Raw genomic sequence first — 72,089 nt, forward strand, 5'->3', positions numbered from 1 at the left:
TTTAATATCTTTTCATTGTCAACCCAATGTATGAATGGATCTTGATTCATATTTAGGGATTGAATGACCATAAGTATTTTGATGGATATGATTGTCCAATATCATTTGGATATTGGTGGACTGATGGGTAAATATTTCTGAAGGAATATGCTCAAGCTGTAGACTTAAGCGAAATTTGGTTTTTAACCAAAATTGTTCATCTCAAATTCCGTCATAAAATGATTACATACTTTGTCGTGTGTGATTTGGAGATGATACAAAATCCAATTGAGACTATATTATAAACATACATATGTAATCATTGTGGTTGGAGTAACCTTTCTGTGGAAGAAACTCATTTAGTAAGTTGTACCACAATCAACTTAACTGCTTGAAGTCATGAAGTGACTTTAAGCTGTACACAATATATTACGATTTGTATTTAGATTCAGAATGCGAAGTCCATTAGGGACTTATATGTCCGAATCTATCTAATTTATTTGATCTGCCAATGATATTGAATATGAGAATATAATTTTCACACATACCATGAGGTATGTAGCATCATAATTGATGATGGGCCTTTGCGTAAACATATATGCTGCAAGCCTCGCTATTTCACCACCTTATGGATTAAAAATTCATTTTGCTTCCGTAGGGAAGACATTAGATGTGTAGGTATTACTTTTGTGAATACCTCTCTTTTATGAGCGAGTGCAATTCTACCTTAATTGCTTCCTTCTATTTGGTCTAGTCCGAGTGCTTGAGGCACCCTGCCATGGCCACGGAATTTGGCTTGGATCCAATTGAAGATCTTTTGCAATTTTCAAGGAGAAATATTTGTCGACAATTTTTAGTTTTTGGTATTGATTGGTTCTATGGAATCAATATAGTTTGTGGAAAAATTATCCCATTTAACTCCTTGTATTTCCCAAAACAATGGAGTTAGGTGTTCCCATGATCCAACACCTGAAATTTGTGTACACATTTGTGCTGAGCATTTTGGATGCTAAACAACCATAAGCATTTGGATAGTGAATATCCATAAGGTGTCTATCAACTTAATGTTGATTTGCATTTACTGTCTTGGAGGAGGGATTCCTCTTTTAAAGTGGTAGCTTGCAAGAAGCTTTATCCTTTGTGACCGTACTTCTCCCCCTCTTATTTTGATTTGGAGTTGAGTGGTTTTGTTTGGTAACTCCACTCTTTTCGATACATTCCTAGTAGGAATATAGGATTTGGTGACACCTTTATTGGTAGTAAATACATTTGGCAGGTCAAATACAAGATGTTCTGAATAATGATTCAGATCTCAGGTACGTGGATATGAGGAATGAATGTGAACATATGTGACATTCTCTTATGGTTCCTGGTATTTTTTGTGGTATTAATCTCTCCCTAATGCCTGAAATTGTCCTCAAAATGTTGTGAGCATATGGGCAATGAATATGTCCCATGTGAGGGACTCGAGATATTATATGATTGATAGATAATTATACCTCATAAAGATCTCTAATGCCCATTGATGTATGTCATATGGTGGTGATATCGGTACGTGCAGAACGTAACTGATTCGCAGATGGGAAATACTTGGCTGAGGCCAAATTTTCACGTACTAACTGCAACGGAGGAAGCCGTATGATTGCAGTTAAATGAATTTGGTTTAATAATGCGGTGTGTAAAGCCGCATGTTACCAACAAGATATTGGTAAATTGCAATTCTATGGTTGGTCATGCAAATGAATTGATTCTCTTGAAGCTAGACCATTGCGGATGTGTACATATGATACTTTATCCAGTAGCGCCCAAAATCAAACAATAATTGAATACATGTTAAAGAATGACATTATCCATGTGAATAGATTTGATCCTGCGTCTAGGATAATTTGCTCTAATTTTGAATACCTGAGCAATGAGTTTGGCATAAGTGTGGTGTCTTATGTATAAGGGACACATATGTGACTATTTTGTAGATGCATCAATCAGCATTGTAGAGTACCTAGATGGTCCATAATATTGCTGAATAGAGCCACATGTACATTCTTGAAGGTGTTTAAGAAATCGAGTGGCACATTTTGAATTTTAAGGTAAGAGGACCTTAAAATTAATATTCCCCGTGACACATGTGGTGTACACTAATCTGAAGATTTTGGGAATATTATGATCAATAGAATTGTTAATAATTTTTCTCATCATCTCTAAGGTAGAGTGACCAAGGCAATCATACCAAGTCTTGATGTAATCAAGATAGAAAAAATATTTGTACATAATATGTGGTACGGGATTTTATGTATGTATAGTATAATTCAGATGATATATAGGGAAGCTTGCCATATCCGTTAATTAAGAGAAAAAATTCCTCATAGGTTCGATATGAAAACCATTCTGACGGATATCTCTATAACTTATAAGGTATTGGTTGAATCGAGATACTATAGTGCATCAACGATTATGACTTGTGTACCCATAGTGTCGGTGACATGGGAACTAGGGGTCCCTGAGTCCCGAGGCCAGGATAGCAGAATGCCACGTGGTGCCTTCCCTCGGGGACCATCTCCTCGAGGCCCGAGAAGACCCAGTTTTGGGAGGGGTGCTCGGGGCTATAAACAGTAGTCTCCGAGTACCTGTAGTTCCCCGAGGACCCGAGAAGACACAGTTCTGGGAGGGGTGCTCGGGGTCATAAATAGTGGTCCCCGAGTACCCGTAGTTTCCCGAGGACCCGAGAAGAGCCAGTTCCGGGAGGGGTGCTCGAGGCCATGAACAGTGGTTCCCGAGTACCCGGAGTTCCCCGAGGATCGAGAAGAGACATATCTAGGAGAGGGCGCTTGGGGCTATGAACAGTAGTCCCCGAGGACCTAAGAAGCCCCTTGCCGGTGGATCCCACAAGGGCTCAGCGGTGAGGTGTCAATTGGTGAGAGACCCGATGCTGCATTTAAGAGGGAGCGTGGTTTGTCACTTCCAACCACCCCCACGCCTGTCGTACTGAGTATGTCAGTCCCTGCCACCGCCTGGCAGGAAGGCGTGGGGATATTTAATGCGACGGGTCCCATCGCACGTCACCCTACGGGGCCCATAAGGGAAACGACTTGGAGATATCATCGCTGGGCTCGAGGCATATCGCCTGCCACCCTGCTGTGTCAGACCTGCTCTGACCGGGCGAGCATGCGGGGTTGTTCTGCGGCTGCCCGGTGGGCCCCCCTGCACCTGCTAAAGTTGGCGTAATGAGCGACAGGATCGGTCGAAGGCGCATTTTCAACCTCCTGTAACATCAAACTGCAGCCCCATGATGGTTGCTTTCCATTTATGGCTCATGGGAACTCGTACCCTCCTTTCTGGGCACGCCAAGTCCCCCCAACAGGATAAAAGGGGGGGTGCACTTCGAAGAAGAACAAGCTCGAACATACAGCAAGAAGCCTAAAGCCTGACGAACAAGTCTCAGAAGTTCTAGCTCACGGCTGAAGGTCAGAGAGATTGGCACTTGAAGACCGAAGCTCTAGACTTAGACAAAAAACCTTGTAACACAAGAGATCCAGAGAGAGGCATTCCAAGAGCATTAATAGCATACACACAGGAGAAGGGTATTACGCTCCGTGCGGCCTGAACCTGTCTAAAATCCCTTGAACATTTACTCCCACTAGCAGACAATCATCTGTCCCGCCTATATCTCACATATTCGCATTAAATCCACGTACGAGGTAGATCTAGAATCAGTCCCCCAGCCGAATCTCAAAGGGGGTCCCTCAGCATCCCCGCTTGCGGTGTTCACCCATCGACACATAGGGAGAGTCATTATGGCACGATCAGAGCCAATAATCACTACATCGCATCCAGTGATTGTCAAAATATTTCATTGTCTCTAAGTAAGACTTTGGAAATATTTTGGTTTCCCTAAGTATAGAATTTGTGGTGTAACTATCCATAAGGCACATTTTCTCTATCAGATTGACTCTCGTAGAATTCTATATATAGGATTGAAGAATTTAATATAAAATTCTTTTCAGATATATAGAATACATACATACTTTTTTAGTATCATAGTGCTGATACAATATTGTATTACAATATTTATTGGGACGTAGATAACATGGTATCTAAGGAAGTGGGAGATTTGATAAGGTCTCCAAACATGTTATGCGAAGCAAATTTGACAAACATGTTTTCCTTGCTCATAGGATCTTCTGGTTGCAGAAGAGTCTGGTTGTTACTTAGTTCTTGAAGAACTTGTTGTGAATAACCAGCCTCCTTGGTGGAGTTAGTTTGAAGATTAAAGTGTGCTTCAAATATTTTTCCTTGAGCAGGTCAGTTATGTTTCAGATTATAAATACAGATCAACTAAATGTCTTGAGGTGTGGTATTTCTTAGTGGAGTGCTTGTCGCATCCATACCTACGATAAATTTTAGATTTGTCAAGTTTGGAAATGCCTTGACCCTGATCCGGTGCACATGGCTTCTGCTTCTCGTTGTGTTTGCGTTTACCATTGAAGTTCTTTGGATGGCGTCTAAAAGTGCCATCGAACTTGTTGTTATTCTGGGCTTTAGTATGTACTTTAGGTAAAGGAGCAGCGCCGATAGGACGATGATGATGATTCCTTATAAGGAGTTCATCATGCTATTCGACCTGAAGTAATACATGTATTAAGTCAGAATAAATATGGTATTCTCTTGCACAAGATTGTTGCCGTAAGATCCTATCAGCAGGAAGCATAATAGCTTTATCTTTTCCGCATATGTAGGTTCTTGTTCGCAGAAACACAATTTTGAGCAGATTTTATGAACAGTATGATTGTAATCTCCGACGGACATAAAGTCTTGAAGTCGGAGATGTGTCTATTTATGACTTGCATTGGGCAGAATAACTGCCTTCTGCTGTTCATATCTTGTTTTAAGATCTAACCATAGAGTGCTCGGATTCTCTTCCATCAGATACTCAGATTTGAGATCCGGATAGATATGGTGCTTTATTATGTATAAAGCTTCATATTTAACTTAATATGGTAGCGGTGGTTCTCCCTCTTGGGGAGGTGGTAGTACCGCTACTTTCCCGCAGGACACAAAACTGACCTTGATGTCCATTGCCCATGTTAGATAATTGTGACCGTCAAACGTGAGTTTATCGAACTATTTGCCGGTCATTATATCATACATGGATTTTGAACCATAGATTTGATTAATTTATAGTAGGTAAATTAAAAATCATCATGGTAATGTTGTAATAATAATGCAAAATTTATAAAGTCAAGTTAAGACTTGAATTACATAGTGTAGATCTCAAATTATATAGCTAACACATTGAAGATAATCACCAAAATGTGGTGTAGATCTCGCAGTAGTATGAAGCATAATCTGATATTTGTCAGTAGATGCCTATGATTCTATTACTTTGTGTTAAACTAAGTATAATATTTGAAAGAACACATTAAAGGTAATCATTAAGTCAAGATGATAAAATGTAGACCTCACAGTAATGGTGAGTAATCTGCAAATATGCAGTGGATACCATTGTTCTGTTACCTTGTGTTTCGTAAATATTAAATGAAGCTAATCACATAGAAGGTAATCACCAAAATGGTATAGACCTCAAATATAGTGATTTAACCCTTTGACGGTAGTCACCAAAATGGTGTAAACCGTATAGCAATGGTTTAACATTTTGACGGTACTCACTAAAAAATGGTGTAGACCGTACAGTAGTGGCGCGAGTAATTTGCTGTTATGAGCATAATCTGCAAATATTGCAGTAGATTTCATAACACCCATGACCTTGTGTTATACCGATATTAGTTGAGGTAGTCACTCAAAATTTTGCATATTAATTTTGCTTGAATTAAGCACTTCTGGGCATAAAATCTCTTTAGGCTTAATTAAGATGAATTAATATGTAATTTTGCAAGAAAATTCTTAGTTGCAAAATTAACATGGTCGTTAATTCAACTGCATGTTATAGGGAATACTTAATAGCAAACACATTGAACATTACAGATTTTCCAGAAAAATATGGTCTGGAATGCATATTTGCATGATGTAAATATAATACATAATACGATGTTATTCTCAAAGACCTGAGGGCCTAGAGCAAATTTTACAGAAAGTAAATTAAGGACATCGTAGTTTGTACATAGCCTGAGGGCTTAGATGCAAATAGCATGTAATACATACAATTGTATATGTCACCTATGCAATTCCTGAAGACCTGAGGGTCTGGAATATATATTTACATGAGGTAAATTGAGCATAGTGAAATATTTGCATAGTTAGAGGACTACATTGTAAATGACAGAATATGTGTCACTTTCTTTAGCTGGTTATGTATTTTCTAAGAAATACAGGGGCTAAAACATAAATAATAGTGAACTGTTATTCTTGTTTATTCACCGGCTTCACAATTAACAGAAAATCGGAGGGCTTTTATGTAAAATTGCCATGAGCCTTATGACCAATTGAAGAGATGGAGGACGCGACCGGCGGTTGCTTGTTGCGGGATTTCTGCCGCCGCAGCCGAATGGCTGGCGTGAGCCTGGCCCGCCATGGATCGCCGCTCGTGAGGCGTGTCCGACGTGCGCTGCCGCCGTGTGGTGTGAGCCTCCGTTGGATCCGCCGATGGTTCTTGTAGGTGGGGTTGTCGGCTTTCAGATCGGCCAACCAGCGCGCTCGGCAGACCGTTGGACGCCGTGCCGCTGCCTGGAGGCCACCGCGTTGTCATCGCTCGGGTAGGCTGGGCCGCCGTTGGGCAGGCCGTTGCCGTATCACCGCGTGTCGCCTTGGAGAACCGACGCCGACTGCTTGTGCCACCATTCGGGTGGTTGTCAAGGGAGGGCATCGCCGGCTGAGTGCTGCCGCTGTCGGATAGGGCACCACCACCACCATCATGGAGGAGGCCGCCGGATTGGGGCGGTGCGGGCAGGAAGGATGAGGCGCCACTGGCCACTCAAAGAGCTCCCAGATCTTCATCACCCAGCGCAATCGGCCGGGAACAAGGAAGTGGAAAATGTAACGTCCCATCGGATTAGTCGTTTAGCCGAAGCCGTCGACGTGTGGACAGTAGAAGAGGTCGCCATCGCTGTTGGATCTTGTGCGCTCTCTGGGAAGACTGACAAAAATACGCACGGAGGCGCGTGAGGATTGGCCGCTGCAGGAGGCGATGGAGTTCATGAGGAGAGTGGAACCGTAATCCATCTCGTCTTCCATCTCCGGTAGATCGCTCTTGCTTCTGTTCGAGTCCTGATGCCTTGAGTCCAACCGATTAGCGGTGTTGTCCTTACTGTTCTTGTAGCCCTGGATGATCGAGGCCTTCATGCCTCTATTGGTTGGATGCTAAGGCTGATGGGCCTCTGCTGCTGCTGTCTTTTGCCGATCAGTAGTAGAAACTAGCGTGTCTGATAACGTATTATAAAGTAGAATGTTAGATAGACAATAGAGTAGCAAACGAACTCTTGTATTTATTGATCATGATGTCTACATGTTTATACATATGAAAAGACATGATAAGAGGACATACCTATTGAAAAGACATCTCTTCTCAATAAACACAATTCTTGATAATAGATCATATGATTATATCTAAAAGTGTCTATTTATAACAGTAGCGACTGTTGTAACACCCGGTCTGCAACGCATGACCATACGCGCATTGAGAATCTGCACGTGGAGAACAGATGGTGACAATTGGACGGCCAACCAGACAAAGAATATACAATTCGGCAGCCACGTAAATACAAGCCAAATTCCGCATAGTCCTCTGCTGTAGCAGTCGGCCACTACAAGCCATGCATTGGTGCATACGACTACGAGACGGGACAGTTCCACAGCATCGCGACACGAGAACGAACCACATGAAAGACAGGAGAGATCGCCGGGAAGGCTGGAACGTACAAATTCTGTTCCAACGAATGCCTGCATGAAATGAAACTATAGTAGGGGCATCACTTGGCACCAGAAAGAGGGGCATCACATGCCGAGCAGATACTACCATGCAAGCTGTCTGAGGCCACATAAAAAGCGTGCCCAGGATTACACCCAGCTGGAAGGAACATGGTAGATGGGACTGGGGATCCCCATTCCAGCTCCAGCCTGCATGAATCTACCACCTGCAAGGCAGATGAATCTCACTTGGACAGGATGGCTGGCTGCTTGGCTCCACCACCGCACCATGAACTCCAGGTCCATCAAGTGGAGGATATGCAAGGATCATCATCACTGGACCGACGTTTCAGCGCCCGGTCTGGCTGTTGGCAGACCGTGTCAGCCATGCAAATTAAAGGCTGCTGATACACATGAAATGTTTGACAAGTTGACATTGACAAAGAGTCTAGCATGTTTAAGGCAACGGTGGGGGCAGGGTAAGCCACTGAGTTCTGAAATGGTGTTGCATTTGCAAGGGGAAATACTAAAGCTGGTATTGTTGTTGCTGTGCCTTGGGTTCACATGGCTCCAGTAACATAAGTTGATAGTACAGCTACTGAGACAGCTGCGTTTAACTGAACAACAGTAAACATGTAGATCAGCAGCGACGCTGGACTGGAACAGCTCCGAGTAACATCAAGCTGGGGCCATCTGCAAATGAACATGAAGGCGTCAGAATTTGATGGAGCAACCAATCGAATTGGCTATTTTCTTTCTTATTTGTTAGATCAACGCATCTGTCACAGCAGAAGGCATGCACTTGGACTCTGATTTCAATGTAATAGCTTTTCCAATAAGTAAAAGTAAATAAATACAGCTGTTCCATTCTATCTGTAGAGGAGCTCACATAAGAAAAGATGTTCCACAAATAAGACCAAGGTCAGAACCTAGGAGCACAAGTGAGATTTAACTTGATGTTTTTCTTTTTCTTTTTTCTTTTCTTTGTGATGTTATCTTGGTGTTGAGGTAGTGCATATTTGGGTCAGATCTTATTTTTTTGTTTGTGACAGTACAGCTGTCCAATATGGATCAGCCGCTCAAATTTTGTAGGGACTTCGAATCGAGAGGTTCACAAAGATCGAAGCAAAAGACTCTGTAAAGGGGATTGCTTTCTCTGAAGAGTCTGTTCAGTGGATACTTATATCCTTAAAATCTAGGCATGGTGAAATAAAACTGCAAGCAAGAATTATGTGTGTATATTGAGGATATAAGCAAAAAATTACAACGATAGCAATAAATTCTGAATAAAAAACTGTCCAATACTAGGTTTGTATTACAGTTAGTTTGCAGTATCAGAATATGGAGAACATTGTGCACGAGAATAGTTATCATTCAAAATAGTTTGACATAAAAAACAAACATTAAGATCAAAGCAAAAGTTCCTTTGACAAATGCCAGAAATTGTTCTTTTGTCCTTATGTACAAAGCAAAAATGTGGGGGCTAAAACAACAAAACAATTTCTGAAAGAATCTGCAGTACAACAGATCTTTCAAACTAAGATACCCAATTACAATGTGCTGGTTGATCATATTTTCCTCAAAAAGGGTTTCAAAATGGGGTAACATCTTAACTCCAAAGAGAATGGAAAGCAAATAGGGATGCAATGGTAGTAACCATGATTTCTATACGTGAGGAATGGAAAATGAATAATATATACAAAGGACAATAAGATTTTTTTCCTTTGTTTTCCAAACTATTATTCTTAAAAAACATGCATGATGTAGTGCAAGGACAATAAAAAAAATAAGTTAAACTGAATGTTTTTTCCATACCATGTCATAAGTACCTTTGGAAATCATACTCTTCATTGAACAAGCCAATGGATTTATGAAAACTGGCTCATTTTGGTATTTTTTTTAGTAACCGAACAGTTGCAGAAGGGATTATGAAACCTGGTTCTACATGTCAAAGGACAATAGGACATATAACTAAAGGATCCACGGACTAGAGCTATTACCAATTTGCAGCTGTTTCAGCAAAGGCTTGTGCAGCTTGGGCATCTGCTTCTGCAGCCTCTGCTTCTCTCGCTGCTGCTTCAGCTTCTGCCATGATAGCCTCTGCCTCTGCAACTGCACGAGCAGCAGCCGCTGCAGCTTCCTCAGCAGTCATGGTTGCCATACGTGCCAATTCAGCATCAACTTGAGATCTCGTAAGAGTTTTACCATCATCACTCCCTACTTTGAAGGGCTCTCTCTGCACGTCTTCCAACAAAAACATTTTGGGGCTTCGGCCCTCTGAGTACGGTGAACTAGGTGCTATCCTGTACTTCCGATTCACCTGCAACCTTCCATAGGGTCACATGCTGATATGCTCTAGATTCGTCGCATGGGTAACTTTTGTCTAGTGCCAAGATAACAAATAGCCCATTTTCATGGTTTAAAACGCTTTGCTTGCCCACAAAATTTGCAGAACTATGCACCTTCGATTAGCTCGAATTAAGAACATTAAGAATTCAACAAGAAAGCATGAACACCAAAGAGCCTAAAAAATCAAATAACGCAGAGAAATGGCATTTTGCTAAGTACAACCATTCAACCAAAATTGTGAACCTGCAGTTTGATGAGGATTACATGAAACTGAACAACAAACTAGTATGCAAAAGTGATTGCTGATACTGACAAACATGTGTATGCACAGAATTATAGTAATGGACTAAGAGTATAGTATGGCACATGCCTGAACAAGTGTATGCACTTTTTAGCACACATGCATATGCCCTATCATACATATCTTGGGAAACCTTCATATATTCTGTTTTCCCAAACATGTCATGTCAACTGTTCCACTTGAATGAAAACTAGGCTTCTGAATGTTTCAAGAAAAGGTTATAATTATCTACTTCAGTACTTCATGTAATTAATTGAATGTACATACTTGGTATCGCCTAGTAGTTTTTCCTTTGAATTAGTTTTATCTCTCATGAATTATACCTTTATCAATTTCCCACTGGTAGCCAAGTCCTTCAGTTTTGCAGACAATAAGTGATCAAAATCACTAGGCGGCCAATATTGCTCCTACATAAAACCAGGGTAAGAAACTGACTGTACATGTAGCAAATAAGACAAGCATGACATATTTCAACACGAAATTGCAAATAAGCAAGTGTAAACATGATAATTTCAAAAATGACACCACAACTCTGCAAGAAGACACAATGCAACAGCTTGCCTTTCACAAAGCTGGAAGAGGGTGAACACAAAGTAGATTGCAATTCTTGCACAAAAAGACATAGGAAATCTTACATAATCAGATAGGTCTAATTATGGGGTTCTACTAGTTGATGTCTGTAATAGCTCATTTGGTACAATAAAATCAGGTTAGGTTAGGTTAGGTGTAGTTTGTTTCTGGTATGAAACTGTGTTTGCTATTTTGCTTTCCTGTCCAGGCATAATAAGCCTTCAAACAGATATGGGTGGCGCCATCCATCACTGCCTAGGCCGGCAGCCTGCCAATTTGGGAAAAGTCGCGGCTGCTGGGTGCTGCTGCCTAATATGATTTCTGATACAGTACAATATGACAAGCTGTCTGCTATGTAAAATCTTTGGCTGACCAAACACAAACATATGCAGAAAGAGCAAAAATGAACATTAACAATAAAAGTAGATAAACAAGGAGACAATAGTTCTTGACATTATCCTTAAAAAAGACAGTGATAGGAATGTTCATTTGTAGCCATACCATAAAATATATAGCTCTAGTACTTGAAAGGAACAAAAACAAAAACAAAAACAAAAGAAGGATGTATACCTCTATGTAACTACAAATAGTAGTTCTGTGTGATCCCGTAGGCTCATTCAAGGTCTTTATAGCCTCCATTATAATATTGTCTAGCCTGCTGGAAAGCCATTAAACTAAAGTGGAGCATCCAAAATATCTAGTTTTCTATTGATAACACAAAGAGATAAATGCCAGATTTGTGCATATATAATTACCTTGAGTGAGATTTCTTCAGATTTGTAGTATTCCATGCTTCACTAAACACTGATGCTATAGACTTTTCATCAACAATCTCATCATCGATATCAGAAGTAACTGTGCTGGCTGCCATGATGTGATAACTATTTTTAGGAGTACCTCGGAACTTCTTCATAGAAGTTTTTCCCTTATCACGAGAACCCGATGCACTTACAATTACATTCATGTTGCGCCACTTGTCCTAAGTAGTAATTAGTAGAAGAGATGCACATTAAGACTGAAGATGACATCTGGAAATTTAACACCAAATGACACATAATTTCGAGGAATAGAAAACTTATAACGTCCTTCACTAAAGAAAGTTAGGTAAGTGGAATAAAGTGAACAATTCTCACCTTTAGGTCAACATTTGAGCGGTAGCGCAAGGTGGAACTAAATTCAGGATCTTTCAATATTGTGCGCCATTTTCCAACTCCATGCTTTGCTATTCCAGCTCTAAGAGCAGCTTCTTCCTCAGAAGTCCACCTTTGTTTTGGCGCCCCCATGGTTAGGCCTGATCTCCTTGGTCAAATACAATACGAAAACAAATCTGCACCTTCCAACCTGAATTCAATCCATTAGAACATTGTAGATGCTTGCGGAACAAACAACTACAAGTCTACAAGGCATGTGAGCAGTGCTGGACTACATTAGGTCACTAGCCACTGCAAGCACTGAATATTCTCAAATCTCCAATATAAGGATATTTGAGCAAAAAAATCCAACGTGTACAGAAAACAGTTAACAGAAATGAATGATTCTTTTCATATGTACAGCATCATGCCGTTCTTGCCTAAAGCAGCAAACCAGGTTTATACTACAACTTGAATATACCAAATAATTATAATAGGAGGGAAAGTACGGGGTAATATCATGTAAATCTGTACAAACCTAGAATTTTTTTAGGAAAACATTTACCATATCGTATCACAGAGGGCCCTTTATCATTCATGTCAAATACAGCCTAGCATATCCATCACAGTATGCATAACGAGTCAACATGGTAGTATGGTACTAGGCTCAACAATGTCCTCTGTAGTGTGACCAAACAAAGCTGCAAATTAGAGCTTGCAAGCTAAGCTCAGAACTACTTGTTTCTCAGATACGATTTGAGTTAAAACATGAAAAAGGGGAAACTGGCAAGTCCCCATCTCCCAATAATCTTGTACATTTCTAGTTGATACATGAGAAATTCTGTTTCTATCTCAACACCATCATGTCCCCTAAGCAGATACTAAAACAAACCAAGAGTAATACAAGTGCAAAGTGCAAACCATAAGACGTTCACATGTTGGTGCTGATAAGAGTGCTGAGTGAACAGGAATATGAAGTATAGCATAAGTAATAAAAAAAGACAACATGGGAGAATTTCATGAGGCGGGAGACCGCTTCACTATGCCTATTTTTACCCGAAACAATCTATGACGCCATTCTCAAGCAAATCCTAATACTTTTGAAATACACATGAAAATATATTGCTTCCTAGTAGCTCAAACATCTGTTAGGTGGTTTTTTTAAGTAAAGAGGTAGAGGACTCTCTACCTTATACATTCATTAAATAGTTAAAAAGCACAGAGTTACAAACTTGAACGAAAACAAAAGCATAAAAAAAGAAGGAAAAAAAAAACCTCCAAACAAGAAAAAAAATGAACAATGAAATGGCTGCCTTTTATGATATATATATATATATATATATAAACGAAAATCCTTCAGTTGCGAGCTTCCCAAAGTTCATAAGCAACTTCTGTTAGGTGGCTGGTGTAACAAACTCCATAAATTATCAAAGCAGATGATCAGTTTCAAATCTATTTGGCTCATTCATCGTCAAAAATGAAAATGCGATTCTGGCATCTAAATGACTAGTCTGAGTACGACCACAGACTAGGGTCACAACTCACATGAGTACTAACATGACTGGTCGTACCAAGCACACCAGCATCACCAAACCATGATTTCTCCGAGTTCTAAATTCTGCCCTAGATCAGAGTAAAGAACTTAACAGACTACAGAGTAAGCATGGCACAGACCAAGGTTAATATCTGTCTACCAGATCCAGGGAGGGACATAGCGTGGCGCAAGGGATTCGATTGAGCTCCAATTAGGGCTCCTTACCAGCAGAAGCGATCAACCAAGAGTCCGGATAGATCTCCGCTCCACGGCGTCCACACCAACCCGATGCCAACGGAGTGGGGAGGAGGAGGACGATGACGACGACGTGGGCGAGGGCACGGGCACCGGCCAAGAAGAGGACAAGGGTTTTTTGGCCTGAGCTCGGCTCTAGCCCGGAATGGTCAAGGAAAAAAAATCCATATTGTACCATTTCAGGTTTTTGGCAATTATAGAAATTTGGCATGCATGAGTTGCCACTTGTAACCTTAAAATAGGTTGAGTAAATTTTATAAAACTATAACTATTTATAACATTATAATATAAAATTAGTAATTTTTTAAGTTTATTTCATAAACTATAACTATTTCGACCATTGGAAACCAGAAACTATAACTTTTTAGCTGACGGGTGAGATCAGACTAAAAAATTGTAGTTTCTTGTTACTTAGGATCGAAATAGTTATAGTTTTGTGAAATATACTTTAAAAGTTGCAGTTATGTATTATAATGTGCAAATAGTTATAGTTTTGTGAAATTTATTCAAACAATTATGTTTACCACACCTATGTGTCTTGTGTTTTACATGTTTTTTTTAATTATTTTAGGTGTTTTTTTTAGAATTATATCAGGTGTTTTTTATAATTATTTTGGGTGTTTGTTTACATGTGTGAGGGCATAGCACAGGAGGGAGATCACCCTAGTTGTTGGTCGAGCAAGTTAGACGCCCTTATCCTAATGCTATCCCTGAAATTTGTTTCCTTCCATTTTGTTAATCCCATATTTTCCTCTTTTTTTCAAGTGTAAATCTAGTGTTTGTTTTGCAAGCGTGGATTGGAGAGGTTAGGAGTAGGTCAATTGGGAATTGGTCCGATTGCGCCACACAATCAAAGATGGTTCCGTTGAGTTAAGATACATGGACATAGGGGCACAAATGTTATTCCACTTCAGAATTTTATTGAAAATATAAGATTTTGTGGAATATAGTATTTAGTCATGGATTTAAAACTTAAAAAATAGTGAGACACAATGTGGCAGACTTATGAATGGCTAAGCCAAAATTTACCAATAATAAATATTTCAATTTGTGCAAAATAAGTGTTAATTTCATTATTTGTCTAATGCAATCTATACATGGCATGTTCCAAAACACCTATACTTGAGACAAAACGGAAACTAGGAGTTAAGGGATGTGTTGACCAGGCTAAGCTATGTCACTCGCTCTAATCGCTATTTGTGAGCTAACTTGGACTCCATATAGAGTTTCTCTCATCTGCCGCCAACTCTCCCCGCAACCATCTCCCATTGCTCCCTTCCCTTCCATGGCATCAACAACCTCCATTGTTTTAGATCTAGTAGTATTAGCTTGTTTTTTTAGTTCCTTGGATGATATTAGTGCCTAGTCATTGTATGCGTTCTCCAAGTCATCCTCACTGCTCTAGACACCATTGTAATAGCGGTCGCCACCAGCGGATCTGATGTTATCATTGTTGATTGCGACGATCTTGTCGTCGAAATGAAAGAGGAGGGCCTCGGTGAAAGAAAATAAAAATACCCCTTTTTGCATATTGCTTTGCCACCTTCAATCATGCTCGGTTCGCCTCCAAATCAATCCTATATTCCATGCTCCCCGTCCACCAAATCGCCCCAATCACCCCCACTAGGTGTTGCATGAACTATCACCTCGTTCCCTGTCGACGCCCACCTCCTATAGACATTCGCTCACTATCTGCCTCAAGCCATCTGTTCCAACCATGTGCGCAGTGTTGATCAACAGGAGTGTCCAGTTCGAATGTGATGATGAGCATGAGGGCGTCTCCGGTGCATTGGCCGATCTTTTCTCCTTCATGGATAACATTGGTTTCAATATTTAATTCTCCGATGATGTTGCGCAAATTTGGGAAACTCACTTGAAAGACTTGCATTTGTAATACCATATAGTTTAGCAACCTATTTAAACGTTGAGCATGCAACGATGCTGACTATAACCTATATATCAAGTGTATTTGGTTTTTTGCGCTATTGGTAGTTGTGAGCTCGTTGTAGCTCTCTAAAGTGGAAATCAAATAGTTATGACTCTTATCTCAATTTCTCATACATTGCATTCATATTGAAATAGTACATCAATTGCATCAGGGTATATATCCTTGTCCAGTTACATATATACACATCCTTGCATTTTACATCCACAATGGAGGAGCCTTGTACTGTTTTGATAAAAAGGAATGTCTGCTTTCCCAATAAGAAGCATTTTATCGTTACAGGCTAAACCTACAAAACCCAAAAAAAACCAACTAAAGCTAGAAATTCTTCTGAATTCCCTATGACTGTTAGTCTGCGTATATTGAGCAGGGCGCAACTGATGGTCATGGCATTTCAAGAGAATTTACAAAAAGATCCAAACCTTTTCTAAAAATTCCAAACAAATCCTTTGACTTTTCTATTCCAATGGCTATTTGCATAAAAGCCCCTTGATTTTTGGAAAATCACAAATTGACATAGCCAAAACACAAACCAACCCAAACTGATCTAGCCCAAGGACTCATAGGCAAGCCCATATCATTGCCAAGGGCTCAAATACAAGGATGTCAAATTTTCAATAGCAAAAAAAATTATTTCCAATAATTTTTTCTACAAGTTTAGCCTCAAAAAGCCATAAATTACCAACATTGTCACATAGCTGAATTACCAACATACCTTTTCCTTGAAAGCCAAGTTTACTATGACACACCATGAGCCAAATGTCCATTTACCATGCCTCCAAACCATGCAAATGGTGAGGTGTCATTCCATAATATTACTGACGATGGGTAGTATAAAACTACAGTATTTGGATATCCTAGGGTTTCCTATATTCTTGGTGTATATCTCTATCCTTGGGAAGAGAATCCCTAGACGTATGGAAATTGTCCGCATATGCCTAGGATATCTTATAAACAGTAAAGTTTATCTCCAAGAATGATAAGGAAGGACTCCTGAAGCCATACGATGACCCACCTATATATACGGAGTCACAGGATCTTGCGGAGGAACAAGCACATTAAAGTCAATCGAAGCCATTCAAGCCTACAAGAGCTCTGAACTCTCGAACCTTATGTGTTTTAGATATGTATTAGCAATTCACCCAGATTACGCACAAGGGAGCTGTAAGACCCCATTCCCGGAATCTCCTGTGCCTCCAGTATCGGTCCCTGGATTAAGTAGCTGATACGCATAGTATAACAGTTGTAGTATCACAGTCAAACTTCAAACATAATTATTAAAGTTACAAAGTATAAAGGTTAACAAACCATACCGAATATTACAAACCTGGCCGAGAGGCCAACATAACATAGTGGAAAGCAAAAGCCCAAGCCACAAGCAGCTTAGGGTGCGGGCGTGACTTCTAAGACTATTCTTCATCCTTGTCTTCACCTCCGGTGAAGTCAGCATCAACTTTCTCATCTGAATGACAGCAAGAATGAGTACGAAAGGTACTCAACAAGCATTATACTACTTCAAGGTGTTTGATAGATGCATAAAGGGGTGATTTAAGGATAAGGCTTTATGGTTTAGTTTTAAGTGTAAAATAGTTTATGTAGGTATCCAATTGTATCATCTATGATTGACTTTAAAACAGTTTAAATAGTTTAAAACTAAGTAACAAGCTATATCTGGGGTTTTCTCAGTCCTGGGAGGGGCTATACCTCACTCCGTAGTACCTTTCATCATATATGGTGTACCTCTAGTACCACACAGATCCTGCCGGATTCAGCCAGCAACCTCATCACACGGACATCTAGCTCATACACTCACTCATCAAGACACACGCACAAAAGTCTAGTAAAAAAAGTTCTGCCTTTGCATGTCCATGACTATTCGAATAGATTTACATTCTATAGATGTTGTGTAACTTTACCCACACAACATGCTCAGCCTCCAACTGTTGCAAGCAGAGGGGCGAATCATGCCGAGACACTCCAATCACTTTTCATGCCGAGATTTTCGACGAGATTTACACCAAAGTGCCAGAGTCCATGTACTGAAGGCCAGTCCCCTTTTTAAGCCTAGGTCGGTACTAGTAATATCCAAACAGAGGGAGAAATGGCCACTTGACTGCTCGTTGTTCTCAGCCTCTTAGTGTGATGCCCAACTCAGTCCGGTGAAGGAAAAGTCAAGTCCTACCCATTCAGGATGGTCAGGATAGGTATCTTCCAGCAATGAATACCACAAAGGTGACTCAAGCTCCCAAGAGCATCCTCGTCCAAAGTACTACTTTACTTGCCTTTGCCAAAGTAGTTTTCACCCATCTTTACACATCTCACACCATATCCCACACGACATGAAGGATTTCACAACCATCACGGAATTCACAACCATCAATGATTCATGGTATATGAGTGTTATCATTGATAACAATAAGTCTTATCTCTGAGGAAAATTGTTTTAAAAGCGACGTCTCCGAGGAGACGTATTCAATCCTAAGCATGCCAGGTATCAAGATATCATCTGTCATTAATATAGATAACAACAGGTAATCCTAGGATAATATGTGTTTTGGATGATGACATTATTTAAGGCATGGCAAGTGTTGATAGGATTTAACTATTACAAGTAGTTTACAAATAGCACAATAAATAGCATATGCGATAATAAGTTCAGTTTTAAGTTGATCATGTAGATTATTTGAAAACATAGGTTCAATATGATCAAAGAGATAGGACTTACCTTCTCTGAAGTTCTCTTAGAGTTCTTGGTTGTAGTCGGGATCCTCCTTCCTCCTGACACTTCCCGCACAACACTCGCAAAACTCTGGTTGCTGTGCAATTGCAACTACGATCAATAATAGCTATACTAGAGAAGAATCAAATAACATCAAATGGAAAGCCAAATGAGCTCTAATAGATATCACAATGTGACAGATGAGTAGATCTTGATTTTAGATGAATTTCAGTGAAAGAATCGCCGAAATTGAAGCCAGAATGGAGAAGTTATTGTTCCCGGAATATCTAATCAAGAAATTATGAAATGGTATTGTTCATAGGTGGGACCCACAGGTGAGGCCAACTGAACAGTAATCTGAGCCCACATGAACAGTGACTCGATGGGACCCACATGAACACTAACTGGTTGGGCCAAAATAGGCTTGGATTGGGCTGGGTTCGAGCCTAGATGGGCTGGGCTGGGCTTGGGATGCACAGTACTAGGCTACACAGTACTGGCCCACTTGGGTTGGGCTGGCTAGCTTTATGGGCTGAGAAGCTGGGCCGACCAGCGAGGCGCGGCCACTGGGCGACTGAGCCGACCTGATAGGCCGACCACTACTGGGCCGAGCTAGCCTACTTCGATCAGGCCGAGGAGCGCGTTGACGGCGGCACGGCCATGTGCGCAGGCGTGCGACGCAGCTGAGCGGTGAAGGGGAGGGGAAGACAGACAGCTGTGAGGAATCCATGGTGGCGCGCATGGGGAAACTCGCCGAAGATGCGCCCCCGCTGGAATTCTTTGACGGGAAGTCTATGCCAGTGACATAGGCACTATGGGGAACACGTCTAGGGGCTCATCGACGGTCGGTGGTGGCTGGAGCAGTGTCAGACGGTGGTCGAAGAGGGTGGCAGCAGCAGAGAAAGCTCGAGCAGCACCTCCCCACTACAATGAGCTTTCTCCCTGCAAAGAAAAGGGGCCAAGGGCACCCTGGACATCACAGCACGAAGGCCAGACTGCAAGCAGAGGCACAAGCACACTGACCGCGAGCTAAAACACGGCGGGGGAGCAAAAACTCGGTAGTGTGCAGCTACACGTGAGAAGGAAGCACAGGGGCGATGACATGCTAGCTAGGGGGTTGCGCGAGGGGGCGGGAAGCTCACTGAGCTCGAAAATGGTGAGAAGTGGACGGCGACCGCTGATGCGACGGAGTGGTGGTGAAGGAGGCGGCTCAGTTACCAGCACGGGCGGGTTTCCATCGGGTTTCTGGTGAACAGACGACATCACAGGGATGACGACATCCTCCTTGAGCTCTTGGGCAGCACGTGGCTGGCTGATCAATGACAGCGAGCTGTGGGGGGTGTGTAATGGTAGTGGCGGAGGTGAATGGGAAAAAGGGGAAGGAGAGGGGGCCGAGCATGCTATTTATAGACAAAAGAGGGAGCTAGAGAGAGACGGTGCGTTCGTGGGCGTTATGAGGTCATCGGCGACAAGGTGGCAGGATAAGCTCACTGCGTTCCTGAGGCATGGGTGACTGCGCCAGGCACGCCCGTGTGCGGGCGTGGAAGTCGCACACGTGGCAGGATATGGGCACGCAAGCATGGGCGGAGAGAGAGAGAGAGAGAGAGAGAGAGAGAGAGAGGAAGGAGAGAGCGGGAGAAGTGGAGATCGGTTGGGCGCGCGGGATATTTCCTGAAGAGGGGAAATCGGCCGCTGGCGATGGGCGCGTCGCGCTGGAGGGAGGAGAAAGGGCCGAGCGGCGCGATCGGGAGCGTGCGGGCAAACGAGCGGAGCTGGGCCGAGCGGAAGTGAGAGATGAGAGGTTGGGCTGGTGTTTGGGCCAAAACAGAGAGGAGAGGGAAATCAGCCCGAGGAAGAAAGAAAAAGAAAAAGAAATTGGTTTTTTAATTAAATTCAAATGAGAGGTTTGAATTTGAATTTGACTTTGTATTTGGATTAATTCAAATAAATATATTTGAATTATGATTTGAACTTGAATCTTGAGCTTTCTAAGATGATTTGAATCAAGGAATTTGAATTTGAATTGAATTTGAGCCGAATAGAATCTAAGAGTAGATTTGAATTTGAGAGACATTCAAATTCAAATCTCCACATAAAGAACCATAACGATCTCAAACCAAAGCATATGAACCAGTTTAAAGCAAGGATTAAATCAGAAATTATCTTGGCGCTATTTGGAATACTTAGCCCAAATATATATACTTCAAATATATATTTCTTGGTTTTATATTGGTTTAGATAATTAGAATTTTTTTAATTTGGAGTGAAATTTGTAATAAATTTACATGCTAAAACTCAAGATGTTACAGGAACCCTTCGACTAAGTTTAGATCCATCTAGATTAGCCAATAACCTCTTTGTAATTGGTCTCGAAGATCAATACAAGATTAACATGATGTAGGGATATTATTCTAAAGAAGACCTGAACTTGTATAAAACTCTTTGTGTCTTGCATGATTCATCTACAAGAAGCATCCCCTACTCTTTTTACAAGTTCGTGAGATTGACGGTTCACCAATCGTCGATAGCTGGGGCCGTCCATGGGGATCATGATAAAATACGTTGAAACTTCTACACACGACATGATGTTGGTTTCACCCAAACCTACATCGAGGACATATTTCTCGGATGAGGGGTTCTGCAACAACTTCACTCACTCGACCAACGACAAGCCGATGATTGATCGGGTGAACCTTGACCATGACCTTACTAGCGATGAGGTAAGTCGCTTTATGGATCAGTGCGCTAAGGATTACAACATCGAGTTCAAACCACTATGTTGCCAAGATAGTTGCGAGAGCGATGTTCGCCGCAAGTCAGAATCTTCCCCCATGGCTTGTTGAAGTACCTATCTAGAGAATTCCTCCAATAACAAATCTATGATTTATCTAGACTCCTCCTCCAGTGGACATTACCATTGAGAAGTCTTCATCATTGGAGATGGAGATGCCGGTCTAGTCGATCATGATGATAACGATCCCGCAAACACATGGACCCATGTGGCTTTGGCTGTGGGAGACGATAGCCAGCCTCTGTTGATGACAACTACTTAGATCCTAAATCTTAACGGAACCTGGGATCTAACGCCTCCTGCCACCAGCAGGGAACTCAACGCTTCAGATCTATAATAGTGTATAGGCTCCTCCTTCTGCAAGAGGCCCTCCAGCGACCCCCACTACAGATCTGACTATCCCCGATGGCAAGGGCTGGATCAACTCGATCGCTGGCCTGACCAAGGAAGCTATCCTCAAGGTCGAGAACTCTCATCTAGCCGCAGCGAATAGCTCTAATCGCGGGAAGTCTCACATTGACCCTTCTCGCGGTGACTCAGATTCAGAGAGACACAATCCCTAGAATAAGATGGCCTAGGAAGATAATCGAGCGCCTAGCCATTGCAAGACGTCGTCGATCAAAAACCATCCCATTAATGATTTACTTGAAGTCATCGATCAGCGGAGATGCTCAAAGACCCTTGAGGAAGAATGGATCGCTCCTTAATGTTCTAACCGAAGGACGTCCCGGTGTTGCTCGAGTAGGAGACAGGGCAGACCTCTAACCCCCGTAGGTAGAATGCCCGTGGCTACCCAGACCGAGCAAGGCACCATCAACAGGTGCCAGGCCTTCTCTCTGAAACTACAGAAGGTGAACTGGTCGGCTCAGTTCCAACCCAGATCAATCGAGGAGTACAATGGAAATACTAACCCTATTGAGTTCCTTCATATCTACACTACGACCATTCAAGCGGATGGTGGGGATGAAAAGGTGATGGAAAATTACCTCCCACAACCCTTTAAGGTTAGTCAGGACCTAGCTGACCAACCTACCACAAAGGACAATATACTCATGGAAGCGGCTCTGTGATCTGTTCTGAGCCAACTTCCAAGGTACTTATGTTCGCCCTAGTACGGAAAATGATCTCTTCTATTAGGAACAGACGGAGAAGGAAACATTACGTGGGTTTGTTCGCCGCTTCATCCACACCCAAAATACCATCCCCAAGATAAACGACTATAACGTTATCCAAGCGTTTACTCGAGGGGTTAGGAGCCGACGATGCATCAAAGGCATCACTAGAAAGGAGTTTGAGACCGTCAAGGAACTCATGAAGATCGTCAATAAGGCAGCCAAAGCTGAAGATGCTCTCCTAATCATCAAGAAGAGGGACCAGGACATCAAACGCCCTCAGCCTGGACTAGACAACGACATGGCAAAGAGATATCTTTTTAGGCCTCATTAAGACTTCTCAGTCGGAAGTGAAATGTCAGGCTGCTACAACATTGACACATGAAAAGCTTGAAAACAACTAGAGATATCTTTTTTAGGGCTCATTAAGACTTGTTTGAAAAACAATTAGTTAGAAGTATCCTTATAGGAGCCATAACACACAAATCTTATTGGAATTAATAAAAAGCTCTTCTACCAAAGTAGATTCCACGTGGCAGCACATCACATCAGTGCATGTTAGGAATTTTGGATTATAATCTTTGTATAGTAACTACCCTAACATAGTTAGATTCATTTCCTAATCGGATTCCTGTAAATCATGTACTGGCCATTTCGGCCATGTAACCACTAGGCCTCATCGGCCTTTATAATGAGTGTGCGTCGCTTGCGCAAGTTCTATCTCGAGTCCATCTCTCTTCATGGTACCACGAGTCTAGGTCTAGCTTCTAAACCCTAGCCCATCGCCAACCTCTTTAGCCATTGCCGATCCTCTTCCACTACTTCCCTGCTAGGCTGCACATCATAGGCTCCTCTGCCGCCCAGGCTGACACCACCCTTGCCACCAACAACACGATCTCCACTGTTCTCCTCGAGCAACTCCGTCAATGTCGTCTCCGTCAAATCCCACATCCCCGTTATCCTCCACTTCATGGTGTTCGAACTACACCAAGTGGTGTCAGTTTTTCACCACCATGTGCAGTAAGTTCAACCTTCTTGCTCACATCGACGACACCGCTCCTTCCCAACCCAACGATCTGGCATGGGTCCAAGCCGACTACTCTGTTCTTTTATGGATGTACAGCTCGGTCGCCACCGACGTTCTTGACATCACGATGGAACCCAATTAACGTGCTCGTAATCTTTTGATCGCCATCAAGGAACAGTTTCACAACAAGGAACAAGCCATCTACATCAGCAACCAATTTCACACCCCGGTCCAAGGCGACATGACCATCTCGGATTATTATCAACGCCTCAAGCTCCTTGCTGACTCTCTTCGTGACCTCGACTACATGATCAATGACCCACAACTCGTCCTTAATATGATCCATGGCCTCGCTCCTCAGTTCAACAATTAGGTGGATCTCCTCAGTGCCAAGGATCTGTTCTTGACTTTTGCCTCTACTCAGTCCACTCTCCAGATGGCCGAGCTCCGCATGACCAAGGCCACTGCCTTCACTATTGTTGGCACCACTGAAATCATTGTCTCTACACCGACCTCAGCATGCAGTACATCTAACTGCTCCAATAGCGGGATCTCCTCCGACTCCAAGCGCGACAGCAAGGCATGTCGCGCCCAGACGACTTCCACCTCCAACCCTAACCCTAGGGCACCTACTCCTCAGCCGGAGGGACCATGGGTTTGTTTCAATCCCATGATCATGCAACCCTCGGTGCAACATTGGCACCTAGTTTCTGGTGGTGCCAGACTCTTAGGTGCACATCCACAAGCTCCACCTCAAGAGTATCAGATGACATTAGTTCTTTCCTATACGTCGCCATCGACAGTAGCTCAACCCTTGTGGCGGTCTCATCTCCGCTATGACAGGCTTGTCCATGCAGGCTCCCGTCACGTGAGTCGTCAATTCTAGTGCCACAGCACACATGCCAACAACAAGGGCATGCTCTCTGCAGCACAAACCGACAATTCTCAAATGCTTCTTTATAGCTCATTTAGGCATGAAAGCAATTTGGATTTCAATGTCTTCCAATATTCAAGTTAAGGATATGAAAAATCATATGTGTATATTATTGTTTCAAAAATCACTTTCACGATACTATAGACTTGTTTGGTAGAGCTCCATCTTATCTAAATTATCTGAAGGGAGTGATCTATGACTTTAAGTTGCTTTATAAGAGGCATGCTAACGCTCAGATCAATAACTTAATATCTCAAGGGAGTAATATGAAGGATCTTTTCTACTATATTTTCCTTATCCCGAATCTCATGATAATGGCAAATTGGGGCAAGGATCTGAAATTTCAATGGGCATTCGAGAGCAAAGTTTCAAATGGTAGATCAGAGAATGAAGGAATTTGTAGCGGCAAAGAATGCTTCTCTTAAAAATAGGATGGTACAAAAGTTACATTTCAATTGAATTACAAATACTTACAAATCTAAGTTAAAGGCTAAAAATTTGAAACGACTGTTTTTAGATGAAAATTTTAAAAGGTTGACTAAATCCATTCTACGAAATTTCTATTCGAGAATAAAGTAGTATTAATGCCTGTCATGTCTACAAATACACAGTGAGATCACTCACACTTAAGACCACATGAATGATGCAGATAGACATTCGCATTTCCTAGGACAAGCCGAGGAAAGCCTATTTGTTTCGTGTCAAAAACTAGTTCCCAGCGTAGGCCCAATAAGTCTATTGTGTGTTTTTTTTTATATTTTTTGGATTAAAAATTTAAATAAATAGATTCCTTGTGAAAAAAATTGTAAAACTAGGCGCCTGCAGCCCCCTGAGAGGGCGATTAGGCCTGCTAACCGCCTCTTGGGAGGGCAGGTGGCCTAACCACCTCCTCAGAGGGTGGCAAGGGGGCTAACCGCCCTCTCACGGGGTGGGTAGGGCCTGGGAGGACGGTTAGCAGCCTAGCCGCCCTCTGAGGGGGCGGTAATGGTATTTTTTCCTGAAAATTTGTAAAATTGTGTGTATTTAATCATAAATTAAAATAGGGCATTAAGAAAATTTGGAATTAAAAATATTGAAGAGGAGTGAAAATGGTATACTGAGGAAGCGAGAATTTGGAGTAGGTTATGTAATAGTCGGAGAATAAAAAATCAGTAATTAGCACTCGCAGCATATTATGTGGGTATGCGGTGCGAATGACGATAAACATAGTATTAAACATAAGGTGAAAACATTACATAAGACTGTAACCACGATGACACGGCGAGAAAACGAAGGTGGCATGTACGGTTTGCACTAAGACCTACTTATTAGTGCGCTGTTCCTAATCATAACATGCCTTAGGGAGTGGAAGTATGTTGGGTTACATTAGATACTCTCTACTGAGTGCATCTAGGATATTTTCCTTTTCGGAGGGCATCGGGACCTGCCGCCTTAGCACTGCGGGCTCTCTCCTGCTTCCTTGCCCTCTCAGCCTCCCGAGCCTGAGCCATGGTATGGTCATGCACCGCCTCTTCTTCCTCCCGCTTTAGGCGAAGTTTCTCTTGCTGTTGCTCGTACTCCCGACGTGCGTACGCTTCCCTTCTCCACCTCATGTTCATGTCGACCCACTGCTTCTGTTCCTCATTTTGCTCATTGTCGAGCTATTGAATAAAATCACAGAGCGGTGGAGGGGACTGAACAAATAGAACAAGATGAGCGGTTAGTAAAACAGGGTGCAAAATAGACAGAGATGTGGTTGATATCTGTTGTTATACCGGTGGATACTCATATGTTCCATGTTGAGGCTTGTCATATTCGTAGTTGGCACACATAAAGAAACACAGCACATAGGTGTATGAGATGTCCTGCGACTCGCGGAGCCTGCAAAGGTCACCACAGAAGCACATAGGTGGTTCGATACCTTTAGGGATGAAAATCTTCCAATGTTTCTTTGGTGGGATTGGTGGAGCTGAGGAAGACTTTGCACTTGAGAGATCTGAGAAATGAGTGGTGCATCAACGTATGAAGGTTCGGCTATTTATGGTTGGGGGAGGCAGGAGCATTGGATTCGCTCTTGAAGAAAGGAGTGAGTGCAAGGGCTCAGATGGTGGTAGGAGCACATCTTGAAGAATGAGAAAGTTATGTCATTGATGATGGATAGAGATTCCATGTTTATTGGTACTTGTGTTGTCATTTATTGTGTGGTAAAAGCTATTCGGTGTCGTCACTTCTTGTCTAAAGCCTACGCAAGAAGGCATGTGTTGTCATGTCATGGTTAAAATTCAGTAGTGTTGTCACTTTATGATTAAAGTTACACTCCCGACAAAGTAAGCGAGGTGTCACTTCTTGCATAAGTGAGGACGATAGAATGTAGCGTGTGGTCATGTTAGATTAAGAAATGATGATGCCATCGTTTTGGAATAAAAATTGCAGTTACGACATGCTAAGTGGACCATAAAGAGTACATGTATCTGAATACGTAGGAGTACATCGTGAATCGAATATGTATATGTAAGTTACAAAAGTAAATCTAAAATTCTACTACTGTCTCCCCTGCTGCCGTCTGCCGTGCCCCCTATCGTGGTCCCGATGCCGCTGGTTGACCCTCACGTGGCCCCTGGAGTAGGTGAGGGGGTCGGGTGGACCGACTTGTCTGGTAGGCCTAGTAGGGAGCACCGGTGCCGAGGCCTCGTCCTGCGTGGGCTATGTCCGAAGGGGAGCACTAGGTACATGGGACCGCTGGAGGACGTCGTAGTTAGGTGTGCCCCCGAAGAAGTCACAAATGAGGTCGTACGCGGGGTTCGGGCCAGCCTCATCCTCCTGACTAGGGTACGAGGACTGTGAAGGCTCTCCTGGCGTCCATGTGTACTGGCTGGAGGGGTCTACGAACAAATAATTATGTTAGGTATGAACAATGTGGAAATAGAAGTAGTAGTAAAAATGCACAATTGTACCTACGTGGTATGCCGGTGCAGTAGAAGATGTCCAGGCGGGTGTGCCGTAGTATGGCTCGAACAGTGCTGGTGGAATAGGGCGTGGGGCCGCTGAAGACGGACCGGCCTTAACACCGAAGTAACCTGTGCACAATATTAGCTTAATTTGCTGAATATATTGATAACGGGGATTAAAGGGGTGCCCAATACCTGAGGGTGGACGCACAGGGCTCGGTCTATGAGGTTGCGTCGAGGCTTGTGTAGGTGCACCAAATGAAAGTTTAATAATAAATGCACTAGTAAGAAACGAATATATTTGAACGTCGTGCGAATTAAAAATTCGTACCTATTTGCTCCGAGCCTGCATGACGTGGTAAAAGAGGTCGTGTGGGTGCCGACACCGATGAACGGTGGTGCACATCTGACCACCGAGACGACTTGGCGTGGACCCCACTAGACCTGGGAGGTGCTCCAGCTACATCTGTGTTGGATCGGCAGGAGGTAAGCTTCAAGGCGCGCGTGGTCTTGTCGAAAACCCGCTTGATGAAGCCCGCAACATCCGACGCACTGAGGTGTTGACCTTACCGGAGGCGATCCATGGTACCAGCTGCATCCCTATGAACATCGTAAATGATATCGGCCTGTGGATACGAACAAAAAAAAACAATTAAAATGTACAGGTTTTGTTCCTTGAGTATGAACTACTGACTTGTAAGTAAAACGTATAGCTAATGCAGCGCCCTCGTCCCAATACACCGGGTATGCCTCTGTAGTCGACGCGATGTGGGGCCGGACACCCTAAGGGGTGTAGGTGACCCGTGTGCATGTACGTGGAACGTACCACTGTAGGTAGTTGTTGAAGCTCCGCTTGTTGAAGGGACGCGTCTCCTCCACGACATCCCGTAGCGTTTGGGCCCATGTTGTCACGTATGGGGCCAAGCGATCTGCCCAGAGGTTGCCAGCCAGCTGGCCTTTGCGTGTGTACCTGCAAGTTAACCATCTTAAATGTAAATCACAGTAAGACGAAGGTTACAAATTTTTTAATTATGCATATGTACCTGTGGACGTGCATGGGACAGTACGAATGTGGACGAGAGGGAATGCCTAGTGACGGCCAAACTGCCGCATAACGCGGTGCGGTGAGTACTCCTCGACGTAGATGTCGAAGACAAGCGGTGCCTTCGTAAGCCAGTAATCCTCGTCGTGGGTACACAACGGCGACAAACCCAAACCTGCACGGCCATGGACGGCTAAGATGTTGTACGACTGTCATACCACATCGTCCGGACGCAGCCTGTCGAACTGGGCCCAAAAATGCTCGTAAGCGCTGCGAGACTACTCATACGCTCAATGTGGCTGTGTGACAAACATCGTTAGAAATCATTAGAGGTAACAAGTGTGCCAACGAAAGTGTTAATAAAAAGTACGTACCTGATGACGGCACCACATCGAGGCCATCGTAGGCTCGTCCTAGTCCGGCTCGCCGTACCGTTCCTCCGGGTACGGGGAGCGGTCCACCACTGGTCTGCCTATGGCGAACCGCTCGTAGGACCACATCTGCAGAAGAAGTGGACACCCGGCAAAAGTGGCTAGTGGCTCTTTCTTTGTGCACGCGTCGCAGAGCGCCCGATACGTCGCAGCAAGGACAGTAGATGCCCAGTTGGACTGTGGTACTTATTCACCATCAGCATCCACTATCAACCTGACATACAGCACAATCATCCTAGCAACCAGATGGTCTTAGCCGCTGGTGAACATAACCCACCTAAACAGTCAAAGCAGATATGCCTCCAAATGCCTGGACACCGAGTTTGTGTTGGCCTAGGGGTGTATGTACGCCGACTGCAAATATGACTGGTGTCAATAATGATCATAACTAGATACTCGAATAGTAAATGATATGTTGTACTGTACCGAACCTGAAACTGTAGGATCCACTTTTTCGTTGGCCCTCGTGCATCGGACCAGAACTCAGGCACGTAGGGGGGGTGCGTCCGCCTTCCGCTCAACCGGGCCAAAGCACTGATGCATGACGTTGATCCAGTCAGCATCCATATTGATGACCCCAACCGCAGCTCTAGCGCAAGGTAGGACTAAGAGGTAGGCTACGTCCTGCAAGGTCAGGGTGATCTCGCCGCACGGGAGATGGAACGTATGTGTCTCTGGCCTCCATCAGTCGACCAGAGCTGCTATCAGCGATCGGTCGTAGAAACGACGCGTCGCTGCCTCGGAGTTCTTCGTCGATCGGGCCTCAACCAAATGGCAAAGCGGTAGGAGTCCCGCCCCTGCCAACCTAAAAGTATTGAAGTACGTCAATAATATGAAATTACATTAGTGATATGGTAATTTTGTATTAAAGTATCGAAGTACCTGTGCTTCCAACCTAAAAGTATATGTCCTTTGTATTTTTCAGTCAGGAATGTTCTATTCAGGCATATGATGGGTCGACAATACCGAAATGCTTTGATAATTGCAGCGAATGCAATGAAAGCACGCTACAAAACTCTTTTCCCGCTGTACCCCGCATCAGTCGAGGGGTAATGCTTGATATTATAGTAGCTTCTTGAATTCCTTCCACAAATTGTGGTTAATTGACGAGGTATATTGTGATATAAATCTTCGTATGTTCTGAACCTTATCTCAATAGTCTTTTTTTTTCGTCATCCATGTCTTCGCATAGTTTATTATGTACTGAAACATTTGCTCAATAGCACAGATTATTGATCGTGGCTCATATCTTAGGTTGTCCACAATCTCCCCGTACATAATATTTGCAATAGAGGCAGATGACAGGTTTCGGTGGGCGAACTCTATTTTCTCAATGTGACGATTATGTTCCTTAACTATTGAGTACTGCCAGTAGTCTGTCCATTTTCCTCTGAATGCGTGCACCCGCCAAGGACACTGAAGCACCAAACACTTCACATCATACTCCCTTTTACTAGATTTAACAACCTTGAACTGCCTCTAAAGAGACAATAATCAGAATTTAACTGCATCAATAACTGTTTCCTTTGTAGGGTACATAGCACCCTAAGACACCTCGTTCTCATGGTATTGCCACGGTGTCCGATCAGCCTCGCTAACCACCAGCTTTGAAAATTTATGATCCCTCCACTCTGCAGGCACTGGAGCATTTACCCTCTCCGTCAGATTAATCCCCATCGGGAAGGCTTTCCACCAACTCTTGATCCTCCAACTCTATCTTTTTAATAATGCTAGGGATATACTCCCCTTCATCGGCTACACCCATCGGTTGCAGCTCTGAAATATCTCCAATATCTTCCCTGGTCCCGACATTAACCTGCTCTGATTCATCTTTCACTACCTCACTTGATCCTGCTACTGCTTCCGCAGATTTCACCTCAGTTTGAACTTTCAGATACGCCTCAACTAACAAAATCAGAAGCAGGCCACGTTCATAAAATATCTATATACTGTCTCCAAGTTGATGTGACTTCAATGAGAACAAGCTCACTAAAGTATCCATGAATAGTACGGTTGAGAACAGCTTTCAGCTTCAGCTTATGTTGTTACAGATCCAGTTGAAAAAACCGCATGAGCTATTCGGATACATCCACAATAGTCCTCTCATTAGCTTTACTAAGACTCTTCATACCGTACCTAATTTCATCCTCACCATAATATATCTGAAAAATTAATTTATCTGCTATCCCTGAAAAACACATGCAAACATAACCAATGTTAAGATCGACGAACTATATTTCTCATTATCGGAGAAAATAATTTACCGACACCGATTCATACATAATAATAGATTTTCAATAATAATACTACTCAAACTTACCTACAAATATTACTCTATACAATCCACATTTAATAGCTAATTTACCGTGTGAAAATTAAACGCTACTATTTTCTAAACGCTACATCCTAGGTTCGCCTATTATCATACAGTACTAACTCCTAGGTCGCACAATATAACCTTACAATTATTATTCTATAAAATATACATTTCCAAAATAATATTCTACATTTCACTACTATCATACTATGTTTTAAGTAAATTTGATAAATTTTTTTCTAAACATAGTATTTTCTAAACAATAAATAATACATATCTAAAACCTATGTCATATACTATTACTGCACTAATTAACAACAATAAAAAAAACTATCAAAAAGTAATCTTCAAATTCAGGAATCAAATGCAGCAGGACTTCACGGGATTCTCTTCCTCCCCTCTTCTATACTCTCTTCTCATCTCTCTTAAATTTTTTTTCTTTTTTTTGAATAAGATGTGATTTTAGGCTATTTTTAGCCTTTTTTATAAAGAATGACGGAGAGGTGAAGGCAACAAGAAACCGTACCCGCCCTCTCATGGGTGGTAAGGACTAGGTACAGGCAAACACCCTCTTACCGCCCTCTGAGAAGACGGTTAAACCACCACCCACCTAACCGTCTGTTGAAATCTAGTTTTACAATTTTTCAACCAAAAATCTATTTATTTAAATTTTTAATAAAAAAATAAAATAAAAAACTCGTCCATATGTAAAACAAAGAACGGACGGCCCGTTAGACTGGGCTTGGACCTATCTGGGCTGGGCGTAATCTACTTGTCTAACTGCACCAAGCAGTGTGCGTAAATTCCAGTACCATGCATTTCTGACGGTCACTCTAGTCTCAGGTTTCCGTTTCGAGGAACAGTGAAACAACAGGTTGGTCGGCAGATTTTTGCTTGGCTGCGATTAGATCTCCAAAGGAAATACCAAAGGTTTCAGATCTTTTCTTGTAGTTTTCAGTGCTTGGCGTATGAGCAATGGCAATGGACATAGTTGAATCAAATGCTTTGTCGCGGGGGCTAGGTTTGTTCTGGCAACTTACGAACCCTAGTTCACATTACGTGAACATTGCATTCAACATACCATGTAACAAGCCAAGTAATCTGTAGTGTTTAACTAGTCATTTGACGTTATTTTTCCCCTTACGCATGTTTTTAGGTAAATAAATTAAACAGAGAATGTCATTTTCAATCTTCAGGTCCAAAGGAGGCGCTGATTCAGCTCAATTCACCAACTCGGCAAATGAGAAAAACGATTGGTAGAGTAACCATTATTTGTTACGGGGGAATAGTAACAGGAAGCTCATGGTAAAAGAGCAGCCAGTGTCGCAAAGAACCCGTCCCTTTTATGTCTGCCACTCTTACGAGACGCGAGGCCACAGAAGACCAAGCATCAGATACCACATGGCATTTCATCTAACTAGCTAATCAGTCAAAGATTGTCACCACAACGATTTCGATTTTCACATGGATGACGAAACAACGGCGGGAAAAACAAGACGAGCAAGAGTGCAATCTCTCAGCCGAAAGATGGTGATTTTTGTTGTGCGATAATCACAGAGGAACTCAGCACAAGTAATTGACTTCATCACCGATTGCAACAAAAACAAAAGGACAGGAAAGCCCGGCAAAACACGAAGGCGAAAGTTACGGCGGGGGAGATCAGATGGTAGTGCATGTAATTTTGGCAATCATCATCTGGTGATGCAGAGAGTGGTGTATGGATTGAGATTCCTCACTTCATCCCCCATGGAAAAAAAAAAGAACTCAAAAATGCAAACAAAACACGTTCAGAGAAAGAAAGAGAAGGCAAGAAACAAGAGCAGAGCTGCGTTGGCTTTCTATTGCAGCGCAGGCAGAACGTAGCGTGTCTTCTCGCCACGGCGATGGACGGCGGCGGAGGAAGCGAAAGGTTGACTGATTTATTCGGAACCATGAGGATGGCTTATTTATAGGCGGCACCCTAGGGTTTGCACGGGGACGGCGCTCACCGGACCACACGGGCCGATGCTGTATGCCAGGCCAGCCGTGGCGTTTGCTATGGCCCATGGGGGCGGCGCCAAGGCGTGGACGAACGATGCTGTGGTGGATCGTGGGCCGGGCCCAGCTGCGGCCTATCTCGTGCTACATCCTAAGGGCCACATCTTTTTTCTCGGCTTACAGATTAAGGAAATGCTAAATTAAGCTAAATACTAAATTAATTTATGTAATTTAAATTTGTATTTTATAGTCTTTTGTACATATTTAACAAATTAAAAGGCTTTGATTCAACAATTTGAGTTACATAATCTAACGTCAATAAAACTTGTTCAACATTTGATGGAATTGTTGAACCAATGCATTTTTTTTTTACTTCAATCAGTATATTTTTTTCCCGAATAGGTTTGGAGTTATATTAAAATTGAAAGAAATACATCTCTATATTACATAGAGATCCTTAAAAAAAAAGAAATTACAAACATAATACAACAAGGCTTCTTCAGCTCCGGTAACATTAGTCGTTCTTCACCTCTCCCTACAGCAATTGAGCGAACCAGTACATTTGAAGTATTGAAAAATACATTCAAAATTTGTTAAATTTATTTAAAAATGTAAATATATATTTAAATTGACTTATTTTGTTACATAATTGCTAAACAACACTATGCTTCCAATGAATTTCAAAATGGACACATGATTTGAGAAAAAAAATATTTTTTTATACTACTAAATATCACTCCTCATCACTACTGCCGCCCCTCCTTGTTGACCTTGTGCTCTTAACTACAACCACAGCCACAACCACAACAAACGCTTGCTGCCTTTATCTAAAATTGCTATACTTGCCTCAAGACCAACAGTAGGATGAATGGGTATAAGAAGTATCTATGAGGCTAGTCGAACCAATTGAATACGCGTGTGTCGTAGAGGCTAGGCCTTTAAGCACAGTTAAAAGGCACGGTGCTTAAACATGCTGCAAATTAGTAGTACTAGGGTGTCTCCTGTCACTTGGGTGTTTTAAGGACTTGTAACACCCGATTTTTTCCGATAGCCCCTTTTCCCTTGACGCCTTCCTCACCTTTTGCGTTATCCCACGCAATGCCCCCTACGTAAGAAACCATATTTAGTGACATATCATTAATAACAGTTAGATAAAATATGTCACTAATGTATTATTAATGATGAGTCTAATGATAACTCGTTACTAATGTGTGACTTGGATCGGGACTCAGCTAAGACCTGTTACTAATGAGAGATCATTAGTGATAGCGAGAGAATGATCTGTCATTAAAGATAGTAGTGACATGACACTGTCGGTGACACAGGAACAAGAGGTCCCGAGCAAGGCTAGAACAGCAAAGTGCCACGTGGTGCCCTCCCGTGGGGGTTATCTCCCCGAGGTACGAGAAGACCAAGTCCCGGGAGAGGATGCTCGGGGCCATGAACAGTGGTCTCCGAGTACCCAAGTTCCCCGATGAACCGATAAGACCAAGTGCCGGGAAGAGAGTGCTCGGGGCTGCGAACAGTGGCCCCCGAGCACTCAAGTCCCCCGACGATAAGAAAAACCAAGTACCGAGAAGAGGGTGCTCGGGGCTGCGAACAGTGGCCCCCGAGCACTCAAGTCCCCAGACGATAAGAAAAACCAAGTACCGGAAAGAGGGTGCTCGGGGCTGCGAACAGTGGCCCCCGAGCACCTGAGTCCCCCGAGGACCCAAGGGAAGTCAGTTCCTGGAGAGAGTGCTCGGGGCTGTGAACAGTGGCCCCCCGAGCACTCGGTTCCCCGAGGACCAAGAAAGGGCATATCCGAGAGAGAGTGATCAGGACGACTAACAGTGGCCCCCGAGCACTCGGTTCCCCGAGGGCCTGAGAAGTTCTTCCCCGGTGGCCCCCACAGAGGCCCAGCGGTGAGGTGTCAGCTGGTGAGAGGCCCGATGCTGCATTTAAGAGGGCACGTGGCCTGTCACTTCCAACTGCTCCCCCCACGCTCGCTGCCGGTCCCTGCCACAGCCTGGTAGAGAGGCGTGAGGATATTTAATGCACATGTCCCATCGCGCGACATCCGGCGCGCCTCGGGATAACATCGCGAAGCCCAAAGAACCCCGCCTACTGCCCTGCTGTGTCAAGCTTGCTTTGACCGAGCAGGCACGCCGGGCTGCCTGGTGGCTGCCTGGTGGGCCCTCCCCGTGGCGCCCGTTGAAAAACGGCATGATGATGAACAAGACCGGACGAGGGCGCGTTTTCAACCCTCCCCGTCACCTCACGCAGCAGCCCATGATGATTGCTTTCCATTTATGGTGTCTTGAAACTCGCGCCATCCTTTCTGAGCACGCTATCACCCTGGCGGGCATATAAGCCGGACGGGCTCCCCGGAGAAAGACAGACGAAGTAGAATTCGAGATTAACTGAGTCAAGTTTAGTACGAGCTGAGGACGAGCAGCCGAAGAATAAGGAGCACGAGGCTCTAGACTAGACAAATATTCTTGTACACAGTAGATACTCAGAGAGACATTTTCAGAGCATTTATAGCATACACACAGGAGTAGGGTGTTACGCCCAGTGCGGTCCGAACCTGTCTAAAAATCCCCTAAGCATTTACTACTTCCTGCATCCGATCATTTCATTCTGCCTGCATCTCATTTACACCCATTTATTTCACCCGCAAAACGGATTCAGAATCATCCACTGGCCGAATCTCAAAGGGGATCCCTCCGGATCCCCGCTTGAGGAGTTCACCCTCCGACAGACACCTCAAAGTCCGTCACTAATGACTAGCTCATTAGTAACGAGTGGAGAGGGAACACATCACTAAATATAGTTTCGGGTGGCTCACTGTCAGCATCAATAATTAGTGACGGGTTATAAGGACACCCGTCACTAATGTGTCACTCATTAGTGACGGGTTTCCTTATCACCCATCACTAATGAGTGATTTTAGGTTTATTTCTACGTTGAGCAACTAGACCAGGCAACGTCTGTCCACCAGCTGCTCGGCAAAGGGGACGATTTTTTGGTGATTCTGAAGACCAACCAAAATCTTGGTGATTTGAAGTTAGGATTGTCCCTTGGCATTTGAAGGTTTGCATCCCCTTGTTCATATATGGTGGATTCTAGGATTTAAGTTGGAATCAACATTTTACTCCTTCTCTTAAATCTTGATATATGTGGATTGCCCAGCTTGGGCTTTGAAGGTTTGCATCCCCTTTCCTCCTCCCCCTTGCTACTATTTGCTAGATTTTAGAGTTTGGGTAGAATCTTGATATGTTAATGATGCAATTATGTTAATTATATTCTTAAAAGTGAATCCAGTTTGCGTAACCTAATTCTCCTGTTCATGAGGGTTTGATTATAAATATGATCTTAAAACTCGTTATATTTATAAGAACATACTCTGAAATTGTACACGAACTTTGGACAGTTTGAGGATATGTGGCATGAGTGATAGCTTTTTTACTCTTGTATGGTTCTATAGAGAATTTTAGTGGCATCTCCCTGTTCTTCTTCGGATACACACCCTCTTGGCTTGTTGTTGAGGCGTATATTTGGAGAACAGTGGGGAGATGTTATCAAAATTTTCTCTAGAACCGTACAACAGCATAGAAACCTACTCGAGCCACATATCCTCGAATGGGATTAGAAATCCTTGTCTATGTAGAAATTAGGTAGGATCCTTCACCTTAAATAAGAAATATATCGTATTTTTTATAGGAAAAATCCTAAATGTGAATATAGCTACTAATACAATTATATCTGTATATTCGTATATATTAGATGTCTGCTAACGAGTCTTCATCGGGATCCTCTGATGAAGGACAAGCTCTGAGCCAGACGTTTGTGCAACCAGGTCCCAGTGGAGCAACAATACGAAAGGCCAAGGGCACAAGCAAAGTGGCCAATGAACAAGATTACCGTCATGAAAATCAATGATGACAACATGCCTACGGAGAAGAAGGTCTTGCAGAGGTTACAAAAGCTCACATGCCTTAATGCTCGGGAGAGGGTGCCATTGACCCTTCTAAAGTTCAATGACCTCACTGTGGCTTAAAAGAACACATTGTTCAATGATGGCGTCAATACATTTTTGGAGTTCCCGGAGAACATGAAGGCGAAGGTTGCAGGATTGCTATGAAAATGATCGCTAAATTTTGGAGAAGTCACAATAGCAAGCTTGTGAATGACTATATGGCAAAAGGGTTGAAGCCATTTAGCAAGTACCCCTATATGAAAAGGGAGGATTGAGAAGCTTTTGTGCGATGAAGAGCTTAGAAGCATTCCAAACGGAGAGTTCAGCAAAGAAGTAGCTTTAGGCAAAGAACAAGCAAAACGACAACCTGGGCACAGGCGGGTATGTGGGGAAAAGGGATAAATGGCAGGCGGATGATGAAAAGTTAGCCAACAAAGGCTATGAGAATCCTTGATTGCAATTCCTGGGACAATCATAATCGTATTTGCGAGCGAGAGGTAAAATGTCAGATAGTGAAGAAATCACATTCAAATCTAGTGAAACCGAGGCAGTCGTTGAAAAGGTCAAAAAATAGTAGCCTAATCCTCCGAAGGTTCATTCACTAGGCTTAGGGAACATGACGAGCTCTCCACTGCGTTGGGAAACCCTGAGCACCTAGGTTGCGTGAGAGGCGTGTCCAGTTCCTGGGGTTGGAAGTTAGGTTTTCCTGAATACATCGGGATGTATAAAAAGAGGAAGATGTGGGTGCAATCGATGTGCAAGCATTGACCCAATCAATCACGGAGAGCATTTATCAAAACCTCCTGCAAAGGTTTTCAGCATAGGGAGTCGTAATTCCTAGTGCACTAGTGGGTGATAGTCCCATTATTAGACTCAAGAGTAGTCAAGCCTCTAGGGAGGTCAAACAACCTATCTTCTCTCCATCCATGGAGCTAGATACTATAGACTTTCTTGATGGGCCCACACCATGCTTACTGGTCATAAGACCTGTGACTATCAAATTGAGGTTGCAAAGGGTCAGATGCATCTAGAGATCCAGGTGTTACATACGGTCTTGATACGTTCTGGTTATGCCATGGTCTTTGTAAATTTTGTACATGCCAATGCCGTGGATAAAGATTTGCTCTTCCCCCCAATGATGAGATCCGAAAATTAGGTGAAGCTCGTCTTCAAAGGATCCAATGGAAGAAGGTTGACATCATGGTGCACATAGAACCATTTAGGAGTGTCTGCCTCGACGTTCAAGTCCACTGATAATGGGTATCGCTGCCGGCTCGTGTGACGAGCCGATAGTGATAATGGATGACAGCTTATCTTAAAAATTCATAATTTTTTTTTTCATACGGAGTCGGATGGGGATAAATTTTATATGAACATTGTAGAACTTGATGAGATCTACAACTTTGTAGTTGATATTTTTTTTCATTTAAGATCATCTAGATGTTCAAATAGCCGTTTAAACATTTGATCAAAAGAGGTCAAAAGAATTGATTTTCTATTATACTCAAGAATGAATGAGAGGTGAGATGGCTAGAGGGGTCACGCGCGTGGAGCTTTTGAGGTGAGGGCATAAGTTCAAGTCATGGAACTCATACGATCAAAAAGACAGTGAGCACTGACTAGTCGAGGGTGGGTGAGCAATGACTGGTCGGTTGCGAATTTTTTTTTCCTTTTTTCGTCCCAAAAATGTTGAATTAGGGCCGACTATCACTACCAGCTGAAGCCTTGCTAATAGTGATAACCGACTATCTCTATCAGCTGAAGGCTTCAATCGGTAGTGATAATTCATTCACTGCCGGTTCCTAAACCGTTGCCCACTGCCGGCTCCAAAACCGGCAGTGAAGCCACTTTTTATAGTAGTGTTAGAATCGAATGATAGGTCGAACCTTAACTCATGTCATGTTCGAATAAGGATGATCTTGAATATGCGTTTACAGTAGCTATAATACTCCCGCCCTACACTGTGAGGAAAGCTGATGGTACCCTTGAGGAGTTTGAGAGGAAAGAAGTGGATTGGGTTACCAACGTGAGAGGATACACCTTTGACAAGTTCGTTGCTGACCTTCGTATGAGGGTAGTCTAGGGTCCCAACCAAGAACTAGTCATATGGTGTACTAGTATGACATGTCAGGTGCAAGAAAGGGTACATGCCATCTTTCAGTTGTTGCAGTATTTTCATGATCATTGGGTTGTTAAATGGGTATGTTTGCTTGTGGAAATTGTAGATAAGCCTAGGTACCTATCTAGCCAGTCCAGTATCACATTGCTGTGTAGTGTTTCTAATGTGCCAGCACTGGAGGAGGCAGGGACAAGTAAAACAACTGTAGCAGCAACAGAAGTAATACCTGTTGTTGATTGGGATCCCTTGCAGATTGAAACTGCAACTGATGAGGAAGGAAGAGTGGCAACCATGTCTGAGGATCAAATGTATCCTTTACTTGGATTATGGGATGGGGATGATAGGGCTGAGAAACAAAAAGTGGCTGTTGCTAGAGCTGCTATTGCAGCTGCAGCTACTAATATTAATGATACAGAAGGGCCGGCAATTCTTGTTGATGATGCCATACCAAACGAGCCGTGCACTGTTTATGATAGGAATCACCCTAAGATGGAGCTTGGAATAGAGTATGTATCAATGGATAAATTCAGGATGGCTGTTCGGCGATATACAATTAATGAGGAGTTTGATATGACCACTGAGAAATCGTCTAAGACAAAGTTTAGAGGGCACTATAAAGGAGAAGGATGTCCTTGAAGAATAGTTGGACACATGCAACCTGATGGGCAAACTACAAAGGTGCGAACCATTGTTGCTAACATTAATAAGAGATCTCCATTAATAATGTTGTCTTACCTTGGCTGGAGCACACGCAGCCACCATTGCCGTTCGGTAGCCTCCTCCGCCGCCTGGTTCGGGAGAGCGAGGAACAGGGGCAGAGCGAGAAGAGATGTGCGGTCAGGCGAGCTGGTGCGACCCAGCCAGGAGAAAAGCCACCGGGAGGGTAGTTCGGTCATCTCAGCTGGCCTGCGGAGGGGAAAATAAATTCTAACAATTAAAACAAGCTAAAGTGTCAATAATGCAAGAGTAGCAATGTTTAGAGTGTCACTTAATCAAGAACCATGTTTAGAGTATCAAATGTGATAAGCCCGCTCTTTTCAGTGTCAAGGATCCAATTTTCTCGAGTAAAAATCTGTAACGATAGTAAATGTATTATGTTTGTGTTTTAATTATTTTCAGCCTCTCTGTTACTTTACTTTTGTATGCTCAATTGTTCATCGGTCAGCTTTTGCTGTGTCATACTTTAGGTGGGCATGCATTGCTAACATGTCAAGCTCTAATCAGATGGGTTCTGATGGCAAGTTTGGGAGAGGTAAGGTTTTTGGTTGCTATTTCAATTCACCTTCAGTTTTAACTAAGAAAGGAAAAACTGTATCCAGAGTTCCAGTTCATCTTTTCTGTGCAGCATGTTGGATTGATCTCCCAAACAATTGGGTTTTGTTTAAAAAAATATAGATACATAAATAAATGAATAAAGGAAACAGATTGATTTATGGTGATTTTTATTTATGATTAAGGCACGAAGCTTAGCTGTTTCTCATCCTTTAGTTCGACTCACTAAGCTTTTTGATAAGCATGCCTCTTTTGCAAATGTTGTAGTGATCAGTACTTGCGATGCAACCTGCTGGACTGAATGTGTTAAGACTCAAGAGGTTCTGAACCTATATCAGTCTTGACACTGAAGGCCTGAACCTTTGTTATTCATTGCGATTGCAAATGCTACTGGGCAGAATAAATTTTGACCCACCATAATTTTGTCTCGTATTTCAGGTCCTCGGGAGCTTAGTGGTGCTGTTTACTTAATTAGCCGCTACAAGCTGCTGAACCATCATAGTTTCTTTTGCGATAAATTTTTGCCGTTGGCGATTTCAGATACACATTATCTTAACAATGTTGTGGGCGACACCGAAATTTGTAAAGGAGAAGGGATGTAGCTAGATCAACTATTTCAGAACTCATACCCAACTGAGAAGACTACATACATTCAGCCCTTCGACATGGAAACACTAGGACAAGCTTTTCAGCTGCGAGAAACAGCACCAGTAGATTTGCCTTCTGTAAGATATGTTCTGTTAGAACTTTTATATCTTTAGCTGTATTAACTCTTTCTACTTACTGAAGTATTTCTAAACACAAAACAGGCTGAAAAAGGTACACCAACTATATCTGGAAAATCAAAGATCAAGCCCAAGGACGAAGTAAAGAAGCCCATAAGAAACACAAAGACAGAGACAAGGAGAAGGAGAAGAAGCACAAACATCGCCATAAAGATCGGAGTAAAGATAAAGATAAAGACAAGGACAAAGACAAAGAAAAGAAAAGGGACAAGAGTGGGAATCACGATTTGGGAGGTGATCATTCCAAGAAACATGAGAAGGTTACCCCATCTATCCTATTTTTTTTTAGATATGAGCAGGACCGAGTCAAAGATTTCTATGCTCTAACATTTTCCATGTATTACTTCGGAAGAGGAAGCAAGAAGGAATTGGAAATTTGACAAATGTCCAAAACCACAAGAAAAGTAATATACAATTCAATCAATATTTCATAATTGTCATGTCATATTTCCTAATATAGCATTTTTTGGTCTTTGTAACATTCCTTGTTGGTTCATGACAGCACAAAAGCACAAAAATCAGTGAAATATGCGATGGACTTTGTTAATTGACAGACATGACATTTCTCTGTGTTATTTCAACTCCATGTTGTATGTTGTTAATGAGGGGGAATTTGCATCCATACCATTAGCTGTGTCAATGAGTGGCTTTGAAGTCTTTCTTTTCAATATCACTTCGGCAGGGGTTTGCACTTCATGAACTCTTATCATCTGTTGTTTGATGAATTGGGTGTTCTTAGTCACTTGCTATACATAACATTGGATGCATGACTTGGGCATCTTGTTCTACAATTGGATTCATATACTTCTTTTTTCCTAGTGAAGTTATGCGGTATGCCTTGTGAGCACATCAGTACAAATATCTCCTTTTTATTCCTCTTTCCACTTTGGAGCTAAGATCGCCTGCCCCTATTTTTTGCCCCCTCAATATTATGTACCCCTGATTGATTTCGTGAGGCCCGGAAATTTATCTATTTTCACAAATCTGTTGGTTATAGTTTTTGGTCAGTTGCCACCTTCCGATAAAGCTTGGAAGCAATAGCTTTCTATAAGTTCTTTTGAGGAAGACGTTGTTTTTCACCTTTTCAGTCATAACCTGGTGTAAGCAGAATGGAATATTAGTTCATGTACTGGATAGTTTCTAAACAGTCAGCCTTGGTTTATCCCATTCCGGTCGAAGCTTGTACTGGAGTGCTGGTTTCAGTTGGCTTGGTCCAAAACACTGTACGTTTGTATGCGTTGTCATAGATTGTTGCTTTGTTAGTGTAGTACACGCTGTTTTATTCTAATAAAAATTAGATGATTATTCATTTTGGGTATGTCTGCTCACAAAGAAAATCGAGATAGTTGAGCTAGATCATGGGCATTGAATTGGAAATGGATAGATGATATCGTGCAAAGTTACAAACACTACTACAGAACAAGCAATAAGTAGCGGCTCATCAGTGTTGGTTGCTGCACAATCGGCACTGAAAATGTATTAGTGCCGGTTCTTTATCTCTCGTGAGTGAACAATGATTAAACCACTAAGAATCGGTACTAAAAATCGACTATCAGTGCCGGTTCGTGGCTAGAACCGGCACTGATACATCAATGCCGGTTCCAGCCATGAACCAACTTTGATATTCGGTTTTTAGTGTTGGTTCCAGAACCGATCGACACTAAAGGCACCGAACTCAATTTTTTCCTACGACCAGATTTTGGCTCACAGCGTCAAGTCCGGTTCTTTGCTCATAGTCTTATCTATTCCCCATTGCCAAACGCCAGATCCAACAGACCAACCTTATCTCTTCCCCATGCCTCATCCAGTCCTCCCCACCGCCAGGCTCCGGCCTCCTCCGCACTGCCGTACGCCGACCTCCTTCCCTGCCTCCTCCCCACCGTCGGGCTCCACCTTATCTCTTCCTCCCTCCCTCGGTCCCATGCATATATGCAGAAGGTGTTCCCGCGGGAATTCATCCCGCTGCACATGCATCGTGGCGTAGGCAATCTCGACACTGCACAGCCTGGACTTGCAGTGGTCGGGGCCGATAAGCCTAGTGAGCGGCTGTACGTGGAGCAGTACGAGCTGTCCAAGTACCCGCAGTACTCGCACGGCCTTATTGAGGACGACAGCTATGACAAGGACGACATCTACTCCACCTACTACAACAACAGCACGATGATGTCGCCGAAGGCTGGCGGAGAGCGGCGGCGGTCGTCATCGGTGGGGTCTCCGTCGTCATCGGTGAGGCGACATGGTCCAACTGGAGCCATCACGGCCAGACATGGTTGACATACTTAGTTTGTATGATGAGCTTGATTTGTTCAGATTCTTCCTCTTCTAACGTAGTTAGTGATAGTGGGCTCTTGCTCTAACGTTTTCTAAACCTGATTCCTTCTGCAATGTCACTTGTATAGCCTGCTGTAATGGTTCAGATCATAGTGTTCTTGTCTTGCAGAGTTAAATTGGAGCTGAGTTTTGTTAGATCATAGAGTGCTCAACTGATTTTGTAGTTCTACTTAGTTAACAATTGATTGGATCATTGTGAGATGTGTTTGTATGATGAGATGAGTCGATTTGTGCATACGGCGATGGTGGCGGTAGCAGGAGAGCTGGTTCGAAAGAGCCATCTCGTTTATTTTTTTGGCTCGTGAAACTTTTCAGTGCCGATTAGAGGCACGAACCGGCATTAAAAAGAACTTCCAGTGCTGGTTCTATACCCGGCATTGATAATCATTGACTATCAGTGTCGAGTAAAGAGTGCCAGTTGAAAAACCGACAGTAAAATTATTTTTCAACCGACACTGATCTACCTTTTTATAGTAGTTAAAGGGTGCTATTCTAGCGTACTGTGAACCTTGCTTTAGACTTAACAAATTTTCTATTTTCATGTCTTCATATTTTGGGGTTTTAAAATTTCTTTCCAATCGTGTCCTTATCGTCTTTCAGTCTTGTAAACATTAGCTCGACCTCATCCATTATTCAAATTCAGTGCAATGGATTTATTAAATAATGCTCAAGAAATATTGTAATATGAATGCTTGTCTCCTGAGAAAACATGGTGTCCTTGTTTCGCATTTACCATATGCCTAATCTTCTAATGCAATTTTTTTTTGGGTAAATGCAGTTATTATTACAGATGGAAAATTCGATACTACGCTACTCCCGAGGAAACAAGATATTTGTTATGATGGAATACGATATGTATATTATTTTATCATCATTTCAGCATGTCCATTAGCAATTCTTCAGTGTTGCCATGTATCATCCTGTAATTCAGCAACTACCAGAGCCAAATGGTGGCTTCTTATCAGGCCACATGTGACTACGTATACTGGAGAAGGCATTTTTATTTTTTTGAATTAAGGAGCTTCATTTACTAGTTTCTAGCAAGCTTACAATCCGAAAGCAACCACTCTTGTACCGGTAGCGGTGCTAATGTAAGCCACTCACCGCTTACCCTAATATAGGATATTTGCTTTGCACACACTACCGGATTTTGATACTTTGCCGTGTGTCCAGGGCACACGGCAAAGCGCTAAAAACACTCGGCAAAGTGTTTGCCGAGTGTTACACTCGGCATAACACTGTCGACATACACAGTGCCGGCAAACAGCTGTTTGCCGAGTGTTTTATATCGAGCACTCGGCAATCATATTTGTCGAGAGCCAAATACGACACTCGGCCAAAAAAAGCGACCTAACAGCGCCAGGACCTTAACGGCCTCTTTGCTGAGTGTCCGTGGAATACACTCGGCAAATCACGTCAAGTTTGCCGAGTGTATTGGAGGGTACTCGGCAAAGTGAGTACAGAATAGCGCCGAGATAGCACTCTTTGCCGAGTGTATACACTCGGCAAACTGGCATCCAAAATGCCAGATTAAACAGCCTTGCGACACGTGTCACGTATGCCGAGTGTAACACTCGGTATATCCTTGTTTGCCAAGTGTAACACTCGGCAAACTGTTCTATACCAGACGGCTAATTGATCCATACCAGATTCAAAACTGTCGCTGCAATTCAAAACAATTTATATATATATCTCACAGATTACCACATTCACATAAACATCACATAAACTGTCGCATAAACATCACATAAACCGTCGCATAAACATCGCAAGTGACACAAACATCACAAATTGTCGTGACAAGATAGCAAAATATAGTCCAAACAAAAAGAAAATGTTGCAGGCCGTAACAGACTCCACACTTGATTACCACCTTAACCTGCATCAATCAAGGAGCAGAAACACTAAGTAAGAAGTATGCATTTGAAAGTAAATAGAAATGCTAAGTATGGATATGGGGTTACAAAAGTAAGTTTTCAAAGTGAGGGGAACAAACCAAAGTGAGGTAGAGTACCAATGTGCGAACCTCCAGCTCCAGGCGTATTCGATCCCTCTGATGGATACTGCACAAAGGAGGAGATAATTAGCACAACACTCTATGGTTATAGGAATGGCAATAATGGTGATTACAAGGTTATAAACTAACTCACAGGAGTGTGTGGAGCCTGTGGAGCAAGTGGACAAGAAGGGGTTGGCATCGGTGGCGGAGTTTGGCCCATTGCAGCATAAAGGGGCGTCATCATCGCATACCACTGGGATCGTTCTGCCGCCATCCTCTCCTCGAACGATCTCTCTAATTCGTGTCGGAGCCTCCTTTCTTCATCCAGCTGGGCCTACAGTATGTCATCGCAATCTCATCATCGTTCCAATGCAAAGCATGTAAAGATCATGGAGGATGAATGAAATAGAACTAACCTGGATTTCGTTCATCGCAATCCGTGTAGGCTCTGGGCGAGGACGTATACCCGGACCTGAGCTCGTGCTCTGAGCTCTAAGCTGAGAGAGAGAGGGAGTGGTGGCCGTATCGAGTGTGCCATCGCCAATCCAGAACCGGCCACGTTTCTTGCCTCCTCCCGCCCTCATAACCACTTCCCCATCAAGATCATGCTCGCTCGGATCAAAGTCTGGGCCGTGGACCTCCTTTGCCATCGATGTGTATCCATCCAGGCGAGCCTTGACGTTCTTGTTGCTGTACGCTGAGGCCGAGTCATTCGGGTCATATGCAACCCCGTGCATCGCCTTTGAAAGTTGTTTGCTTCAGCAACATGGGGCACGCAACGCAAAGAAAGTTACGTCAAACCACCAATTAACGAAACTTCCTAGCTACCTCGGGCCCCCCTCAAATTTACAATACTAGTCAAACAGAAACATCGAGAGTGACATATCTTATTGAACTTTAGCTGAAAATTTATTTTATGTACTTGGCTAGGACTCATACGATCGTCAACAAACTATATGTGTCCTCCTATAACTTTTGTCTTGTCTAGATCTTTTTATGTTTTGAAGAGGCGCTGATTGATCCAACACGACCATTAATCTCTGAAATAAGCATTCTAGATCGTTAATTCTCATGCACAAGTTGGCATTAGCAATTGAGAGGGAGAGAAGCCATTTTTTTCCTTTCTCATGCATGTGCTTCAGGATACAACTTTAAGTAAGGTTATAGAAGACATCCGTATATATAAAGTTGAGGTGAGATATAGTGCTAACTTTTAGCATATATTTTAGGTGAAATGTGGCGTTAAGTGTAAGTAAGCAAATAAACATATGTTAGGTGAAACAAGGTACAACCAATATTATGAATTATTACTCCCTCCGGTCATAAATATTTATTGTTTTAACTAAGATTTGATTAAATTTCTAAAATTTTAATTAAGGTATACAAGTACATAAAACAATATATAGACTGCTCCAACTTAGTCGATGTCACTATATTGATTATTTATTTATTTATTTCAGTGGGCGCATTTTCCAAACATTCATTTTGGGCTAGGGCCCCATGAGTCCACCAGCAAGAAGCTCAATGAAGCCATCGGTGCGGCAGGTCGTCCCCAGAAAGTCCAAGATCTCTACTGAGACCAACCTACATCAATCCTTGATTTCGTATTGTAAGTAATTTGAGAAAAATCTACCTTAATTCTGAACCGGTTTGTGAGTGCGTTCACATATAGATGAGTGAGAGTGATATCATGAAGTGAGAAATTACGACGTATATGTACGAAAACGTGCTGCTAGCTACCATGAAAGACTGAATAAATATACCTGATCACCGTGTTGTTATTTAATTGTTGGAAATAAATTATCCCTTCTGCAAATTTTAGTGTTTGTGTTGAACCTTCAAGGCTTCAATCATGCCAATCTTACAGATGCTCCAACCAGAACGTCTTAAACCCTGTGAGAATGACAAATATTATATCTATTTTTGGTGCAGCCATCTGAGAATGGAAAATATTATATTTATTCTAGTGCAATGAAGTTTTTTTTATTACAACGTTGATGGCAATTGAACAAACAATTGGCAATTGAACAAACAATTAGTGTGCATGGAGAGGCCACATACCTTGCTGATTTGCAGGAGGTCGGAGGGGGGCGGCGCGGGCGGGGCGGCGCGAGGCGGCGTTGGGCGGCGGCGCGAGGCGGGGCGGCAGCGGAGGAGGGGGACCTGGCCGGCGCGGGTCGGCGCGAGGCGGAGCGGCCGGCGCGGAGTGGCGTCGGAGGGGGGCGGTGCGGGCAGGGCGGCGCGAGGCGGCGTCGGGCGGCGGCACGAGGCGGGGCGGCAGCAGCGGAGGGGGATCTGGGAGGAGGGGGAGGGCGGCGCTGGCGGCAGCGGCGGATTGGGGCGCGGGAGGCGACGGCGGCGGCCGGGGAGAAGGAAATAAAATCGGAGTAGATCTGTCCCCGCGCGCGGCCGGGGATGGGAAACCCTATATTCGTGAAATTGCCGAGTATCTGTTTTTACCGAGTGTCAAATCTAGAACACTCGGCAAAGCGATTGTTTGCCGAGTGTAAATGCAAGAACACTCGGCAAACACCTGAATTTTTTTTTTGCTACAAATGCACTTAATGAATTAAAAATAGCAAACGGACCCTAAAAAAATACCAGATTTTAACATCGAATATGCTATGTTGTATGTTGAGTGTAGAAAAATTTTCAAGGTCAAACGACGATTGAACCGTCACTTCGGCTTCAAACCTGATCCGTTCCCTCTCGAAACAACGATTCTTCCTCGGAGATGCTTCAGTTTCTAAGCATCGTACGTGATAACTTTTGCGAAACCTTCTCAAATTTTTATCACAGCCTCTGCGTATCATATCATGACACTATGGCAAGTTTCATGTTTTTCAGACTTCGTTTGTTTTTTTTTAGAATTAGAAAACCAATAAGCTACATGTTGGTGGTCGAGTGTTGCCGCCCAGATGTTTCAAATTTCTTTTCATTTCTTGGGTAAGGCCTAAAAATAGACTCAACAACATGAATATGATTTTTCTACCCATTTTTGTTCATTATTTCATGTACTTGCAGATCAAATTTGACTTATATCCATTAAAAGCCAGGAAATGCACTTAATGAATTAAAAATAGTAAACGGACCCAGAAAAATGCCAAAGTTTAACATGGAATATTCTATGTTGTATGTTGAGTGTAGAAAAAGTTTCAAGGTCAAACGATGATTCAACCGTCACTTTGGCTTCAAACCTGATCCGTTCCCTCTCGAAATCATGATTCTTTTTCGGAGATGCTTCGGTTTCTAAGCATCGTACGTGACAGCTTTTGCTTCTTCCACTTGGCAAGCATTGAAAATTCCTTCTTTGTCTGGATGACAGCTGGAATGATAGTATATAGCAGAGAAATTCCTTTTTTAAGGCAAGCAAGAAGAATTGTCATTCTCCTTTGTTTGTGAGCTCAGCTCATCACACGGTAGCATCTTTGACACATGTTTAGAGCACAACTGATTCCAAGAGCCGCTCCCAGGAGTCCACATATGCTGCATCTCAATCTTGAAGCACGACTGAATTCTAACTCCAAGTTCATAACAATATCATCCTTAAACCATACTGCAGTAGTACCGGAATCGATGTGTGGTGGCCCTTGGTCGGTTGTTATTACGAGAAAGAAAAGAGAACAAAAGGAAACCAAAAAGAAAATAAAGAAAAAAAATAGTTTGCCGAGTGCCTAATATCGGGCACTCGGCAAACATACATGTTTGCCGAGTGTCCGTTAGACGACACTCGGCAAAGGGGCGACTCGTCGTCAGCCGCCGAACGGAGGGACACGTGGCGCGTTGTTTGCCGAGTGCCCGAATTCGCCGAGTGTTTTTTTCTCTTTTTGCCGAGTGCTATTGTTTGCCGAGTGTTTTTTGATGAATTTACCGAGTGCCTAATTATTTGCCGAGTGCTTTCGTTGGGAACTCGGCGTAGGTGGCTGTTTGCTGAGTACCCGATATAATGCACTCGGCATACACGTAGGCACTTGGCATAGGCCTCGTTTCCGGTAGTGACACAGATATGCAGCTTTATTACAAACACGACTAGCATAAGAAATAGAAAAAATTCAAAACCATCATTCTAAGCTCCTTGATAACATCAAGGATTAACTCTAATACTGGAGAAGGCATTGGATAATTATCCATGATCCAGCAAACTCTGTGTTGAGGATAACCCAAGTAGCGGTATCCTGTGTATCAGTCACACATCTGACAATCGAGCGAGCTATACATGTACTCTGAAGAATATCATGGCCTAAATTGTAGCATGGGAACTAAGTAATTTGCGTTGCTGCTTTTATGTGCTGGGTGAGCCTTGTAAACTATTGTTCCAGTTGCTCTTGACGTTGCCACAAGCCCCCCCCCCCCCCTCAAAACTCTTGAAAAATGAAGTTGTTCAGCATATGTTCACTATTTGATTTATCGATGTTCATCGCACTGCCTCATGGTTTTGTAAAACGGTAACTAATACTCAAATCGGTCGTCGTATCTTTCAGTGATTACACACCTTGACCGGTAACGAGTCCTTGATTGTACGGGACCCTGAAGGGGATTTTCTTTGTGCCAGTCCATTATGCATGACCAGCCGGTTTTCAGAATAGCGCACGGCAGAGGCATCTTGAGCAGTCGCAAGGAAATTACTGACTCGGCAATGTTAGCACAACCCTTCGTGTATGTCTGAATGTTCATTACATTGTCAGACAAAATGCAGAAACCATGCCATCATGGGTTGGCAGCCCGGTTTCGTCAGGCACCATGTGTAGCAGAAGGAGAAGGAAATATTTCGCGTACAATTATTTGAGTACAACTTAAGTATAACCAAGCATCTACACCATCAGATATATTTATGAGTTTCCATTAAAGTAATTTCAATCATTAGATCTTAAGTTGTATTTAAATGGTTATATGTGTAGCAGTGTTGTAAGGAGAACTACGGAAATACTTAACGGTGGTACCACTCTACGTTCGACGACCCACTTAAATATACGCGAGCTTTCCATCCAAGTGCGCGCTTTGAGCCCTCCAAGCCCTGCATCATATGACAATAGTACACGAAACATAGTACTTATAACTGTCGGAATTTCCAGAGGAAATCTTAATTCTGTTTAAAACGAGAATACCGATCCAGTTAAGCATTGTTAGCACAACCCTTAGTGCATGGATGTATGAATGCTCCTCACATCGTCAGACGGAAGACAGCCACCACACGCATGGCATTCTCTCTCTCTCTTGTTTTGTGTCAGCCATGTTATCGTGTGTCATTAGGTGGCCACTCATCCCTCTTAATGCCCAACTAATAAACTAACCTCCTAATGATAAAAAGAAAAGAGTAGAGAGAATTGAAATCAAGTGTAGAAGAGACAATCTGGCTTAAGATTCACAGGATTCCACTTAGATATAAGTGATGCCTGTAGGGCTCGTAGGTGATCCATCATACGCAGGTCTGCCCCTGCCCGGCTGTCTCCCTACCAAGGTAGCGCGAATATTGGCGACCCTGTCTGCATGCATCATCGATATGATCGATCTCCAGCATTATTTTGTCTTAGGAGGGAAGCCATTCCGTTCCATATGCATCATGGATTTGTTTAGTTAATTGGTTAAAACTTAAATTAACACTGGTATGAGTCATCCTGTCTAGAATGGCGCATAGATGGCAAGCATGATCGCATGTGATCCATCTGTAGCTGCTACGACTCCATCTATCTATTTTAGCACTTCGAAGTTACTGCGTTATGCGTGCCCCTGTACCTGAACAGTTAGTTCTTTATGGGTTATGTCAGTGAAGCTTGTCGGTATCTTTTCTTCTCAGGAGAGGGAGAAAGAGATAGAGACGGAGGAAGTAAGACTTGGCAGGGAGGCTAGGCAATTTGGCCATGGAGACAGGACAGTGATATACATACAGCTCTAGGCGTCAGGTGCAGAGCTGTTTGGCCTTTTGTTCAGAAATCAATGACATCTCTCTTCTCATCTTATTTCCTGTGCGTTCAAACTAACTCCGTGACTTTGATCAGTAAATGATAAGCTTATGATTATTTATTTATCTTCAGATGCCAGTCTCGAGTATTGAAAAAAAAGAGCACACGGAAGGGAAGATGTCCTCTGATGTTTCATTAACACTATAAAAAACTATTTTTAAGCGGATCATAACCTATTTGCACAACCTATTTGCACAGATGTTTATCTAATCTGTATGTGATCGAAGGCCTATAAAAATTGACGATTTCCACAGGCGCAAAAGAGACCGTCTGTTCCACAGGCGGTTCATTTAAGAAATCGCCTGTGTAAATCGATTATCACATGTGGTTTCTTAAGTGAACCGTCTGTGGACATAGGTTCTCACAGGCGACCTCTCTTGTACCCGCCTGTAGATAGGTAGATTTCCACAAGCGGGCGAGATAAGGATCCGTCTGTGGTATGTATTTATTCAAAAAATAATAAAGAGCATATATTTATTCTCTCCAGATTTCAACACATTTCAAGACAGATCAACATCACAGATTTCAACAACATTTGAATCAACACAAGTCTAATATTTAACACAAATACAAAATTATTCATAAGTACAATATTTTACATCACAAGCTAAATATTCAACACAAGTATTCTTTCATCTCCCACTCACAAAGCCTCGGATGGCTAGCCAATTCGCCTCCGAGATCGAAGAATTTGCCACTCTTTTGGATGACTTCGTGCATGATGAACCAGCACAAGTCACGTTGGACATTTTGGATATCTTCGTCTTTAAGAGAGGTGTGGATAGGTTCGATCATCCGTGCCTGAAATGAAAACACAACTTAAAGAGCTAAAACACTACCGACAACGAAAACATAACCAAATAAGAATATGCAAGTGCAATGATGACTTACGTCCTCAGGATTCGTTGTGTACCTCCCGTGTACCCTAAGAAACTGGCAAACATAATATCCACAAAGAACGGTGTCAAAACCTTACTTGTGGCACTTCAAATAAAAACACAACGTATTCGTTAGTTCAATAAAACTCTTTGTCATAAATAGTGAGATACAAGTATTAGAAGTGTGTTATTACCAGAAAGTGTGTACAAACCGTCATTGCATCCGGTTTGGCCGTATTGTGTATCCCACCTTTCTTTACGTACCACTTGTAAGCCATATTCAAATACCAATAAGTAATTATCAATTCATAAATGATTTATAAGAATTTTCTGTATGTGGATTTTCTTAACCCCTGTATAATATCGATGAGATCTTGGTAAGATTTTTGGGGCAGATCGGCTGAGTTAAGGACTACAAGTCTGCTCGACTTCGGCATCAGCATTATACAAATAAAGTAATCGCTACATGAATCTTTATGTTAGGTTCTTGATCGACCAATTAAATTAAATACTTATGTTAGGTTCTAGACATATCACACTTACTTAAAGTTGTAAAGAGCCATGATGTAGTCATTGTCTTGCATTTCTAGCATAACCCTTCCTACGTAGGTTGACATGTCAAGCCTGCGTGATTTGGTAATTTCTCTTATGACCCTTGCTTTCTTCTTGTTACTCTTCCTCTTAATCCGGGGGTCATCTGTCCTCAACTTCACGATCAAGTTGGGCTAGAAAATTCGTTACGGATCAATGAATCTGATCGGTACATTCAACTTTTCCGCATCGTTAAATTGCATTCTACAGAACAAATCACTAGTCATTAGCTTCCATAGCATATATTGGTAGATATATGAACATAGGGATAGATTGTATGCACTTACAGGCACCACACGCTTATGAGATTGATGTCTAGTTTCTCACGGTAGAACAAAGTATGCATGTCCTTAAAATCCATTATGACATAGGAGTCTCTGCTTAGAAAAACGTTAGCGGGGACAGAAGCAGTGATTATAGAGAACCCCGCGCGACATACTCTCATGTACCATTTGTGGAATCTCCCTATCTCCCATGTACCTTCTTGGAGTTGAAACAATGTCATAAATGGCTTTCCATTCTCATATTTCTCAAGAACATCCAGTGTAGGCAAGAAATCCAACTGACGGGTACTTAATGTTTTGTCGGTCTCTTTCGCGAGATTGCCCTTCGCTAGAGATTTCGGAGTGGATAATGCCTTTTCTTTGGAGGACAGAAACCACATCTTCACTGGAGATGTTAGAGTCTTTTCGTATGGAGTAACCATGATAGGGACTCTCTGATGCTTAGGTGAAGGATCTGGAGGCGCATACGCTGGAGGCGTAGATGCTAGAGTTGCAGGCGCTGGAGGCGGAGGGGGCGGAGTCACAGACAGTGAAGCATGATGCGAAGATGCTTGAGGTGGAAATAATAGGCGCGGGGGTGAAGGTGCCTGAGGCGGAGATAATGGGCACGGGGGCGAAGGTGCCTGAGGCGGAGAGGCTTGGCTCTGGGGCGGAGGTGCCTGAGGTGGAGAGGCTTGACTCTGGGATGGAGGTGCCTGAGGCAGAGATTCTGGGCGCGAGGGTGGCCATGACGCTGGCTATTGTGACTTCTGACGGCTGAAGATGATATCCCATCTGGACCACAGAATGAAGTTGCCAACAGCCTCATCGAGAATCTCGATACCCTCAGATGTGCTGATATCTAGCTTGTACTTTATAAAAAGTAGTTGTACCGAGTCCACCTATACCTTAGCGTAACCGGTTGAAATATCTTAATTGTGAAACATACGGCCTGGAATGATCTGACTCGTGGCAACCTCGACAGTGAAGTCTCCCTTACCGACCGAAATATGTAGCATGCAAGGGGTAGTCTCTGCGATATCATCTATATGATATCTCTAGTTATCGACTTGTGTGGATCTGACGCTGCTCCGAAAGTTATATGTCTCGAACCCTAAAGTCTTGAGTATTGACATTGCTAGCTAAATGACGGTCAACGGCCCTGTATTATTTCCACGAACCTTTTCTATGCTCTGTTCTTTAATGAATTAATAGCAGTACCCCTGTCAAAATGAGCACTCCATTTTTGCATTCATAATTTGAGCTTCCTCCTCCTCCTCCTCCTCTCTTTTTTTTCTTCTTTAAAAATAAAGAGGCTCTCCTGTTTCAGTGTCAAACAGAATATTAAGGGGACAGACAGGGGTCCATTAGGCAGAAGCCAGTGTGCATAATTCTCTGCCCCTCGAAGCACTGAACCGTGGGCCCTCAATGCCCACAAATAATATAATTGGACCATAATAATTAGTTATAGATGTTCTCTGATTCCTTTGCCGTGTGACCGATCTGTGCTTTGGAGTGTGGATCATGTGGACTTTTCCTTTTCTTAAAAAAACATTCCAAACTTGTTTCGTTTCGACGAAAGTGGTCAAAAAATAAAGTGAGATCCAAAGCTTGATGATATACACATGCACCACAGTTAATTTACAAGTAGAACAAAAAAAAAAAACTTTGCCAAAGGACAGACGAAAGATGTGTGCAGTGTGCATGCGTGTCACACTAGATGGGCAGGTCATATCTTTGGCATGAAGTAACTTTGAAGATCGATCATCTGAGTAGTTGTCAAGTTGCCATTGCTTTGGTGTACTTTTGGTTGGCATTTGGCCGGACAAATTGGAGCCAAGGGTGTACTGGTATTGCAAACTTAATGCACCCTCTAATGGTGTAGGGAGTCCTATGTGACATGTGGGCTAGCTGCCTTGCAAAGGTTGGTGAAGTAAGTGCTCTCTCTCTCTCTCTAGATCCTTAGTCAACAGGGAGTTGGAAGCTGATGCATGGCTCTTTGTCACCTCACCATCCTCTTGTTTCTAGTGGAGAAGATACAAAAAGTGGATTAGTTTGCCTTCATCGCACTTCAGTTCCTCTTTAGTATCTTTCTCGTGTTTCGAAGAACAGTACATGTATATCAGAATTCCACTTCACCAATAATTCAGAGATTGAAGTATCCAATCCCAAGCATGCAGTATATATATTATTTTCAAAATAAGGTGGACGTATGAAATTGCAAGTTGGCAGAAGCAGATCTTGCAATGTGATGCACGGTGCAATAGTAACTCAGATAAGATGCACTAAACGTAGAATATGCCACTCAATTGGTCGGTCAGCAGAACAAAAGATGAGCGCAACATGAAAGTGACCTCACAAAGCCATGCACTTCGTCGAAGGAAATCGTGCGCTTCCCATATTCTCGCACTCATCGTTGCTCTAGCCCAATCGAAGAAGGTGCACTCCCCAAACTCAAGTAAACTAGTATGTAGGAGCAGTTGAAAATCCGGTGAAATTTGCAGATATATTCCCCCCACAAGTTTCAATTGTACCGCACATTTTAATCCTGGTTCCGCCACCGACCCGGGTGAAATTCGCAGGATCTCAACACCGCAGATATGCGCCTCGTTCGCCGCCTCCCATCCACGTCCGTGCCCGAGCAGAAATTCTTTTGCACGCACACGCGTTACCTTGCTCATGCTGCCCTCCTGATATGCCCACTTTTCATTTTTAGAAATTTTTTCAAAAACCTTTCTGAATAATTTTTTCGAACAAACTTTTCTTGTTAACTTTTTTAAAAAAACTTATTTGAAAAAGTTATTGAGAATACTTATCTTTGATAACTTTTTTGAAAAACTTTTAAAAAAGTTGCAAGTTAGTGTATCAACACGTGGCCGTGAAATAGCACAGTCCGTGCCTGAAGTCGTTGACGCACACCCACGGTCGAGCACGCACGCGCGGACGACACACATCCAGCCGGGGACAGGCGGAACCGATGCCCTGCCCCGCTGCCGCGGCTGATCCCGGCACCGCTCTCTCCAGTAGCCGCTGCGGCCCGATCCGTCTCCCCCGGCACCGCGCTCTCGTAGCTGCGTTGTGCGGGGAAAAAAAGCCCCAGCCCGCCCAGCTGCCCGCTCGCCTGCCTGCCTCTGCCTTTATTCTTCTTCCCTGCACGCACCGGCACCGGCCGGGCACTGTGCGGCGGCACTTTCGCCGCGGTCTCTGCCTGTGCACATAGCGTACGGCCGCTGCTCCTTCGCTGCATGGATGGGACGAACGGGCGTAGGGATGGGCTGGGGATGCGATGCTGTCCCTCGCTTTGCTCGGCGGCATATATCTCGTGACTGTGGCTGACCCTGTTTGGGAATCGATCGCTTTGCATGGCACGGCACGCTCGGAACTTGTGGTGGTGGTGGATTTGGTTTGGATCCTCCGTTTCATCTGCGGCGCGGCCGATCTTTGTAGATTTCTTTTTGTCTCCGATCATGATAAATGAACGTCGAAATAAGGTACGTGTCTGTTGTAAGCGTATCGGTCCAAGACTATCTTTAACGGTTTCTCTTCAGCGTTCAGAATCTCTTCACGAAGAGATTTTCATTCCGTTCAACGTTTCAACGATTTCCCTCCACAGTTCTTATACGAAGAGATTTTTAAGGTCATTCCCTTCCAGACGAAATTTTCTCCTTTTCCTTCACAAATCCTTTCGAAGGGAAACTGTTGGAGATGAGAGAAAATAAAGTAAATAGAAACGAGGAGAGGAATCAGGAAGGAAACGAAATAAAAAAATATAATTAGAGATGATCTAAAATGGTTGTCGCAGAAACACATATACTATTGGATGTTAGAGGGACGACCACCCTATTAATAACTACCCTAGTACCTAGGGGCGGATTGATCGGAGGGTTTTTTCCTTACCGGCTATCTATTTCCTATAGCGCCACCAAGCTCTTCTATTTTTTTTAAGAAAAGGAGAAAAATAGGAAGATGAGTGAAGGAAAAGAAGAAAGATCAGTCTTCCTCTATGATTTTATTGTGTCCCACTGCTAAAATATATATACAGCGTCTGTTTGTTAGAACTCCGGAGCTGATCATCCTTACCTTAAAAATTATTTAAGTTGGAGCTATGAACAGATTGACTGCATTTGATTTAAATATCTTATTTTTATTTTAAACTAAAAAATAAATATTTAAATAATTTTATTTTATTCTACAAAGTACAAGTCCTATATGATCTCGGAGCTAAAGTTTTACTAAACAAAATCATAATAGCGCGCAAGGCGTTATAAATATTTGAACGTCACGATTTGATCGCAAATCCTTGTTTTCTCTCAAATCAATTTTAGCACTACGCGCTATCTTTCTAGAAATGAACTAAGACTTCTGTATATGCGAAGAAGAGACAACAGTTTTATCCCAATTTAAAAGCCACATTGTACATACGACCGGTTTGTGTAACTATCGTCTATCGAATATATCGTACGCACGCGGATTAAAGCTGGCTTTTCCGGCGACGAGACGAATCGAACGGCTTAATGATCGGCAGCCCCCAGCTAGCCGCGGCAACCCAGAGCAACCAGCGAGGCCGTTCGGCACCCCGCCGTCGTGCCATACCTTCGCTTCAAGTAAAGAGCAAGGACCACACTGGATCGGATTAGGTTGTCCGTACTTTTCCTAACAAGGATTACACCGCTACTAATGATATAGTACATTATTGAGGGCAAGCTTGGGATGCAAGATGACTAATTATGCTGGTAAACAAGGCTGTGTTGTTCTTTAAGTGGCACTCGGGTATCACTAGTATCTACTAGTTAAAAAAATAAGTAGTAATTTAAACATCAAGCAGGACATCCTGTTCTCGTACCCTTGAAAAAGACCAAAGTACTCATCAACTTTCATAGCAAATTACCCACTCTTGCTCCTACCTTACCCACGATGGCCCGCACCCGACACCCTTCATTCTCTCCCATCTCTCCCGTGTAGGAACCCTAGCCACCGCCGAAGACTAGCCTGCGACGGCCGTCTCCTCACTCAAGGGTGCGGATCCGGCGCGGCTACCCTCGCAGGCACGGCGCCTAGTGCGCCTACCCTCCCAGGCGGCAGTCACCAACAACGCCGAGGACACGGACTGTGTGTGGTGCATGCTCTAGTCCGGGTGTAGTGTGGGAGCCGACACGGTGGCCCTCCACCGGGCGAGGTACCGTGACACGATGGAGGAGGCCCTCATCGACGCTTGCCATCACCCATCCCCGACACTCCTCCTCTTGGGTGCTCCGTAGCCTGTCCGTTCACCGCGCTCACCGCCTCAAGAGCCGCTCCACCGACCTCGCCCTTGCCGACTTCGTCACCACCCATAGGGAAAGGGGGGGGGCATAGTTGGGAGGGAGAAAAAAGGTAGCAACCGTCCTATGCATCCCTCCCAAGCGGACATGACTAGATCATGGGGAGGGTGGTGGTTGCCGTGGGGTGGCTACCTCACTCAACTCCCATGCTTTCCCAGCAGCACATGCACCCCAAATCTCTCGATAATCCTACCCAAAAAAAGCACAAGCGCCGCCATGGCTGCTGCCGAGCTCAGCCCCAGCGTGGTGGCGGAGGCTGTTGGGCCGTCGCCACTGTCAGCAGCACGGGTTCACCTCTATGCTTGGTAAATTCCTCGCCTTTACCTGCTTTCGTGTCGCTGTTGCTTCAATATTACAGGTTGTCGTAGTGATGAGATCTAGCTTGGAAGCATAGTGATGACTAGTGAGGCACGGGTAAATTATTAGCAGTATGCAATGGGACAAGGTGGATGGGGTTAAGGTGGCCAGTGGCAGCGGAGGTGGTGCCGGGAAGCTGTAGAAGATACTGATCTTGGTGAGGCTGAGACCGCCGAGCGACAAGGAGATTGCAAGGCGGGACCCAGCTGAGTGGGAGTGCATCAACAACACTACCATCATCTCCAGGAGTGTGTTCCCGGTCTGGCCTACTGCCTCGACTACATATTTATTTGGTTAGTGCTTCGCAAACCAGGTTTTTTTGTTACCACATTTGTGTTGTTCATATTGTTTTGGTCTTTCTGTATACATAGTTCATTAGCTCTGCAACTTTTGTTCACAATTTGGTTGTTTAATCAGTTCGTTTGTATACATAGTATATTTCAGTTGCATTTCAAAGAAAAAAAGGTTCAAACTTTATAGTGTGTCCTTTGATATTGTTTGACATTCTGAATGCCCATCTGGACTCCATTCCCAGATCATTAGTTATTTATTGCTATATATACCATCATTTGTTACTAGCAATTAAAACATCTTTGCTAAGCTGATTATAATATAATGATCTGATATGAACAACTTGGAGTGACTCTTTCAGTGTAGCAAAATGGTCCCATAAGAAGCTATTTTGTCCTAAAATTAAACTGTGTATATTTTACAAAATGACTTGATGATTTTATTGTAGTGGCCAAATTTTCATGTTGCTAGAGTATAGATGGTCGGTAGGGCTTTAGTTTGCTCTTTTTCATAAGTATGCACTGCAAAGTTGTCTTACTTTCCAGCTTCGTTATTGTGTGTATATTCTTTGACACACTACTCCAATTGCAGACATGGTATTCCGTTCTGACTGCAATACCAAAGAAGTATATGAGGAAGGGGCCAAGGCAGTTACCTTCTTTGTAGTTAGTGGCATTAACTGTAAGTCCAAACCCGCTACGTATATTTCTTCAATTTATTTGAATCTAAGCATTCCATGGACTCACTGAATTGTGTTTTCTTTACCCCCTGTAATAGCAAGTATTTTTGCATATGGTCAAATAAGTAGTGGAAAGACATGCATTATAACTGGAATAACAGAGTATACTGTAGCAGATATCTATGATTACATTGGCAAGATAATAAAAGAGTCCTTCCTCAGGTTTTAGTTCATAACAGGGCTTGGATTGGAACGATTTTGATTGTCAGCTGATAAGCATGCCATTTCTTTTGCAGCATGAGTGAGCATTTGTATTGAAATTCTTAGCGATTGAAATATATAACGAAGTTACGAGGGATCTTCTTAGTGTAGAGATCACGTCTCTTAGACTTTGGGATGATGTAGAGGTTAGAACAATAATTACCTTTTTTAAGAGAGAGAGAGAGAGAGAGAGAGAGAGAGAGAGAGAGTATTCTGCTGTGCCCCTGCATTGCTAATGGTTTGAGGCTGATTATTATTCTACAGAAGGGAACATATGTAGAAAATCTCACTGAGGTGATCTTGAGAGACTCAGACCACACCTTAAAGAACTTATTTCTATGTGTGAAGGTGGGTATTGTTTGTAGTTTATTTAATTTTTAATTGATGATTATTGTCATCTCATGTGTATTTTGTTTGCTTGTACCAGCTCAAAGGAGAACCGAGGAGACATACTAAAATGAAAACAGCTTCAGATCGCATCAAGTACTTAAGCTGGTTTGCCTACTACTTGGTTGCATATAGAAAAGAAAAAGGGATTTGGTAGATTTGTCTAAAACAGTTGTTGCATAGTTTCATCATTTATGATTGTTTAATGATTCTTTCAAACTATTGAAAGTTCTGTTTGTGAGTTTTTAGGTAAGGACAAGTCAACAACACTACAATATTGTTGACTTCTCTGAAACCAGCATGCAATAGCTTTTGTATATGATTGATGTCATCTTGTGTAATTTTATTTTCATTGTAATGTAGAAAAACTAGTAAATAATAAAAAGTTGAATTTTACACGAGGAATGTACGTGTAACCATCACTTGCTATGTGGCATGTTGGGTCCGACCACTGGATCACGTGCGCGACCACTCCGAATTCGCGACAACGCAAGCGACCAGGCTTCTCGACCACCCGAGCGACCAGAAGTATGGAGCACGCCAACTCACGACTAGCTTGAGCGACCGGTCGTACGTGCTCGACCACAACTAGTTTGGCTATCCACCGTGTACGTGCTGCTCTCAATCACGCCGATCGACCAGCAACGCCCAGCTACTCCTGAGTCGCGTACTACTCAGCGAGAACGAACTCGCGTATCTCGACAAGAAGCAAATAGAACGTCAAACAGTAGAAACTCGACGAGAACAATAAAACAAGGCAAAAAACTCTCTGGGGGAATTTTTGACTCTATTAACTTGTGACTTGCACGACTCTATGTCTTGCTTACAAAAATTAGAGATTACAACTTATATTTATAGTGACCTGTTAACTCCTAACACGAATCGTGCCATCCCACGATCCAATTCCGGCTCGAACTCGATGCTATAGCCGTATACGAACTCCTTGCTTCCGCACTGTCGTGAAACAGGTCCCCGAGGCCTACTACAAGGATTAAGTCCAACATACTCCCCCTTAATCTTGTCGTGGGTCTAGATCACGAACTCTCAAAAGATGTCGCATGACCGCCAGCTTCACCGCCAACAATGCCTTCGTTAGAGCGTCAGCTCGCTGCTCTTCCGTACAGATGAAATCTACCTCAATTTGGCCTTCTTCAATGCACTCACGGATGAAATGAAACTTAGTGTCAATGTGTTTACTGCAGCCATGAAACACTGGATTCTTCATCAAAGCAATTGCTGATTTGTTATCAACAAATAATTTTACTGCTTTGGGCTCTTCTCCTATCAGCTCCCCCAACAGAATTCTAAGCCACAGTGCTTGGCATGCCGCCACCATTGCCACCATAAACTCAGCTTCACAAGAAGACAAAGCCACTGTTTTCTACTTTTGCGAGTTCCATGACACCAGGCTATCATTAATGTAGAAAGCCATACCTCCAGTACTCTTTCTATCATCTATGTCACCAGCCAGATCACTATATGTGTAGCCGGTGATCACCTCTATTTCTCCTCCTCTAGTATACACAATACCATAATGCATGGTGCCCTTCAAATACCGAAGAATTTGCTTTTACTGCCTTGTAATGCATCACCGTGAGCATCTCTAGGAATATGCTAGCCACCCCGACAGTAAAGAAAGATCAGGTCTTGTATGGAGTAAATACCTCAAGCAACCAATGATGTGACGATAATCAGTTGCATCAACCAGTTGTCCATCTGGATCCTTATGCAGCTGCGCCCTTTGTTCCATGGAGAATTTTGTGGGATTGCAATCTAGCATACCGAATTGACCAAGAACCTTCTTCGCATACGCTGTTTGCTTGATTGTAATTCGCACATCTTCTTGCGTTACCTCAATCCCGAGATAGTAATTGAGCAATCTGAGATTGGTCATCTCGAACTCACTCATCATCTGCTGCTTGAATCCCATGATCTACTCTAGACTTTCTCCTGTCACAATAAGATCATCAACATATACTCCAAGAATAACTCCATGTAGGCCTGTTCCTCTTGTGTATACGACGTGATCTTGAGCACACTTCACAAATCCAAGTTGCTTTAAGCTTCTATCAAGCTGGATATTCCAGGCCCGTGGTGCTTGCCGGAGTCCATACAGCGTCTTGCTGAGTTTGAGCACAAGATGCTCTTTGTTCTTCACTACAAATCCCTCTGGCTGGGTCATGTATACTTCCTCTTCGAGCTCACCATTTAAGAATGCCGATTTGACATCTAGACGATGAAGTTGCTAACCTCGGTTGGCTGCAACAGCAAGGATGACGCGTACGGTGTCCAGCCTAGCCATCGGTGCAAACACTTCTTCAAAATTGATTCCTTGCCGCTGCACATAGCCCTTCGCGACCAGCCTTGCCTTGGGCTTGATCACATATCCATCTGAGTTCTTTTTCAGTTTGTAAACCCATTTGAGTCCAATTGGTTTGTGACCAGCTGACAGTGCTGTGAGAGTCCATATGTTATTCTTCTCTATGGACTCGATCTCCTTGGCCATAGCATCCTCCCAGACCTGCTGTCCAACAGCCTCAAGGTAGCAAGACGGCTCCTCCATCTTTATGAGCATGACCTCTCCTTCCACATCTTCATCGAGATCCACTCTTGGAGCATCTCTCATGAGTTCTTGTAGTGCACAGGGACCTCATCAGTGCTGCTGCTCTCGCTCGACAGCGGTGTGGCCCGATCATCCACAAGCAATTCAGGTGCCGGCAGCACCACTAGATTGGTGGGGGGTTTTTGGAGAGACGGCTGCCGTGCGAGACACAGCGCGTCTCCTGGTTACTGGTCCTTCTGGTGTCACCTCGCCAGCCAGAGGAGTTGATGAAGGAGCTTGATCATCATGTGCCGTGGGCGTTGGCACACCTGCTGGACCACCCATGAGTGGCATAGAGCCACCCACCGCCGGCTTAGTGCTAATTGCCTCCTCGACATCGAAATCAGACGGCTCTCCACCACCTGTTCTTGTACACCAGCTCCACTCCATGCTTTCATTGAATTTAACATCACGACTTACATGAATTTTCCCGCTCCTTGGATCAAAGAGAAGATGCGCCTTGCAGCCGTCCTCGATGCCAAGATACACCATCGGCTGGCTTCGGTCGTCGAGCTTCTTCAAGTATGGCGTTGTCACCTTCATGTGCGTAATGCAGCCGAACACACGAAGATGCGCCAAATGCGGCTTCCTTCCGTTCCAAGCCTTGAACGGGGTGCGTTCGTCCAGTGCCTTCGTCGGCAAGTAGTTCAGCAGATACACCGTGTGCCGCACCGCCTACCCCCAAAACCTTCCAGGCACGTTCATGCTCTTGAGGAGGGACCTCGCCATCGCCATCGCGATCCTATTCCTTCGCTCCACCACGCTGTTTTGTTGTGGCGTGTATGGCACGGTGAGGTGCAGTTTGATCCCGGCCTCCTCGCATAACTGAGTGAACTCAGCAGAGAGTTACTCCCCATTGCGATTAGTCCTCAAGGTATTGATGCGTTGCCCGCTCATGTTCTCGGCTTGCAACTTGAACTTTCTGAACATGGAGCAAGCTTGGTCCTTCGACTTGATCACGAACACCCACATCCACCGTGAGTAATCATCAATAATTAACATGAAGTAACTGTTACTGACGAGAGTCGAAGGTGTGATCGGCTCGCAAAGGTCAGCATGTAGCAGCTCCAGTGGCTTCTCCGCCCTGAAATTTTCTGTTGCTGGGAACAGCTGCCTCACCTATTTTGCTAGTAAACACTCGTGACATAACTCATTCGTGTGTGTGATCGGCGGCACTCCTGCCGCCATTCCCTTGTCGACGAGCATCTTCATAGCAATGAAGTTGACATGTCCGAGTCTCGCATGCCAAAGCCATGCCGGGTCTTCAAGGCAGGTTAAGAGACACACCGGCGTTGCTTTATGCTGCTTGATCTTGTAGAGGCGATTTGGAGTTTGCCTCACCTTCATAAGCAATCGCGCAGGACTGCTATAATATACGCGTAGATGTTCAGCATCCGTGATCACCTTGTGTCCAACCTCGGTAAGTTGTCCTTGGCTGATGATGTTGCAGCACAATCTTGGAATGTAATAGACTTCCTGCAATAGCCACTGGTCGCCGTTCTTGCAGCTGAACATGACAGACCCTAAGCCCATGATCTGCACCGTGGAGTCATCCCCGAATTTCACCTTGCTAGTGACACCTTTGTCTAGCTCTCTGAACTTCTCTTTGTCACCTGTCATGTGATTACTGGCTCTATTGTTCAGGTACTAGACCTCAGAGCTGGAGCCTCCCTCCATTATGTTGCACAGTTCCAGCTTCAACTTCTCCTCATTCAGCAGCACGGCTCCTCCCTGGTGCTGCTGTTCTTGTGCTAGCTGTTTTGATACCACGAGTAGTAGGGCCGGCTTGGTGTCATCAGCACGAGTGAGATATGTCTCCTCCTCCTTCTTCTTCGGTGCCTTGCACTCGTTCGCGTAGTGCCCCATCTTGTAGTAGTTGAAGCACTTGATGTGGCTCTTGATGCGATGACCGCCGCCCGAGCTGCTCTCCTCTTCATTGTGCGACATCCCACTGTGACCACCTCTTCCACGGCCTCTGCCGCGTCCACAACCACCCCGACCGTGGTTGCTGCTATCTACAGCAAGGTGGGATTTGCCCTTATTGCTTGATGAGGAGTTGCCACTATCCTTCTTCTACCGTGCCTGCCACTCAGCCTGAGTGAACAGGAGCTGGCTGTCGCCGATGCAATTGCCATCGGATGCACGTAGGCGAGTACATTCTTCAAACGCCTTAAGCCGCCCCACGGCTTCCTCGAACAACATCTTGTTGAGGTCGTAGAACTGCTCGATCCCGGCGATCACACTCAGGAATCGATCCAGCACGGTGTCGATCAGCTTTTTGATCAATGCAGCATCGTTGAGCATCTCCCCTAGGTTTACGTACCTAACAGACATCCTGTTGAACCTTCCGGCATACTAGTCCAGGCTCTCTCCCTCCTGCAAGTGCATGGCGTTGAAGTCGCTCTTCGATGTGAGAAGACGTGCATTCTTTACGTGATCCGCGCCAAGAAACCTTGTCTTGAGACAATCCCAGACCTCCTTCGCTATTTTCTTCCTTGCCACCTGCATCAGGAGATCCTCTGGGAGCGCTTAGAAGAGATGCAACATCGCCTTCTTGTCCTTCTTCTCGTCGACGGCCGCACCGGCCACTGGCTCAACTGCCTCCTAGACGTCTTGATCTTCTATCATCACCTACACGCGAATCACCCAGCTTGTGTAGTTCATCGTCGTCAACTGCAGGTACAGGAACGACCCACCACAGCTCTCCTGCACCACCTCGCCTTAAGGAACGATCGACATCTTCACAAGTTAGTGCTGCACACTACCAGCTCTGATACCAGATGTTGGGTTCGACCACTGGATCACGTGCGCGACTGTCGGAGGATGAAGTCCACAAGCGGGGATCCTGAGGGACCCCCTTTGAGATTCGACAGGGGGGCTGATTATGGATCTACCTCGTACGTGGATTTAGTGCGAATATGTGAGGTGTAGGCGGGACGGATGATCGTCTGCTAGTGGGAGTAAATGCTCAAGGGATTTTAGACAGGTTCAGGCCGTACGGAGTGTAATACCCTACTCCTGTGTGTATGCTATTAATGCTCTTGGAATGCCTCTCTCTGGATTTCTGCATTACAAGGTTTTTTGCCTAATTCTAGAGCTTTGGTCCTGTCGTTCATTATGCCAACTTTAGCAGGTGCTTGGGGGCCCACCGGGCAACCGCCAAACAACCCTGCATGCCCGCTCGGTCAGAGCTGGTCTGACACAGCAAGGGGGCAGGTAATACGCCTCGAACCCAGCGACGATATCTCCAAGCCGTTTCTTTTATGAGCCCTGCAGGGTGACGCGCGATGGGACCCGTCGCATTAAATGTCCCCACGCCTTTCTGCCAGGCAGTGGCAGGGACTAACGTACTCAGTACGACAGGCGTGGGGGGGAGTGGTTGGAAGTGACAGGCAACGCTCCCTCTTAAATGCAGCATCAGGCCTCTCAATAATTGACACCTCACCGCTGAGGCCTTGTGGGGCCCACCGGCAAGGGGCTTCTCAGATCCTCGGGGAACTCTGGGTGCTCTGGGACTACTGTTCGTAGCCCCGAGCACCCTCTCTCGCTCTCGGATATGTCTCTTCTCGGTCCTCGGGGAACTCTAGGTACTCGGGGACCACTGTTCATGACCCCGAGCACCCCTGCCGGAATTGTGTCTTCTCGGGTCCTTGGGGAACTACAGGTACTCGGGGACCACTATTCATAGGGAACTACAGGTACTTGAGGAACTACGGGTACTCGGGGACCACTGTTCATGGCCCCGAGCACCCCTCCCGGAACTGTGTCTTCTCGGGCCTCGGGGAGATGGTCCCTGAGGGATGGCGCCACGTGGCATTCTGCTGTCCTGGCCTCGGGACTCAAGGACCCCTGGTTCCCATGTCACCGACAGCAGGCCCGGGCCCATCGGCAGGCGATGGCCCAGAGATTGCGGATGAGGCCCCATTTCTTCGAGGCTGATCACAGCATCGGTGCCACGTGGCTTGTCGTCAGGTGCCAAAATCTTGCGATCTTTGCAGCCTTCTTGGCCCAAGCTCTTGGTACGGTCCAGGCGGGAAACTGAAAGGACGCGTGCCATTCCGACTTCCCAGGGGAGTGATAACGAGGCGGGAGGCGCGTGTGACGACCACGCGGATCAAGGGAGATGTGCCTCGCAAATTGCATCGAGGAATGTGCCGTTTGAATTCCCCACGATATAAAAAGGAGAGGGGCAACGAACTGTTACCCCCCACGCCATTCTTGCGGTTGCCATCCTCTGCCTTTGTCTTCCTTGCGCACTAGGAGCTCTCTCTTCAGCCCGTGACGCACCTTGCATCTAGCCTCTTCCAGCACACTCCCCACCCCAAAAAAATGCCGAGGGCAGGAAGCGGCCGTCGGGACGCGTGGAGCGCCAACAGCGTCCTGCCGAAGTCCCGCCTCATGAACGAGGAGGGGGCAGAGAAGGTCCGAAAGCTGATGGTCCCCGCTGGCCAGCAGGATGTGTCGGTGGTGATGCTGGCCAACTTTCCGCCCTCCATGCGTAGGCCCGGGCGGATCGTGATCTTCGTCTCTTTCGTCGTCGCCAGGCTGGTGCCATCGTTCTCGACGTTCCTTCTACAAGTGCTGGACATGTTTGGCGTCTAGCTGGCCCACCTGAGTCCGAACTCGGTGGTCATCCTAGCGATCTTCGCCCACTTCTGCGAGATGTTCGTGGGAGTGACGCCATCTGGACAAGGAGACGATAGGCCACATCGCCCTCGGGTTCTCAGAGATCGCCCGGCGCCTCGAGGCCCTTCCTACCGCTGTCCAGGAGCTGGCGACCTGGGAGGGGCGTGCACTGGCCCAAGGAGTGGCCGAGCACATTTTCGTCTGCTACCACAGCCGAGACCCCGCCTTCTCGCTGGAGCCAGCCCGGTAGGGTGTGGTTGAGGCAGAGGAAGCCACCGCTCGGGCAGCCGTCCGCGACGTCGCCACCGAGGTGGCAGAATGTTTTGTGCGGGAGCCGGGCCCGAGCAGCGACAGCAGCAGCGACGCGTGCTCTCCTCCTGATCTGTAAATAGTTAGGGTTTTTGTTTTTTGGAATGTTGTAAATATGGGAGTGATCCCCTCCTGAACGGTTCCTTTTAATATAATAGAAGCCACTCTTGGGATCGAACTCCGCTCTGTACTTATTCTTTATGTTGTCTGTTTTTGCTTGATGTCCCGAGAGGCAATGGCCGGGCCGAGCCCGGCAGTCTTCCCACGGGAAGTTAGGTTGCCCCGACCACACATCGTTCGAGTAGTGGGACCGCCCGAGCGTCTAGCCCCTGAGCCCTCGCGAATGTGCACCTGCTGAGTCAAGAGACACAGACATGAACTTCTTTGCTCGGGAGACAAATCCATCTGGCACGATACACGCCACGTCCAGTGAACACTTTTCACCTTGCGACCTCTCAAACAAGTAGACCGGAGACGCGTGCGAGCGGAAACGTGACCAAGGGTCCCCACGGTTTGGTGGTGTTCGGGGTAGGACTAAACAGACCGAGCACCGATAGCCCGCCCCTAGGGTCTAGGCGGTCCCGACCACTCATGTTCGAGCAGTAGGATTACCCGAGAACCCAGAGGCTCAGTAGTGCTCAGGGTACTGCCAAGCCGGCCGGGCACCACGGCCACCATAAAGGACCTAAGTCAGCCATTGCCACATGTACGGTACACCGACTACTGTCTGTTTTTGTCGTTCCGAAAAAGCGAGCACGTGGGCGGGGTTTTGCGCGCGAGGAAACTATCTCGTTGAACAGATTAGCATGCGTGGGTCCCGAGGATAACTCAGGAACAATAGTTTATTGCATATATATGAAAGGAAATTCATATAACTTTAGTAATTCACCGGGTAGCTGTCAGCCTTCCGGCTGACCGGGCCAGGGAAGGCTAGATGTCCTGAGCTCGAGGAGCCCGAGAACATGGGTTCCCTCATGCAGAGTGCCTAAGCCCCCAGGACATCCTTTTAGCACCCGAGCACTGCAAACCCGGTAATGGAACCAGGGCCTAGGCGGTCCCGATCACTCATGTCCGAGCGGTAGGATTGCCTGAGGACCCCAGAGGCTTGAGCAGCGCCTTGGGCACTGAGGCCCTTGTGGTCGAGCTGCTTGGTTCTCGAGCATTGATTTATAAGCTTGAAAAATAGGCAAAGATTCTTTGCTTGGTGCGCCCTGTTAGTGCGGTACTCATTATAGACTGCTCTTGTTTTTGACCCGAGACCTCTTGAATACTCGGACCGATGAAGTGTACAGACAGAGGCATAACCAAGGGGTCCAATGGTTCGGTGGTGCCCGGGGTAGGACTGACCGGGCCGAGTACTGACAGCTCACCATTGGGGTCTAGGTGGTCCCGACCACTCATGTTCGAGCAGTAGGACTACCTGAGAACCCCAGAGGCTCGGTAGTGCTTGGGGTACTGCCATGCAGTCGGGCACCATAGCATACCACAACAGAATTAAGTTAGCAGTCATTGTCTGCGCGCATACTGACTGGGATCCATTTTTATCAGCGGGAAAAATGAGAGAACGTATTTTTCTCGCACAAATCGAGCATCTCACCAAACAAATTAAACATATGGATTCCAGTGGAAAAACTCGAAATAAGAGTTATATGAGTGCATATTGACAATTTGTACAGAAGTGCTAACTTACATAGTTGGTGGTAGCCCCAAGCTAATTTGGGCAGGGGGAAGGCCCCTGTCCTGGTTGGCCTGAGCACAAACAAGCTCACGTAGGGATAAAACTTGCGCAGATGCTCGATGTTTCACGCGTTTGGGTGAGGCTGCCCATCCTCTGTGGCCAGCCGAAACGAGCCTTGCCACGGGGCACCGGTCACGATGAAGGGGCCGTCCCATATGGGGGACAGTTTATTCTTTCCTTCGCGCATCTGGGCGCGTCGGAGAACTAGATCCCCAACCTCGAGTGATTGGGCCTGGACGTGGCGCTGATGATAGCACCGCAGGCTCTGCTGGTATCTGGCGGCTTGGACGGTGGCTCGTCGCCGATGCTCCTCCAAGTGATCGACGTTGTCGCATCTTCGTTGCTCCTATTCACCTTCTGAGTAAGCATTCACCCGAGGGGAGCCGAGCGTGAGCTCGGAGGGGAGGACCGCCTCGGTGCCGTAGACGAGGAAGAAAGGTGTCTCCCCAGTGGCTCGGCTTGGCGTGGTCCGGTTGGCCCATAACACAGCAGGCAGCTCGTCGATCCACCCTTTCCCATGCTTTGCCAGCACGTCGTAGTTCCGGGTTTTGAGCCCCTTCAGTATCTCGGCATTTGCACGCTCGGCTTTCCCATTGCTCCGAGGATGAGCGATAGAGGCGAAGCAAAGCTTGATCTCGAGGTCCTCACAGTATTCCCCGAACAGGGCACTTGTGAACTGGGTGCCATTGTCAGTGATGATCCTGTTAGGGACGCCGAAGTGACTTGTGATACCGCGGATGAATTGGATTGCCGTGTTCTTGGTAACCTTGACAACTAGACCACCTCCGGCCACTTGGTAAACTTGTCGATGGTGACGTAGAGGTACTTGTCGATGTCCAGCCCCCAAACCGCAAAGGGCCAAGACAGGGGGATGGTATGAAGAGCCTGAGCTGGCTGGTGAATCTGCTTTGCGTGGAACTGGCATGCCCTGCAGCGCCGAACCAGCTCGGAAGCGTCCTGGAGGGCTGTAGGCCAGTAGAAGCCTTGCCGAAAGGCCTTCTCGACCAGCATGCGAAACGATGTATGGCCACCGCACTCGCCCTCGTGGATTTTAGTGAGGAGCTCACTGCCTTCTGCCCGGGTGATGCATTTCAGGAGGACACCGTCCGTGCCGCGCCGGTAGAGATCCCCATCTACTATGGCATAGTGTTTGGACTGCCGTGCAATCCTCTCCGCAGAGGCATCATCCTCGGGAAGGATGTTTCTTTCAAGTACCCTCGGATCTCGTCGATCCACGAGGCATCTTGAGAACCACCGGCAAGCACAGCGCACTCACCGGGCGGCGGCACCGTGTCGGGACCTCCCACTAAGGGTGCTGCCTGGGTTCCCCCAACAAGGCTCGAGGGTTCCCCTTCATCCTGGTCGGCAGGCAGGACGGATGGCCGTGTGAGCCTTTCTTCAAAGGTTCCGACCGAGACGAGCGCCTGGGCAGAGGCCAGGCGGGAGAGGTCATTGGCCAGAGCGTTTTCACAGCGAGGACTTCATTGATGAAGTACACCGGTCGCTGTATCCGGCGGGCCCGGACTGCGGCCTCGCCCGGGGACTTAACACAACCCCCGGGCTCACCACGGTGGTCGGGGCCGGCCAAGGTCTCGGGCTTGACTCCCTGGTCGGGAGGAACTGAGGTCTCGGGCCCGACTCCCTAGTCGGGTGGAACCCCGAGACCTGTATGCTGCTCGGTAGCGGCCGGGAGCTCGGACCCAGCACCTTGCCCTGAGCACTCATCACACTCCACCACCAGTACCATGCTCACAACCTGAGGAGTGGCCGAGACGTAGAGCAGTAAAGGCTCACCCTCGGAGGGAGCCACCAGTACGGGCGGTGAGGTGAGTTACTTCTTCAAGTTTTGGAAGGTCTGCTCGGCCTCTGGTGTCCAGTCAAAATGACCAGTCTTCTTCAGCAATTTGAAGAACGGGAGCCCTCGCTCCCCGAGCTTGGAGATGAAGCGCCCCAGGGCCGCCATGCAGCCAGCGAGGCGCTGGACCTCTTTGAGTCGAGTAGGGGGATGCATATGCTCGATGGAAATGGATCTTCTCTGGATTGGCCTCGATTCCTCGGCTAGAAACCAAGAAACCGAGGAGCTTGCCCGCGGGTACCCCGAAAACGCACTTCTCGGGGTTGAGCTTCAGGCGGGTGGTGCGGAGACTATTGAAAGTCTCGGC

The 72,089-nt window shown here is 44.7% G+C and overlaps 2 protein-coding genes, 3 non-coding genes and 1 pseudogene across 8 annotated transcripts; 1 reads left to right on the forward strand and 5 right to left on the reverse strand.

The window, feature by feature from the left end:
* Nucleotides 1-7,611: 7,611 nt before the first annotated feature.
* On the reverse strand, nucleotides 7,612-14,137 carry LOC133915826 (single myb histone 6-like). 4 transcript variants are annotated; one of them, XM_062359163.1, is made up of 7 exons: nucleotides 13,946-14,137; nucleotides 12,190-12,397; nucleotides 11,812-12,035; nucleotides 11,627-11,711; nucleotides 10,810-10,893; nucleotides 9,837-10,156; nucleotides 7,612-8,529 (listed from the first exon to the last, which is right to left on the reverse strand). In XM_062359163.1, coding segments are annotated over exons 2-7 (864 nt in total). In that variant the 5' UTR covers nucleotides 12,340-12,397; nucleotides 13,946-14,137; the 3' UTR covers nucleotides 7,612-8,528. The 4 variants fall into 4 exon arrangements, with proteins under 4 accessions (XP_062215147.1, XP_062215144.1, XP_062215145.1 ...); XM_062359160.1 differs by having other exon boundaries at nucleotides 11,627-11,714; XM_062359161.1 differs by lacking the exon at nucleotides 13,946-14,137 and adding an exon at nucleotides 13,732-13,933 and having other exon boundaries at nucleotides 11,627-11,714.
* Nucleotides 14,138-32,490: 18,353 nt separating this feature from the next.
* Nucleotides 32,491-32,630, reverse strand: LOC133917183 (small nucleolar RNA F1/F2/snoR5a). Its single transcript, XR_009909593.1, has one exon. It is a non-coding gene; the product is annotated as a small nucleolar RNA F1/F2/snoR5a (small nucleolar RNA).
* A 97-nt stretch (nucleotides 32,631-32,727) lies between these two features.
* On the reverse strand, nucleotides 32,728-32,817 carry LOC133917210 (small nucleolar RNA Z196/R39/R59 family). The gene has a single exon (XR_009909617.1). It is a non-coding gene; the product is annotated as a small nucleolar RNA Z196/R39/R59 family (small nucleolar RNA).
* Nucleotides 32,818-32,873: 56 nt separating this feature from the next.
* LOC133917208 (small nucleolar RNA Z195/SNORD33/SNORD32 family) lies at nucleotides 32,874-32,963 on the reverse strand. Its single transcript, XR_009909615.1, has one exon. It is a non-coding gene; the product is annotated as a small nucleolar RNA Z195/SNORD33/SNORD32 family (small nucleolar RNA).
* A 7,520-nt stretch (nucleotides 32,964-40,483) lies between these two features.
* On the forward strand, nucleotides 40,484-41,881 carry LOC133914639 (mediator of RNA polymerase II transcription subunit 19a-like; annotated as a pseudogene).
* Nucleotides 41,882-62,897: 21,016 nt separating this feature from the next.
* Nucleotides 62,898-63,278, reverse strand: LOC133914640 (uncharacterized mitochondrial protein AtMg00820-like). The gene has a single exon (XM_062357701.1). It carries the CDS (start codon nucleotides 63,276-63,278, stop codon nucleotides 62,898-62,900), a length of 381 nt encoding a protein of 126 aa, XP_062213685.1.
* Between the last annotated feature and the right edge of the window lie 8,811 nt (nucleotides 63,279-72,089).

The sequence above is a fragment of the Phragmites australis genome, chromosome 4, assembly GCF_958298935.1.
Source record: "Phragmites australis chromosome 4, lpPhrAust1.1, whole genome shotgun sequence".
Lineage (NCBI taxonomy): Eukaryota > Viridiplantae > Streptophyta > Magnoliopsida > Poales > Poaceae > Phragmites > Phragmites australis.

Coding starts and splice junctions, on each gene's coding strand:
- LOC133915826 (XM_062359160.1), bottom strand. CDS start 12,339: ATGGGGGCGCCAAAACAAAGGTGGACTTCTGAGGAAGAAGCTGCTCTT. Junction 11,715..11,811: donor CTGAAGAAATCTCACTCAAG/GTAATTATATAT, acceptor ATGGCTTTCCAG/CAGGCTAGACAATATTATAA. Junction 10,157..10,809: donor CCAGTGGGAAATTGATAAAG/GTATAATTCATG, acceptor GGAAGGTTGCAG/GTGAATCGGAAGTACAGGAT.
- LOC133914640 (XM_062357701.1), bottom strand. CDS start 63,278: ATGAGAGATGCTCCAAGAGTGGATCTCGATGAAGATGTGGAAGGAGAG.